The 71,589-nt window shown below is 45.6% G+C and overlaps 2 protein-coding genes and 1 long non-coding RNA gene across 7 annotated transcripts in view; 2 read left to right on the forward strand and 1 right to left on the reverse strand.

Moving 5' to 3' along the window:
- Nucleotides 1-4,230: 4,230 nt before the first annotated feature.
- LOC128402014 (tropomodulin-3) lies at nucleotides 4,231-48,372 on the reverse strand. 4 transcript variants are annotated; one of them, XM_053365747.1, is made up of 11 exons: nucleotides 48,273-48,372; nucleotides 31,715-31,920; nucleotides 29,638-29,794; nucleotides 18,772-18,894; nucleotides 18,271-18,360; nucleotides 15,242-15,372; nucleotides 14,244-14,351; nucleotides 12,864-13,007; nucleotides 11,125-11,269; nucleotides 8,697-8,766; nucleotides 4,265-4,309 (listed from the first exon to the last, which is right to left on the reverse strand). In XM_053365747.1, exons 2-10 carry the CDS (start codon nucleotides 31,838-31,840, stop codon nucleotides 8,711-8,713), a joined length of 1,080 nt encoding a protein of 359 aa, XP_053221722.1. In that variant the 5' UTR covers nucleotides 31,841-31,920; nucleotides 48,273-48,372; the 3' UTR covers nucleotides 4,265-4,309; nucleotides 8,697-8,710. The 4 variants fall into 4 exon arrangements, with proteins under 4 accessions (XP_053221723.1, XP_053221725.1, XP_053221724.1 ...); XM_053365748.1 differs by lacking the exon at nucleotides 8,697-8,766 and having other exon boundaries at nucleotides 4,231-4,309; XM_053365749.1 differs by lacking the exon at nucleotides 14,244-14,351 and having other exon boundaries at nucleotides 4,258-4,309.
- LOC128402020 (uncharacterized) lies at nucleotides 32,701-33,444 on the forward strand. Its single transcript, XR_008327583.1, has 2 exons — nucleotides 32,701-33,112; nucleotides 33,321-33,444. It is a non-coding gene; the product is annotated as an uncharacterized LOC128402020 (long non-coding RNA).
- Nucleotides 48,373-59,171: 10,799 nt separating the features above from the next.
- Nucleotides 59,172-71,589, forward strand: part of LOC128402016 (tropomodulin-2) — a 50,491-nt gene continuing 38,073 nt past the window's right edge. The window contains exon 1 of one of the 2 annotated variants that reach the window (XM_053365752.1): nucleotides 59,172-59,355. The gene's annotated coding sequence lies outside the window, so the exon portion shown is untranslated. The remainder of the gene's footprint in view (nucleotides 59,356-71,589) is intronic. The other variant, XM_053365751.1, reaches the window with a different exon arrangement.

Consider the following 71,589-nt stretch of genomic DNA (forward strand, 5'->3'; position numbering starts at 1 on the left):
TATAGCTTACAAACAGTATTATCTGTATCAAAAATAGTAAGAGAAGATAACATTTGTAAACAGTATTAAGTGGAAACACAGTATTTTGTCATATAGTATTCTGTTCAAGATCTTGAAAGTGGAGCCTAAAGCCAAGGGTTGTTTGTTGTTGTTTTAAAAAAAGGGTAAGTGCATATATTTTAAAACATAAAGCAGTCTCTCACCTCAGCAAGAACCATTAGACTAAAAATGCACAACACCTTTTTGGGAAATGGCCCAGTTCTACAGTTATTTCTGAACCATCATTGTATGTAGACTTTCATGATATGTGCCCTTAACAGTAAGCTTAGTGAACCGGAATGAAGTATGAAAAGTCAGACAATTGCACTGCATTATAGTGTGCAACTCAGAAAGCTTTACGTTCCAAGGAGTAGAAACAGGAATGCATACAGAACTAGAAAGAGTTAAAGTATCCTCAGAAGTCCTATCTCAAAAGGACAATTTGATGGCTTAGAGCAGGTTCCCAGCCTCTTTTCTCTACTCCTAGAGAAGGTTGCTTGACATTAAAAGGATGCCTGCTTCTGCTCCAATAGGACAATGATCACTGGACTCTCTCAGGCTAGCTACCAGCTCACACAGACCTCTAAATTTAGGTGCTGCTAAATGCTTATATCACCATAATACTGATGGTTCATCTGGGCCAAGGGGAGCCAACGTGATTCTCTCCGGGTGCTTCTTAACTCCTGCGACCTCCAGCCAGGGTGGTCAATGGTCATCTTGGATGGTCAACGGCCATCAATGGGAGGTGCTGCCCAAAGCATCTACAGGGCACCCCACTGACCGCTCCTGGTCCGAAGCACAAGAGAGCTTCACACTTTACTGCCTTCCTTCATCTTTAATTGAACATTTTCTGACGGTCATCGAGGCACCAATGAACTCTGCACCTGATCTGACAAACCAGCTCAGTTAGTAATACAGAACCCTCCCTGTAACAGAAAAACAGAGAAACATTTACTCTGTGTGTGTGTATGTGTGTTTTGACAACTTTTATATTGTATTAGGCACTACAGAAATTGAAAACCATCCACGCCACAACACCTCTGGATCCTAATGTGATGTAGGCAAACTCCCATGCAAGCCCTATTGCATTGAATGGAGGTCATGCAGTAGCAGTGCTTTCTGCACCCCATCCCTCGAGTTTCAGACAGTGCAATACTGTACAAGTATTTATTATGTTTTGGTCAACTTAGTATAGCACCACTTGTTGAAAAACACCCGTGGACCATTCCTGCCCATGCAATGTGGCTTGTGTGAGCCAAGTACCCAAGTAAGTACAGGGCTGCAGTCTCAATAGATAGATTTTTTTTTAATGCATGCAGATGATTTGAGTTCATTCTTTAAGGGGGAAAAACACCTCTAAAAAAAGCCTGCCAGTTTGCAGTCTCAGCTCTCTTATAAAAAGCCATTCTTGTTTTGTGGCTCTCCATATGTCTGAAGCAGGCTGTTTCGGAAGCCCCCCCCCCAAAACTAAACTGGGTGTATCAGCCGCCTGGCAGTCTGTAAACCTGACAGGCATTTTGTCAAGACAAAAAAAATAAGGGGGAGATAAAGCTACTTAATCTTTGATTTTTCACAACAAATCTACACTATCTTCTTAATAGGTGCATTGTATTTACACACTGAAACTTTAAAAATGCATATTTTTATACGGAGGCAACTACCTTCTCTCTTCCCCCCCTCCATTTTTTTCTTGTTGTTGGGACTGTTTTAAAGCTTTGCAAGTGAGAAAAGAGATTTGGATTTGTTTCCCAAAATTGTTTTTAAAAATGCACGTTTCTGTTTTACACACCTAAGTGCCAACAGAAACAAACATATTAATATGGTTTCTTTAACGCAGTCTTTTCATACAATGCAAAAATGAACAAAAAAACCCACCTCTGCCCTATAGCACCCTCCAGGTAGCATGTACTACAACTCCCATCAGCCCTTCAGTATTGTGGATGATGGGAGTTTTAGTCCTAACATCTGGAAGACACCTGTTTTAGGATGACTGCCCTACAGAAACACACTTTGGTATTCTCAGTGCACTGACTCGGAAAAACATATCACTGATTTCAACACATCTTCCTTTAAGGTAAAATGTTTGCAGTTATGGTCCATATTCAAAGAGACAATGATGTGAAAAACAGCACATCAGAGTTGGGCAACTTTAATCAAAATGCGTTTGTCCTGGCCTGATGCTCTGCTCTGTGCCATTTAGTTTTGCACTCAACAAATCCAAGAGCCAAAATGAAGGAAAAACAAGAGCGAACCTGACCAGAGTTGTTTCCTAGTTTTTCTGAAGATAGAACCCTGAACTAAAAAATGAACCTGGCGTATACTCTGTGAATCCTATTCCATATACTACTACTGCTTGAGCTCCATTGACTTTTATCATGGTTTGCATAGGAGAAGCCTGACGGATTTTGTCCAATATGCATGATTATTCCCCGTACCACATGAAACTGGAGATGTAAGTCAGCAGCAGGCATTAACACAGTGGCATTAAAACGGTCCTTATTTCACAGTGGGAACCAAGCTCAGGTCACAAAACCATCCTGTTAGTTGTAGCTGTTGTAAGGTTGTATGTGCTGTTGTATGTGCTGTTATTAACAGATGTTTGAAAACTGGATTTTCCTTGCCAGCTGCACCAGAACTGTGAAAGAATACAAAATTTCCTATGCATATGATGGATGTAGCAGAGTAAGGGCTGGAGCCGGGGGGGGGGAGGCTTAGTAAAATACCACTTGGTATTTTAAGTCAGCGAACCCCTAGTGGCAAGGTTGGACAACTGAGAAGCAGCTATTAAAAAATCCCCACAGCATCTCAGAGCAGTCAATGTATTGCCCCACAGCACTGTGGGAAACTAAAAGTGGTGGCGCCCAACTGGAAGCCATTTTAATTCCTCACGATGCCCAAATGATGCTCCGTTGGCTGCCCTAGGGCATTGTGGGTAATTTAAAATGGTGGCCCATGGGAGGCACTGGTGAAAGTGGGGCCTGTTGAGGTGCTCAGAGGCAGCAAGGCCGCAGCAGCTGTCTGTGGGTGCTGGTAAGTACAGGAAGCCTGAAGTTTCTAAAAACGTGCCATGTCACACTGGTCAGAACTCACAGCCAAAGAGCATAAAACCTGGTTGCCATGTGTTTTGGCCTATACAAAACAGCATACCAGTGGACTGCTACTTGATGCTGTGCTATGACTCAGAAGCAGTTTGTGTAGGTTTGGCATGCTGCCACTGAAGTGTGTGTGTGTGTGTGTGTGTGTGTGTGTACATGCACACGCGCACACACACACACACACACGCGCACACACACACACACACACACACACATATATATATATATATATATATACTCACACACAGAGAGATTCCAAGGAATATAACTCAAGACGACGTGGATGAAACAAACACCAAAAGGTCTATAAATACATCCAGTTCAGCCATAACAGAACAAAGGTGCCGAAACGTCATGTTCTGTAAGTTGACAGAAAAGGAAGCCAAACGAACACCAGATATTGCAAAGGCCGTGGGCTTAAAATTTCAATCTCCATTTCTGCCGGCTTCACTTACCTCCAATGAGGTAAGAGAGTAGAAGCAGCCCTTAAAAGTGGGATAATAATCTCTTATAAAAAGAAGTTTCAAGCTTAAATATCCATATCAAGAAAGCATTCTACATGGTCAAAGCACATTAAGAACCAGAGGAGTAACTGCGGCAGCAGTGATTTATCTGCATCACATACAAAGTTGAAGTAAGTGGTCAAAGCCCTTTGTTTTTTCTTGGAAGGGTCTCTTTCTCTCCCCCACCCCCACCCGAAACATTTGTTTTCTAAAAATATGGAGTCTGTATTTTAAATAAGGACTCTGGGTTTCCTGTCTGAAAACTTGCTCCCTGCGGGTTTAAAACTGTCTGCCGATCCTTGACTGCATGCCATGAAGATACTCCGCAGATGCTAGAATTGGTACTTATCTTTGTGGAAGACACACACCCAAGTTCTGAAATGAAAGGCTGTTCAAGAACTGATCTTGGGCAGATGTAGTTACAAGGCTTTGAACATACATGTGTTGGATATCACGCATACAAATATACATTTACAACACAGACACACAAAAACAGAACACCCGACAACAGGAGGAATGGCGATTCCAGTCTTTTCCCTTCTACCCAGGTAAGAAGTAATCTTGAGGTTGCCGAAGAAACCATCTAAGCAGATGCTCCAAATTCTCCATGCCACACACATCTGGCAGTCGCGAAGGTTTATTGATGGTCTCCTTCCACTCTTCTTTTGCGAACTGTGCCCACAGAGGTGGGGGAAGAGAAACAAGACATGAGACAACGCTGGTGTAAGGCTATCATGTTTCAGTTACTGGAATGACGTCTATTAACAGCCAAGAACTAGGAGGACTAATTGCAGCATCTGTCACGCACATTAAAAATGGTGGCCATGACCGAATTCTCCTACCCTTCAGCGATTTTTTAAAATTTTCTTTGTTTATTATGGGTTGGATCCAAAGTTCCCTTGAGTGAGCACAAAGGCACTTCTGCTTACACAACTAGTCGCCATCCCCAATATGCTGATGACACTCAGCTCTATCTGCTGATGGATGGCCACACCGACTCAGCCCCAGCCACACTGACCAGATGTTTGGAAGCTGTGGCTGGATGGTTTCGTGGGAGCCGATTGAAACTAAATCCTTCAAAGACAGAGGTCCTCTGGCTGGGTCAGGATGGTTGGGGATGAGGGACCAACTCCCTTCCCTTATGGGGGCCCAATTAGTGCCATTGCCTTCCATTAAGAGTTTGGGTGTAATCCTTGAGGCCTCCCTTTCCATGGAGGCGCAGGTTACAACAATAGCCAAGGTGACATTTTTCCACCTTCGCCGCATCAAGCAGTTGGTCCCTTACCTTTCCCGCCCCAACCTGGCCACAGTGATCCATGCGATGGTCACCTCCAGGCTTGACTACTGTAATTCACTCTACGTGGGGCTGCCCTTGAAGCTGTCCCAGAAACTTCAGCGGGTGAAGAATGCTGCAGCGAGGCTCCTCACAGGGTCTCTGCCATGGGAGCATATTTACCCAGTGCTTTTCCAGCTGCATTGGCTCCGGGTGGAGTACAGGGTCAGATTTAAGGTGCTGGTTTTGACCTTTAAAGCCCTTCACGGCCTAGGACCCTTGTACCTACAGGACTGCCTCTCCTGGTATGCCCTGCTGAGGATCTTAAGGTCCATATATAGCAACACCCTAGAGGTCCCGGGCCCTAAGGAAGTAAGATTAGCCTCGGCCAGGGCCTTTTCAGCGCTGGCTCTGGCCTGGTGGAACGCTCTGTCTCATGAGACCAGGGTCCTGTGGGATCTCAACTCTTTCTGCAGGGCCTGTAAGACAGAGTTGTTCCACCTGGCCTTTGGCTTAGAATCAGTTTGATTCCCTCCCCCTTTCTTTTTCCTTTCTCCTCCTATGAAGAGACTGTATCCTAATGTTTTAATATTGTACCTTAATCTTTAAAATTGTATTTTAATCAACTTGTTTTTATTATTGGTTGTTAGCCGCCCTGAGCCCAGTCTTGGCTGGGGAGGGCAGGGTATAAATTATTATTATTATTATTATTATTATTATTATTATTATTATTATTATCATCATCATCATCATCATCATCATCATCTCGCATTCCACCCATCCCTCTCTTTCCCACTGCGCTGCTCCAAGCCACATCCTATGTCATTCCAAAGCATCCATGACTGATGGATGGTCCATTCTCAACATCCAGCAAGGCAAATTTTAAAAGCCCCAGCGAACCTGAAGAACAGCTTGTAATGTGGCAGTGGGTATGCGATGTGGTTAACAAAACAAAACCACATCCCTGCTGCAGTGCATTGGGACTGCGGAGCTGTCGCTGCAATTACTCTTCCTGTGCCTTTTGCCTGCATAGCAAAGATACTTGATGTTATTCAGCACTTTTTAAAACGGGTCTGGAGTCTTTGCTGTACCGGCACAACTACAGAAGCACAGCACAAAAACACAATTCTTAGCAAGCAGGTAATGTTGACCTGAAGCGGTAAGATATTAAAAACACAGCATATTATTGAACAGTTCAAGGAGGTCTCCTACTGCAAACCTTGTTTTGGTTTTTTTCAAACCAGGCAGGGAAATATTCATTCCAAAACAGTTAATTTGATAAGCCAAAGATTTAACTGGTCAATTCTGCACACACAATTCTCTGGACTTTTTGTTAGGTTAAGAAAACACGTTAGTCCATCAAGTCAACAGTGGAGAGAGTCCAAACAGTCTTGTAAATATTTTCAGAAGGTTACTGAACATGTATATTAAGCAAGGAGGAAAAAAAATGAATCAGCCCTATATTTTGAAAGGAAACAGTTCTTCAAAACTTCTAAGTTTAAATGTATTGAAAACTCATTTTTTGTAAGAATTGGTAACTAAGAAGCTCACTCCATTGGTGCAGGCAGACCTAGGCTTTGAAGAATCCAATTTGCTTTTTCTAGAACCAGCTGGAGTGCAAAACAGCAGCTTTGAGGCACAGATGCACTTATTAATTTAATGAAATTTATATACCACATAAGACATTAACTACATATCTGTGCCTTTTAACTGCAGCTGCTGGTTTGATTCCACAACTTGCAGGCCTAGGGAAAGCAGAAGAAGGTAGAGCCCACTTATACTAGGATCCTCCTTTGGACATCCTGCACAGGCAATTCATGTTTTTAAAAAGCCCTTCACTTTAACCAATGCAGAACTCAATGGCGCAGTTGATCCCAGTTGGTTTGCTTAGCTGATTGGTGGAGGCAGCAAGCCTCCCTTAGCAATGCACAATTGCAAGTGATGTCATGGGACATCAGGAGAGAGCATTTGTGGGAAACAGCCTCACAGGCCAAAGTGGGACCTGTGCTGGGTCCAGTTAGGTTTGTGGAACAAATGTGCCCCCGCCCCCGACTTAAAGGCAATGATAAGCCATTATCATTGTGTAGCTGGGCCCAAAGAATTAAGGAACAAGGAGCCTCTGTGCACGTGGACCAGTACGCTCTTTAATTCGGTACTGGAAATGAGCTCACAGTCCTTTCACCTCAACATCTGATGCCCCTCTCCACCTTTCTTCATTGCAGCGTCCGAACTGGGAAAGAATAAAATGCCAAAAAGACTGGATTATTAGAACACGTTCCACTTCAGAGACGACTTGGAAACCTCCACTGGTCCAGAATGCAGTGGCCAGATAGATTACTGCCAGTGGTTCTGTTTAGATCTTACCTAATGTGTTTTAATACAAGTGCACTGGTTGCCGAGTTTATTTCCAGGCCCAATGCAAGGTGCCCATGTTAGTGTTTAAAGCCCTAAATGCCTCAGGCCTCCAAATACTGTATTTTTCGCCCTATAGGGCGCACCGGCCCTTAGGGCGCACCTAGGTTTTTTTGGGGGGGGGGAATAAAGGGGAAAAAATTATTTCCCCCCCAGGTGTGGGGCTGGGGAAGCCCGAGCTTCCCCCGACCCCAGCCCCCAGAACAGGCTGCTATCTGCAAGCCTTGGGAGAGCTTCCCGAAGCCTGGGGTGCGCTCCACTGCGCTCCCCGGGTTTCAGGCTGCAGGCTGCTGTCCGCAAGCCTTGGTAGCCCAGTGGGAACTCCCGCGGGCTCCCAAGGCTTGCGGATAGCTTCCTGAAGCACCGACCCCTCTCGCTCTCCAGGCTTCAGCGAAAGCCTGCATTCGCCCCATAGGACGCACACACATTTCCCCTTCATTTTTGGAGGGGGAAAAGTGTGTCCTATACGGCGAAAAATACGGTACCTGAAAGACTGCCTCATCCCCTACAGACTGCTTTGGGTGTTAAGATTGACAGAGGAGACCCTATTGTTTGTTTTCCCATCCTCAGAAGCTTGGGGCGGAGGCGGCTCGGAAGACGGCCTTCTCTGTGGCAGCCCCAAAGTTGTGAAATTATCTCCCAAAAGAGGTGCCTCAGGCTTCTCCATTGTACAGCTTTCAGTAAATACCAAACACGCATCTTCACCCTGGCTTTTGACATATATTTAGGACCCACCTCATTCTGTGTTTGCAAGACGGTTTTAACTGTTTTTAACAGTGTTTTAATTGCTGTAACCTGCCCTAAGACCTTAGGGTGAAGGGTGGGTAATAAATACATAATCACAACGTATTTTGGGTGGTGAAGATAACATGAATTATGGGAATTACACTAGAACTTAGTCCAATGTTGATTTTATTTAACTGGATCAAGGAGGGTATCCCAAAGGAAGCAAAATCTTTTAACAACCACCTTGTTAACAGCAGCACCCAAACGTGTTGACATGCAAGTGGAAAAGTCCACTTGTTACATTTATTTTGTATTTTTCTTTATTCCGCACCCTATGCTTTTGAGCCCAACCAGCTCTGAGCCTGTTCTTTAAAAAAAGTGACCCATTATGACACGATATACTGTAACCCATTGCTGCATGAAACTGCCTCAAGAACAGAATTGTACAGGATTTCATTTATGCCTCCCTAATTAATCATGCTATTAGAGAGGAATTCCAGAGCCTCCACGAAATGAAAAAAAGCATGCAGAAGAGTGTGATGGAAACATGGAGCAACAGTGTGCACACGAAGAGCTGTTAGGAGACACATACAGAGACAAGGAGAGGTTTTAAGAGAGTTTCTCTTAAAATTGGGCGTTTGCAATAACCTGTCTCAGAAGCTTCAGGGCTGAAGAGATGAAAGGGTATTTGATGACATTTTTACTCCTATACGCCAGACTAGGAAAGCAAAATAAAAAAGCAAGATATAAATAGATGAGAAAAGATAAGACCATCCAGCAATGACATATCACAGCTGGAATTTGGGGCAGTGGTGGAAAACAGGAAAGTTTACAATGTGCTGAGCGGCTTTTTGAAAATGAAAGTAAGAAGAGGCCAAGTTATATTTCCTTAGAAGCCTAGATTCTTTTCCTGCAGTGTTGAGGACACCTTTTGCCCTCCACCCCACAGGTGCTTTGCATGTACAGTGGTACCTCTGGTTACATACGCTTCAGGTTACATACGCTTCAGGTTACAGACTCCGCTAACCCAGAAATAGTCCCTTGGGTGAAGAACTTTGCTTCAGGATGAGAACAGAAATCGTGCTCCGGCAGCACAGTGGCAGCAGGAGGCCCCACAAGCTAAAGTGGTGCTTCAGGTTAAGAACAGATTCAGGTTAAGAACGGACCTCCGGAACGAATTAAGTACTTAACCCGAGATACCACTGTACTCTTTGTTAGTAGCTGTTCAAGCAACTCTTAAGCTCAGTCAGTAGAGCTTGAGTCACTTCATCTCAGTACAGGGTCATGGCTTTGAGTCCCACATTGGGCAAAGAGATTCTCGCATTGCAAAATGCCCTCAGCCAGCTCTCTACCCAACCACCTTCCTATTTACAAACAGCTGGTCAGCTCTGCCTTAGCCTCAGTGCTGCCCTTTGTAGAACTCAGCGGGGAAGAGGACGGGGCCAAAACTAGAATGGGGTTGGCTCTCCCTGTCAGTGGCTCAGGCACAACAGACTGTTTGGCCTTTGGCCCTGCTACACCCAAGGGGCAACATCTACTACCAAGGACACTTGTGATTAAACCTGCTTGCTTTCCTCCCCATTCCCTCCAATTCCTCTTTCCTTGGGTTTGTTATAAGTCTCAGGGGAGCCACTCTGGAAAACTTTACAGTTAAATAGCAGGATTTTGTGGGAGGGGGCATTACTTGTTTACTTCTGTTTTCTTACATACAGTGGTAACTCAGTTCTCGAACGTAATCCGTTCCGGAAAACCGTTTGACTTCCGTAACGTTCAAAAATCAAGGTGCAAAGGGCAGTCTGCAAATTGCATTGAGAAAACTGAAAACAACCAACCCTGGAAGTCAAATACAACAATAATATTTCGTTCGTACAGTAACAAACAGCATTTAAGGCTACATGCAGTTAATTCTTACTACATGATTGAATTTATTTTTTGTATTATTTTATGCTCTTCCTGTGCTCGTTGTACAAGTAGCAAGAACTGTACTATTGTTTGCTAACTGTATTTCTTTTGTTAACTAATAAAGCATTATTTTTTTAAAAAGAGAGAAAATCGAAAATCACGCAGTGGAAGCCGTTTGACTTCTGAGGTGCGTTCGAAAACGGAAGCATTTACTTCTGGGTTTTCGGTGTTCAGGTTCCGAAACGTTCGTCAATGCAGACGTTTGAGAACCGAGGTACCACTGTATTTTGTGTTCTCATTTTGTATTTTTCTGTTGTGAACTGCCTTGGGATCTTTGGATGAAGGGCAGAATATATTATTATTATTATTATTATTATCCTTTAACTAAGTAAATCAATCTGGCTGGCCATGATGAGGAGCTAGATGCGGGATTAAATAGGCCAGAGGTGGGGAACATTTTGCAGGCAGAAGGCCACATTCCTCAGCAGGCAACCTTCTGAGGACTACACACGAGTAGTATGTGGGGTCCTGAGGCAACTGAAGGATGGAGCAATGCACGTGACTCTTAACCTTTGTTCGGCAGGTTATATTCCAATTACAGTGGTACCTCGGGTTAAGTACTTAATTCGTCCGGAGGTCTGTTCTTAACCTGTAACTGTTCTTAACCTGAAGCACCACTTTACTAATGGGGCCTCCTGCTGCTGCTGCTGCGCCACCAGACCATGATTTCTGTTCTCATCCTGAAGCAAAGTTCTTAATCTGAAGCACTATTTCTGATTTAGCGGAGTCTGTAACCTGAAGCGTATGTAACCCGAGGTACCACTGTATACAAATCCAGCAGTTTCACACCCACCTTCATCCAGGAATGTAAGAGGCATGATCAGAGTTGAAGGACACTTTCCAGTCAGGCAAAAGCACAAGGAGGCAAGATAAGAGCAACCTAGAGGGCCGCATTTAGTTTGAGGTTCCCCACTCCTGAAACAGGCCTTAGGCCTGATCCAACGAGGCTCTTGAAGAGGAATCAGTGTGTAGAGGGAGGATACCAGCTGGAGGGGCTGAACTTTTGGTGTCAGTTTTCCTTACAGGCATATTCTTACACAAATTATGCCAAGTAGCTGCCACCACGCACAGTTGTGACAGAGGCCTGCTCATTCTGCGGCAGAAAACGCCTTACCCAAATCGTTGTTTTTCGTAATTGCATCCGCTGCTCTGGCTCGCGGTCCCTGCTGAGTGAAGTGATATCCGAACTTGAGAATCTTTGTGTTCTCCTCAAGCATCTTCACAATCTCCGTTTCTACAGGGGTCCCCAACTGCTGCCTCTGGTGGAATCAACAAAGCGTTAGAAATTCAGCAAACGTCGGTCCAGGGTTGTCCAAAATAAAGTCTCCTAAGCACCTTGGGATTTTTAGATCAGTAGTGGGAACACTGAGATGGGTGATTTGACCCTAAAAGGGTCAGTTAAGAGGAGTTATGTTTCGAATTCAGAAACTATTAAACTTTCAGGCACCAAATTAAACCTTGAGGCAAATCGTCTCCTGCTTTCAATAAGAGTCAGATAGGGTAAAAATAAAATTATTATTATCATTATGAATGCTTTGATACTGCCCTGGCAGCCTCACAACTCACAGTAAGAGCTGTTTGGCAGTCAGACTCCCACAAGAGGTGGTGGACTCTCCTTCCTAGGAGGTTTTTAAGCAGAGGTTGGCTGGCCATCTGTCATGGATGCATTAGCTGAGATTCCTGCATTGCAGGGGGTTGGACTAGATGACCCTTGGGTCCCTTCCAATTCTATGATTCTCTGAACTGACACTGCTTGGGAATTTTAAGAAACTAATAAAAACTCCAGCAATTTTAAGAAGTCAGTGCCATTTTGAAAGGATCGGTCTGTCATCTTGATTCAGAATGGTGCTCAGTTTTATCCAAACATAGATGAAAACCAGCTTTCAGAAACCATCATGGTTACGGTATCTTAAGAGGTGTCCATATGCACAGAGAGAAGAAGTGACAAACCATTTTGTAAAATATAAGATATCAGAGCATGTCTAATTATTTTTTTAAAATGTAAGCACAGGACAGATATGGACTATGTGTGTGCAGAGATTGCAAACCACATGTTAAAAACAATAACCACAACATCCCTATCTCAACTGTCAAAACTAATTTGTTTAATAACTAGTATGTAAGTAGTAGCTAATGTTTTGGGTTTTTTTTAACAGCTATTTTTAGTCTCAGCAATTAAAGTTACAGGGCAATTACTGTCATTGGAAGGTGGCTGTTCAAGACCAACACAGAACTAAGCGAGGGAGAGTTAAATTCATGCTGTAGATTAAAAAAATGTTACAGGTAGGTAGCCGTGTTGGTCTGCTGTAATCGAAACAAAATAAAAAAAATTCCTTCCAGTAGCACCTTAGAGACCAACTAAGTTTGATCTTGGTATGAGCTTTCGTGTGCATGCACAAAGAATCTGAATAAGTGTGTATGCACATGAAAGCTCATACCAATAACAAACTTAGTTGGTCTCTAAGGTGCTACTGGAAGGAATTTTTTAATTTAAAAAATGCTTCAGGAAAGGATTGATTACTCCAAAGGCATCACTCCTCTGAAGAATAAATTTGCCTAATTTGTCCCACTACAACATTCAGGCTGAAAGGAGACATTTAAAATGTGTAATGCAGCCAACAGGCCCTCACTTTCAATCTCTCAGCCCTCTGAGTGTTCGGCAGAAGGCCTGAATGCAGAATCTATGCAGTTACTGCTTCCACCAAACAGTGTCATTTGAGAGGTGGACCAATAGCTCAACCTTCAGCCTCACCCCCACCAAACTAGATTTATTCATTTTTCACAACAAAGCTTTGGATCCTGGCTAGCCTGCACTTTGACAGTTAACTTTGCATAAGAAGCAGCTGAAGTTACCTGGTTATCGATCTTTATTTCAGTCAGGGTTTCGTTCTCCTTGAGTGCTTCGACCAATGCCAATATGCCCACACCGGTGATGAAGTTGGATTCAATGTTTAGACTCTTCAGTGTTTTGTTCACCCTCAACATGTCGGCAAAAGCCTTGAAATACAAGAGGGGTCAATGAAAGAAGCCCATATGGAAAACCAAGGCAGAGTGCGACCATATCAGGCATGAATGAAAGCCTACACCATAACGGTCAATACTCAAAAGGTGATGAGAGTGACAGTGTCCTGGTTCAAGACTTCCCTCCCACCAACATCTTACAATGCTTTCAGTCTTGCCTCATCCTGCAAACCTGGCTAAATTCTACTTCACGACAGTATATCTAGGCTTCAGAAACTACTGGAACACTATCAGCTGCCCAACCCCTGGCCAATCAGGCCCTATGAAAACCCAAATATCCAAATCAATTTCTCAGTTTGAACAACTCATTATTGTGAAAAGCTGCTGAAGAGACTAGTCTTGCCTCATCTGCCCCTCATTATCATTTTATCATTTTTAATTTGTATACCGCCTTTCTAACAATACTCAAGGCGGTTTACAAGCTGAAGAAACAAAAAATGTACATCTTATAACAATCTAATGCAATACAAAAATGTGATAATAAAACATAACTTTAAAATAGGCAACCTCCATAAAAAAGTAACATTCAACAATCATTAAAGGTAAAGGTAAAGGTACCCCTGCCCGTACGGGCCAGTCTTGCCAGACTCTAGGGTTGTGCGCTCATCTCACTCTAGAGGCCGGGAGCCAGCGCTGTCCGCAGACACTTCCGGGTCACGTGGCCAGCGTGACAAGCTGCATCTGGCGAGCCAGCGCAGCACACGGAATGCCGTTTACCTTCCCGCTAGTAAGCGGTCCCTATTTATCTACTTGCACCCGGGGGTGCTTTCGAACTGCTAGGTTGGCAGGCGCTGGGACCGAGCAACGGGAGCGCACCCCGCCGCGGGGATTCGAACCGCCGACCATGCGATCGGCAAGTCCTAGGCGCTGAGGTTTTACCCACAGCACCACCCGCGTCAACAATCATTGGAATAGTATAAAATAATAATATCAACATATAAAAGTTAAACAGAAATCCACTCAACAGTTGCAATAATATCTAAACTATAATCAATAAAACAACCCTTTCGTGCCCCTGACCCTTCTGACTATGTCCTCTGGCTCTTGCACCAGAACGAGACCCCTAGTGTCAGCCTTAGTCTGAGCTTATCCAAGGCACGACAGGTTTTGAAAGCACCTCTCCCTCATGCACCTTTTACCTCAACTCAGTTGTTCTGAGTACCTCGTGTCAAGACAACACCCTAGATTAGCGAACCCTGGAATCTCACTTACAACAGCAACAGGGTCATTGCTCCGAGTAGCCGCAAGGCTGAAGCTCTTCACGTAAGTATTTCTTTCCAATGCCTTGGCAAATTCTTTCAGTGTTGGAATGGGGATGTTCTTCAATCAAAATTAAAAGAGAATAAGACACAATTAATATTATGACGGCAGTTCCCTCCTTCCTTCAACTTGGGAGAAGTGGGGCCCTCGGTCTATTTTCACGGGGGAGGAAAACGAGGGGAGAGGGTGGCAGAAAGAGAGATGCCCCATCTGCACTAAACATTTAAAGCAGTATCATACCACTTTAAACAGTCATGGCCTCCAGCAAGTAATCTTGGGAGCTGTAGTTTTGTTAAGGGTGCCAAGAGTTGTTAGGGGGTTCCTTTTCCCTTTCAGAGAGCTAAAATTCCCAGCGTGGTTCACAGTGAATCCAGGGAACTCTGAGAACAGGGATTTCCTAAAAACTCTCAGCAAGGACAGCATGTGCCACTGTAAATATCCACAGATCAAAAAACCAAAATAAAAACAATACAGTTGTACCTCAGATCCCGAATGCCCTGGAACTCGTAGGCTTTGGCTCCCAAATGCCACAAACCTGGAAGTGATTGTTCTGGTTTGTGAATGTTCTTTTGGAACCCAAACGTCCAACAGGGCTTCCGCAGCTTCTGATTGGTTGCAGGAGCTTCCTGCAGCCAATCAGAAGCTGCAATTTGGTTTTGGAAGTCGAACGGAATCCAAGGTAACAATTTGCATTGTAGTAAGTTAAGCACACTATTTGCCATCATAAAACACTGGAGCCACATTGCCATGGACACAGAAATTCCAGTCATTTTGAAAGCTACATTTCTGGACTCCAGGAACAGGCACCTGTACCCCACCGGATGCTGTTTGGACTCCCATCAGCCTTGGCCAACGTGTTTGAGTCAGGGATCATGGGAGCTGTAGTCCAGCAACATCTGGAGGGCCACTGGTTTTCCATCCCTGCTGTTCTCTGTATGCTTCACAGTTACCTTTATGTTGTTCAAGTTGACTTCAACAAGGCGCGAATCATTGTCTTTAATCCTTTGCAAACTCTCCTCTACGTTTGTGGGGTTTGGTGGCTCATTGAAGATGGGCATGATCTTTTCACCTTTGACCACATCTGAATCGGGAGACAGGGAATGTGAGAAACACGAACATTGACTTTTTCAATCACACACCCCAAACGGCACTGGTACTAGTTTTAAAATGCAGGTTCAGGTGTTGCAACATTTTTCTGTCACGGCAAAATGTCAACTACCATCAACAAAATTCCACAGGGAGAATTCTGTAATATGGAAACACAGGGATAAACCAAAGTACACAGCACAACCTCCCATATCTTGAGTTCTTTAAAAAATATATTGCCAGAGCCCATGCCAATGCAATGCAGAAGGAAACTCAATTCTATTCCAATTTAATTGTAAAAAACTAATGTTTAAAATGTTTTAATTTGAAAGACAGTTACATTGATCTTTTAATTTACTCCATGATGGTATCTGATGGTTGCTTATTTTTATATGTTTTATTACAAATACTGTGTGTGTTTTAAATTTTCCTTCTCTGACTATTTGTGGAAGGTTATTGAGTCGTTCTTGTTTTTATTTTGATTATGTATTCTGTGTTTTAATATTGTGATTTTATCTTGTGAACCGCCCTGAGACCTGTGGATATAGGACGGTATATAAATTTTAATAATAATAGTAATGGAAACCCTTCACTGGAAAACAAAATTCTTTACAATGCCCCACCGCTTCCTCAAGATGTCATGTGTTACTGATATTGGGAGAACTTTAAATGAAAAATCTGGAATGGTAAAAAGATAAATTACAGGTTGTATCCCACTAAATTGTACTCGTAGTAGACCAGCTGAAATTAGGGGGTCTGGTCTGAATGAGTCTGATACAACCATACAAACAAATCATTACATCCCTTTATAAGTATTTTGTTGGACCGCCAATGGGTTGGCGCTCCCAAAAAATCTTTCCTCCAACAGAAAGGATCTTGAGGAGAGTTCCCTGGAAAGAAGGACTGACTGTTAAATCATGATGAGCTCTGTTGCACTGCTTTGAATGTATAGTGTTTGTGGGAGGGAGGGGTGATTGGAAAAAACCCAGTGTCGGTGCTGACCTTTAAAGCCCTAAATGGTCTCAGCCCAATATCCCTGAAGGAGCATCTCCACCCCCATTGTTCAGCCCGGACACTGAGATCTAGCATGCAGGGCCTTCTGGTGGTTCCCTCACTGCGAGAGGTGAGGTTGCAGGGAACCAGGCAGAGGGCCTTCTCGGTAGTGGCGCCTGCCCTGTGGAACGCCCTCCCATCCGATGTCAAAGAAATAAAACAACTATCTAACTTTTAGAAGACATCTGAAGGCTGCCTTGTTTAGGAAAGTTTTTAGTGTTTGATGTTTTATTCCAGGCTTCCTCAACCTCGGCCCTTCAGATGTTTTGAGACTACAATTCCCATCATCCCTGACCACTGGTCCTGCTAGCTAGGGATCATGGGAGTTGTAAGCCAACAACATCTGGAGGGCCGAGGTTGAGGAAGCCTGTTTTATTGTGTTTTAATATTCTGTTGGGAGCTGCCCAGAGGGGCTGGAGAAACTCAGCCCGATGGGCGGGGTATAAGTAAACTATTCTTATTCTTATTCTTGTTCAGTTGCTGGAAATTGTAACTCTGTGAGAGGTAAACTTCAGTGCCCAGAATTCTCTGAGGGAAAGAAGGTGGGTCAGACGCTTGGCGGCTACCTGAAGTTGCCCAGGTGCCATGGGCCTGGCAGAGAGACGTTCCTGGAGCCCAGAGCCCATTGGCTCCCGTCCTTGGCCAGGCTCTGACCTCACAACCAGCTGTGGAATCCTGGGGAATGTTTTGTTTCCTAGGAGGCCAGGTGAGTTGTTTAAAAGGATCCCTGGGTCAGTTGAAAGCCAGTTGGATCAGTTAACAGCCCATAAAGCAGCGATCCTTCTTTTGTGGTCTTGAAAGCTGTTTGACTGACTTTCTGGACCTTTTTGGTTCTGAAGATCTTTGTGCCACTGGTGGCGTAGAAGGTAAAAGTCTTGGGGGGGGGGCAAAGTGGCAGAGGAAGGGGGGTGCGGCCCACCCCAGGTGTCATCACTGGGGGGGGGGGGGCGGGACAAAATGATGTTTTTTTAAAGGGCTCACTTTTTAGGAGTGATGTGGTAGCTCAGGTGCCTGCAGGTTCCGTCTGCCTGAAACGGCAGCGTGGGACTTGCGTTTGCCTACTGCCTCTCCCTCAGCTGCCCTACAGCTATGGAATCCTGGGGAATGTTTTGTTTCCTAGGAGGCCAGGTGAGTTGCTTGAAAGGATCCCTGGCTAAGCTGAAAGCCCAGTCAGTTGGTTCAGTTAGCAGCCATTCAGGTCACTTCTTCTGTTCTTGTCTTGTCTTGAAAGCTGTTCAGATGGATTGACTTGACTTTCTGGACCTTTTCGGTTTTGTACCCCCATGGCACAATGTGCCGCTAGTTGTGAAGAAGGTAAAGTCATGGGCAAGGGGGGAGACATCCTGAAGATTTGTGCCCCCACCACATGCCCAGTTTTTAAAGATGCTCCTTGGACCAATGTTGATGTTTTATCACTATTATTATTATTATTAAAATTCTGTTGGGAGCCGCCCAGAGTGGCTGGGGAAACCCAGCCAGATGGGCGGGATATAAATAATAAACTGTTGTTGTTGTGCAGACGGGCCATAAAACTGTGCAATTAAGCATCACAGGAATATTATGACGAGAAGAGTCTCTTGGACCTCCTTAACAAAGGCATAAGAGACCCACCAAGCCACCTCTCACAACTGAGTAGCCTTGGGACGCCGAAGAAATCCTATTAAGCTGCTGCCTTGTCCAGGACAATAGCTTAGGACACTTAAAAAAAAAAAAGGCAAACATAGATAATCTACTGTGTGTCTGCAAGTGCTCAATTGCATTGGGAAACCCATCTCAGCGAGGCTCACTTTCAGTCAAACCCACAATGTTGCATTTCCAGACTTTCAGCATGAAAACTCACTTGAGAAACTTTCATTGGCGACACCGTTGCTACTTCCCACAATATCACAAAACTGAGAGTTACTTATCAAGTTGTGCATTCCCAGGATAGCTGTTCAGGAGAAAGGAGAAAGAAACAGCGGTTAGGTTTTGCAGCTGGGCCCTTAAGGCGACGGAAACATGAATCTGCAGCAGAATTTCCCAAAGACCAAAGTCATTCTTACGACTCCTTGTACAGCGCCACTAACGTCCATGGACTGCTTCTGAGATATGCCTCATACCATCATCATCTATGCCAGAGACCGGAACCTGTAGCTCTCCTGATATTGTTGGGACTCTCCACTCCCATCAGCCCCAGCCAACATGGCAAATGGTTAGGGATGATGGGAGTTGTAGTCCAACCATTTGTGGCTTCCCATCCCAGGGAAGAAGCCTTAAGAATACTTGTATGCAGGATCATGCTTTTAGAAAAGCTAAATCAAACTCAACACACACATACACATACACATACACACTAACCAACCTGCAATGTCACATAGTTCAGTGTCTGTAGCACTTGTCAATGCTTCCTCCAGCTCAGGATCAAGACTCACTTTTTCTTCCGTGTAAGACTGTACTGGCTTTGGCTTTGGAATAAATACTTTCCCTGTTCAAAAGAGGAAGACAGTTGTTTTAGGATATTATCGGTGCTCAGCTTTCGACAACCTCGCAGGATCTTGAGATCACATTGCATGATGATCAGTAGCTTACAAAGTCAATACAGTGGTACCTCGGGTTACATACGCTTCAGGTTACAGACTCCGCTAACCCAGAAATAGTACCTCGGGTTAAGAACTTTGCTTCAGAATGAGAACAGAAACTGTGCAGCAGCGGCGCAGCAGCAGCAGGAGGCCCCATTAGCTAAAGTGGTGCTTCAGGTTAAGAACAGTTTCAGGTTAAGAAGAGACCTCCAGAACAAATTAAGTTCTTAACCCAAGGTACCACTGTACTCACCAAACCAAACCACATCGCTAAAGGGGTAATGCCTCAGGCCTGTATACCTGAAGAAGTGTCTCCACCCCCATCGCTCAGCCCAGAAACAGAGATCTAGCATGCAGGGCCTTCTGGTGGTTCCCTAACTGAGAGAAGCAAGGTTATAGGGAACCAGGCAGAGGGCCTTCTTGGTAGTGGCACCCACCCTGTGGAGCGCCCTCCCATCAGATGTCAAGGAAATAAACAACTATTTGGCTTTTAGAAGACATCTGAAGGCAGCCCTGTATAGGGAAGTTTTTAATGTTTGATATTTTGTTATGTTTTATATGTGCTCGAAGGCACCCAGAGTGGCTGCGGCGACCCAGTCTGATGGGCAGGATACAAATAACAAAATTATTCTAATGCTTATTATTGAATAAGGTAAAGATAAAGGGACCCCTGACCATTAGGTCCAGTCGTGGCCGACTCTGGGGTTGCGGCGCTCATCTCGCTTTACTTGCCGAGGGAGCCGGCATAACAGCTTCCGGGTCATGTGGCCAGCATGACTAAGCCGCTTCTGGCGAACTAGAGCAGCGCACGGAAATGCCATTTACCTTCCCGCTGGAATTGTACCTATTTATCTACTTGCACTTCGTGCTTTCGAACTGCTAGGTTGGCAGGAGCAGGGACTGAGCAACGGGAGCTCACCCTGTTGCGGGGATTTGAACCACCAACCTTCTGATCAGCAAGTCCTAGGCTCTGTGGTTTAATCCACAGCGCCACCTGCATCCCTTGGACAAAAGATCCCTGCATTGCAAGGGGTTGGACTAGATGACCCTCATGGTCCCTTGCAACTCTACAATTCTCTGATTCTAATCACAGCACCTAAGGAGCATATCCAAGCCCTCAGGAACTACCCCAAAGGTACTTCCTTGGATCCTGGCCTAGATCATTATCACCATTACCGTGCATCATAAAGGCTGCATTCCGCAACCAACGTGTCAGCCTGTCTGCCAGTTCGATATAGACTGCATTTGCCAAATTGAACATGAAAATTCAGCTATTGCATTTAGACACGAGATCAGTGAGTAGCTCAGTAATCCGACAACATAATTGGCTTCAGTCTTTTGATTGCAATGCATCTGAGCAATTTAAATTGCAGGCAAAAGCTTAAATCAGCATTTGCCAGATGTTCTGTATGGATGCCTGATGGCACCAGGCTGGCACAGCCAGGCTTGATGGGGGCTGATGGGCTGTCAAATTCCAGGACATCAGATTGGGAAAAGCTGCTGGAAATGGTGCTTCAGACATCTCTCTGATGGATGCCCGACAGCAGCACTTGAATTATTTCTCTGCTAAGGCATTCTGAGTAATTCAGTAGATGGCACTCCAATCCCAATTTGCTGCTTCCTATGAGAGCAAACACTGGAGCTGAATATATGTGTTCAGTATGAGAAAGTTGTGAATCCACATAAATGCAACCAACCTGTGCAACAGGAAAACCCAGAGGAGGGGTGGGTAACCTTTGGCTCGCCAAACGTTGCTGAACTACAACTCCCATCATCCCCAGCAAGCATGGTCAATGGCGATGGGAGTTGTAGTTCAGCAACATCTGGAGGGCCGAAGTTTCCCTACCCTTGAGCCAGAGGATTGAGAGATGTGCAAGAACCTAAGAAGAAGCCGTAAGCCAGCTCAGACTAATGTCCACCTAGCCCAATATCGCAGACTCTGACTGGCAACAGCTCTTCTGGCAGAAAGGGTCTTCTTTCTCTTCGCTACCTGATCCCCATTACTGTCGAATGAAGCCTTGAACCGTCTGCATGCAAAGCACATATTCTACCAATTAGCTATCAAAACAGAAGTGAGGAGCCTGTAACTTCAATTCCCATCAGCCCCAGTTGCCATGACCAATAGTCAGGGATGATAGGAGTTGTAGGGCACTTCACTAGAGCAGACTGGACCATACCTCCAGACCATAGTCAAGGCCCCTGCTCTGTGTTTGCCCACCATACAGAGAGCGGCAACCCAGGCACTGAGATTATGGGACTCCCTTTCTCTGGGACCAAGACTCTGCTCCATCCCTTCTTGGCTTTCAGATCCCAGAAAAAGCTGTGATTCTGCGGGCTTCTGCAGACCCTGAAGGAGACTCCAGAAGGTTCTGAAAGCCTGTCTCCATCCCTAGAGACCCTCTTAGGCGTCAAGGTCATCGGAGGGGGCTCTGCCAGTAGTTCCACCACTCCCATAAGTGTGGGGAATGGCGGTATGGGAAAGGGTTTTCTCTGCAGCAGCCCCTAACTTGTAGAAATCCCTCTTCACAGAAGCATCTTCACTGCATATTCCCCTATACGCTGAAGACACACTTATTTATTTACTTGAGAGTTAAGGTATTTTGTTTTGTGGGACCAATCCTTTTTGATGAATCTATACTTATTATGTTTGATACTTATTCATGTTTTTAATTTGTAGGAAGCCACCCAGAGTGGCTGGGGCAACTCAGTCAGATGGGTGACATATAATTATCATCATCAACAACAACTTGGTTGGAACAATTTGACTTTTTAAAATGAATCTAATCTTTTAAAATTACTGTATGGTTACCGTGTTGCAATCCGTCCTGACACCATATGGAGGGCAGGCCAGGAATCAAGTAAATATAGATAATTCCTGCTTCTCCTAGACATTTTGCTTAGACCAAGCACTTTTATTTTACATTGTGGATTCTGTATATTAAAAGAAAACAACAAGACAGAGAACAAGATACAGCAGCCTTCCTCAATCTTGGGTCTGTAGATGTTGTTGGACTACAACTCCCATCATCCCTAGCATGCAGGACGAGTGGTCAGGAATGATGGGAGTTGTTGTCCAACAACATCTGTGGACCCAAGGCTGAGAAAGCCTGGGATACAGGCATAATAATGAAGCAAGAAAGGGGAGCATCTTTTGCTGAAAAGTGAATCTCGCCAAACAGTATCTAGCCTCCCTTTCCAGCTCATCACCATCTGGTTCTGTTTTCCTTGAATTCACTTTCACGTTGTCACAAGTCTTGGCAAGAGCCAACTCTGATCTTCAAGATAAAAGGAAATGAAACTGGGTGGGGGGAATCAAATATGTCTGGAATCCATCTTAGCAATATTACAAGCAATGGAAGAGTAAAGGGTCGGAGTTTTTATGGCACAGAAAACTTGGACGTAGATCTGATGGGATGACTCAAGACCCACTTTTGCCCTGGACTCGTTTTATAGTCTTTAGAGGTCCATGTCAAAAAAAATACGACTGATATTGAACTTGATTCTGCAAGGCCTCCAAGACACCATGTACAATAGGGCCTGTGGGTTGCAGCCTATTAAATCCTACTTAAGAGTAAGCACATTGAAATCAACGGACAATAGCCAGTGGTGCCCATTAATTGCAATGGGTGTGCTCTGAATAGGCCTGAGAATGGGTTCGATCCTATGAACCAAAAGTTTTCGGAACCAAAATGGGAGACAGAAGATTTATCACAACTAATTGAGAGCTGCTTTCTTCATATACAGTGGTACCTCGGTTTAAGAACTTAATTCGTTCTGGAGGTCTGTTCTTAACCTGAAACTGTTCTTAACCTGAGGTACCACTTTAGCTAATGGGGCTTCCCGCCGCCACCGCACGATTTCTGTTCTCATCCTGAAGTAAATTTCTTAACCTGAGGTACTATTTCTGGGTTAGCGGAGTCTGTAACCTGAAGCGTCTGTAACCTGAGGTACCACTGTACAGGGATGATCTCATCAACAATGGAGTATATCATCATCTCCAACTGGTAGACTGGAACACATAACTGGGCCACTACGCAGCCTATAGTGGTTTGCACCAATGGCAACATCACTATTTAGTGGTGCGTTGTTGTTTTTAATGGGTTGCTGCCTTCTTTTTTAAAAAAAGATGATAGGAAAACAAGTGCTGAAAAGTAAACACGTACATTTAAAAGCAGACCTCATGCTGCTGCTTGGATATGATAGCGCATGGGAACATGTGAAGTTGTCTCCTGCCACAGATCTATCCACCTGATGCCCTCCAGATAACAACATAGGATGAGGCTGCTAGATCAGGCCATTGGTCCACCTAGTTCAGCATCCTGTCCTCACCGCGGCCAGCAAGATGCCTTGGGGGCAGCCTGCAAGCTGGGCATGAATACAACCGCCCTCTGCTTGCCTGCGATTCCCAGCAATTGGCCATGAAAGACATTTGACAATGGAGGAGGTAGAACAGAGGTAGGCAAATTAAGCCCCAGGGGCCGGACGCGGCCCAATCGCCTTCTCAATCCGGCCCACGGACGGTCCGGGAATCAGTGTGTTTTTACATGAGTAGAATGTGTCCTTTTATTTAAAATGCACCTCTGGGTTATTTGTGGGGCCTGCGTGGTGTTTTTACATGAGTAGAATGTGTGCTTTTATTTAAAATGCATCTCTGGGTTATTTGTGGGGCATAGGAATTCGTTCATTTCCCCCAAAAAAATATACAGTGGTACCTCGGGTTAAGAACTTAATTCATTCTGGAGGTCCGTTCTTAACCTGAAACTGTTCTTAACCTGAGGTGCCACTTTAGCTAATGGGGCCTCCCACTGCTGCTGTGCCGCCAGAGCATGATTTCTGTTCTCATCCTGAAGCAAAGTTCTTAACCTGAGGTACTATTTCTGGGTTAACGGAGTCTGTAACCTGAAGCGTCTGTAACCTGAAGCGTCTATAACCCAAGGTACCACTGTAGTTCAGCCCACCACATGGTCTGAGGGACAGTAGACCGGCCCACAGCTGAAAAAGTTTGCTGACCCCTGCAGTAGAACATCATAGCTAGCAGCCGTTGACAGCCTTCCCCTCTAAGAAATTCTCTCACCCTCTTTTGAAACCTTCCAAGTTGGTGGCCATCAAAGCCTCCCATGCTGAGGACTGAATTTGGGACTTTCTGCACACAAGGACAGTGCTCTACCATAGAGTTTTGAATGCTCCCCAATTATATAGCAAGTCTGAAAAATCTGAAAGCAATGGATATATATTACATGCTCCCTTTTCTCTTTTACTTTTCTCTGCCTGCTATAGCCTTCACAATTGCATTTCTGTTCCTTCTGATTAGCATTATTCTTCATGGTATGCAACAGGAAAAGAACCCAGTTATTAAAAACAGAATTGGCTCCACAAAAGAGGGCTCTGAGGCAATCTGCCCAAAACGCACAAGCTGCCACCCCCCTTGGCAACACGGCAAGCGCGCAACTGGGGAAAAGCACCTCCCTTCTGGTTTGTTTCCAGGGGAAAAGCTGCCAGTTCCCATTCTTGTGCCTTTCCTGTCCATTTGTTTCCATTATTAAACCTAGCACTGCAGAGCTGCACGTTAAGAACTGAGACAGGTCAGCCTTCTCCCACAGCTGCAAAGCATTCTGGGTTCTGCAAAGGCCGCAACACTACACAGGCGATGAAATCTCCATGAAAAGCACAAAATGGGTACTTGTCCAAAATTCACTATGATTCACCTGGATTCCCTTGGCAAACTCCGCAGAACAGCCATAAACGTACTCCTTTGAGAACGTAAAGGAAAGCCCTGCTAGTCCAGGCCTACAACTCATCTACCTGTAGTTCAACACCGCCTCTGAGAGTGGAGGTAGACTATGAATAATAGCACACTTGTGACAGAGGAAGCCTGGACGGCCAGGCAATGGCCTTCTTTTTATTTATTGAGTTTATATACCTCTGTATAAGGGGCGCGGGTGGCGCTGTGGGTTAAACCACAGAGTCTAGGACTTGCCGATCAGAAGGTCGGCGGTTTGAATCCCCGCGACGGGGTGAGCTCCCGTTGTTCAGTCCCAGCTCCTGCCAACCTAGCAGTTCAAAAGCATGTCAAAGTGCAAGTAGATAAATAGGTACCGCTCCGGCAGGAAGGTAAACGGCGTTTCTGTGCGCTGCTCTGGTTCACCAGAAGCAGCTTAGTCATGCTGGCCACATGACCCAGAAGCTGTACGCTGGCTCCCTCGGCCAATAAAGTGAGATGAGTGCCACAACCCCAGAGTCGGTCACGATTGGCCTTAATGGTCAGGGGTCCCTTTACCTTTTACCTTAATACCACCCTATACCTGGAGGTCTCGGGGCGGTTCACAGAAAAGATCACAACATCTATAATAGGAATAAAAACAACAACCCAATAACACCCCCCAAAGAAAAGAGTCACATTTTAAAAGGGTATAGGATGTCAAACAGATCAACCAAAGGCCTGGTTAAAAAGGAACGTTTTTGCCTGGGGCCTAAAGGTGTGTAATGAAGGCGCCAGGCGAACTTCTCCGGGGAGAGCATTCCACAGACGGGGAGCCACCGCAGAGAAGGCCCCGTTCTCGTGTTGCCACCCTCTGGGCCTCTCAAGGAGGCAGCACACGAAGAAGGGCCTCAGAAGGTGATCTCAGGGTCCAGGTAGGTTCATATGGAAAGAGGCGGTCCTTGAGGTATGGCGGTCCTGAGCCACTGGAGCACTATTTCCCTTCCATTGCAGCTCCAGGGGTGCACTTTGGCCAAAGCACATACACAGAAACTTTCTCACACAGCTCTGCAGAACTTTTGAAGTACTCAAAGATAAGGAGTGTGAGAGTCACCGGTGACGGCAACTCCCCACAGACCATTGGCTGTGTCGGCTGAGGCTGAGGGAGTCCCCATAACCGACCCAAATTTAAACACTGCTGTGTTCTTCCCTTTTAAACACTGTGATCAATGCCATAGTTTAGCTGCTCCCTCGTGCAATCAACGACAACAAAAAAGACCCTCACACAAATGCAAACTTGGTCTCACTGGAGCTCCCAGCGAGTCTCGTCTTGCTCAGACCCACCCTTATTTCTGTTCTGAGAAAACTTCCGAGATTCCTTTCCAGGTAATGAGCAAATGCGCTCAAAACTCAAGCTCATTGTTCAGTCACTGTGAGGGCAAAACTCTGCACAGCCTTTGGAAACAATGACATAACTATACAGGCAAAGAGCCAAGTGAGAGCTTTTCGAGATTCCTCTCGCTCGACACGCACCAACACAAACGTTTCGAAAGGACACATCTGCACTTGAGCTTGCAAGGGCCACAGGAGTGTTTCTGCTGATAATTTGGGAACATTCCATTTATTTAAGGAGGAGATCACATGGTGGATTGATTTTTTTTGGGGGGGGGGAGAATGCACAAATCAAAACACTCAACTAGCTTGGCATAAGAATTCAGAACGGTTATGTGTGCTGAGTATCACTGAAGTGTGTACAAATCAGGGTGGGAAAAATATGGTTTTCCAGGCACTGGTAGACTCCAGCTCTAATACAAAAAACTGAATGAAATCAAGGCTAAGATGAACATGATGCATTTATGTATCAGAAAACAAAGAGAGCTGTTATGGTGCAGTGGTTAGAATGTTGGGCTAGGACCTGGGAGACCAGGATTCAAATTCCCATGCAGCCATGACACTCATTGGGTGACACTGGGCCAGTCACGTCCTCTCAGTCTAATCTACCTCACAGGGTTGCTGTGGGGATTAACTGAGGAGAGGGAGAACCACCTTGAGCTCCTTGGAGAAAAGGCAGGATATAAACGCAATCAGCTCAATCAATTTATTTCACATACTTGTGCAAGGAAAAAAAACCTGTGCCAAAAACCAAACACAACATCTGGTAGCTAATTGAATTACATGGAATTGTAATGCAATAAAATACAACAGATCCAAAATAACAGAGGCAAGAGAGAATCATATAGCATCTAGCACAGTGCATTATGTTTGCTACAACAGGCAGAAGAATCGTTAAGTGGTTTTTCATGACCCTCAGCAGTTTTCAGCTGGGCTGTGCAAGGGAAAAGTCTAGGAACCCACTGCCTGGATGTTGGGTTACAATGGACTGGCTTTTGGCTGAGCAATCCTGGGTTGCAAAACAAGGTAATCAGTGCAAAATGCACTTCATCGCCTTGTGGATGTCCATAGGTGATTTCCATTCTAAAGGTAAAGGTACCCCTGACCATTAGGTCCAGTTGCGGACAACTCTGGGGTTGCGGCGCTCATCTCGCTCTATAGGCCGAGGGAGCCAGAGTTTGTCCGCAGACAGCCTCCGGGTCATGTGGCCAGCATGACTAATCTGCTTCTGGCAAACCAGAGCAGTGCACGGAAATGCCGTTTACCTTCCCGCTGGAGCGGTACCTATTTATCTACTTGCACTTTGACGTGCTTTCGAACTGCTAGGTGGGCAGGAGCTGCGACCGAGCAATGGGAGCTCACCCCGTTGCGGGGATTCGAACCGCCAACCTTCTGATCAGCAAGCCCTAGGTTCTGTGGTTTAGACCACAGCGCCACCAGCGTCCCCTGATTTCCATTCTAGTTGAGTCTAAATACACCCTCAGTGATTTGACCAAGGTAGCATAGGAAGCCAAAACTGGCCAAGTAGACTTCAAGCCAAAAAGGCTTGGGGTTCTCAGGCAGGTGAAATCAGATGAATCAAATCATATGGGCAAACGAAGAACGGTTTGCAAGCGCTGACGGTCAGCTGCAAAACCACACTTCCTTTACCAGTGCCTGCAAAGCCTGCTTCTGGCGAGGAGTCACATCTTTCTTTATCTGTCTTACACCCAGGGACGGATTTAGGTTTGATGAGGCCCTGAGCTACTGAAGGTAATGGGGCCCTTTATATGTCCAGCTGTCGTTTATCAACAACAAATTGTCACTGTTTTTTGTGTTGAATATATGCTATATGGTACATTATGGACCTAATAGGTATCTAAAGCCATTTGCACATAACAAAATGTATTTGTCTTACACCCAGGGACGGATTTAGGTTTGATGAGGCCCTGAGCTACTGAAGGTAATGGGGCCCTTTATATGTCCAGCTGTCGTTTATCAACAACAAATTGTCACTGTTTTTTATGTTGAATATATGCTATATGGTACATTATGGACCTAATAGGTATCTAAAGCCATTTGCACATAACAAAATGTATTTTATCAAAGTGATTGTTGAACTTATCTTATATTTTGGAAATGTATATCCAGGTTTTTCCTCCTTTATTTTTTTTTGCCCTCCCCCCAAGAGAATGGGGCCATACGCTATAGCTTGTTTACCTTATACCTACATCTGGCACTGCTTACACCTGACAGCATATATATATATATATATATATATATATATATATATATATATGGCAGATGGGTGTGGCTTCAGGAAAACAGGCTTGCGGGTCAGTTTAGGACTCCTGCTTGGCCCAAGCTCACCACCTCTGAAGTAGGGAATCAATTCCCCAACCCTTCTGGGTCCTCGAGCTGTACGCTTGCAGCAGACAACGATTGTTTGCATGCCTTCTTGATAGTCACAATGCTTTTTGCCACAAAGCTCCCATTGTTACGTGGATGAAATCTCTCTTTTCTTTCCAAATGTCATTCCGCGAAAGAAAGTTTTCTTGCATCAGCCCTCTCCACCAGCAACAGTGGCTCATTGTATGTTCGCCAACAGCTGGGACAGGGTGAGACTTTCAAGTTTTAGCAACCGCTTACGACAGGGGAGTGCTCTATTCATTTCGGAGAAGCAGCCCTCTCCGCTTCAATACTGAAAAGCAGAATTTTCCGAGGACCTCAAATTCATGCAGGCAAGTGCACATCTGAGGCCCAGTTCATACATGTGAAGGAGTCAACACACACACACTACTTCCTCTCTGTTACATAGTAGGTCCTTCGTCTCACTCCTCGGAAGACAGACGGGGCTATAAGATTTAAATTGGATCTTTACAAATGTTTAAAATAACTTTTTCTAAAAACAAAACAAAACCCAGAAGCCTTTCTTTTAGGACTTCTGGGTGCCGAAATCCCAAGGGAGCAGAAAATACTATTTACGTACGTGAGTACGGCTGCGCGGATGCTACTAGCCCAGAGATGGAAAGAAGATAAAGTCCCTGTCAGAGAAGAATGGCAGATCAAGTTGATGGACTATGCCGAAATGGCAAAAATGACCGGAAGAATCAGAAATCAAGAAGACCAAAACTTTAATAAGGGGAGGGGAGATTTATAATCTATCTTAGAAACCATTGTAAACAGCTAAAATTAGTGGGGTAAATTTAGTGGGATTGGCATAACGCTTGTAGTTTAATGGTGAATTTGGGATATAATGGAGATGCGAAAGTTTTGGATTATTATAAAAGATGCAGGGGGAAGTCCAGGAGATTCTGAGGATTCTTGTTTTTATATTGTATGTTGATACGTGATTGTAAAATTTTAATTTGAAAAACCTAATAAATAAATTTATTTTAAATAAATAAATAAACAAACAAACTGGATCTTTACGTACAACTGGCAAGCCAAGCATTACCAGTTATAGCAGAAGCAAGAAAGAAAGGTGAAGAAGCAAACTCACACCAGTTAGCTCTCAGGGCGAGTTTGCGCAAACCATTGTGCCTGGTGGGGCGGTGGGGCTGGGGAGAGGCGCCCTTACCTTTCTTTTCTCCCGTGAACGGGACAAAATCTTCAACGTCTTTATGCTCCAGCGCTTGCTTCTCCAGATACGAAAGGAGTTTCTCCCTGTCGAAAGCACCGGAGGGCTTTTTGGAAGTCTGGTCCTTTTGCCGGAACCCTGCGGGCAACAGTGCATTCTGCAAAACGAAAACGACAAGGCTTCTACCACTCTTATTCGTCAAAAAACAACAAACCGCAGAAGCGGTCCATTAAAATACATGCAGGTATGTAGGAAGGGGTCGAAAAGGCCAAATCCTCCTGGGTCCTGTCTCGGGAGCAGAGCCATCACCACTATCATGTTTCCTTCCATCAGTCCTATCTCCTGGGTCAGGATGCGACTTGCAAATTTGAGTACAGTTTTAACACAATGATAATATCTGTATTTATTCATCACATCCTACTTCTGGCGCACGTACTTTGAGACCCCTCCCTGTGCACAAACACATAAGACTCTCTTCCACTTGGCAGGAACTGGGATACATCCCGATGCTGATATTTATTTATTAAATTTTATTTATACCCCGCCCTCCCCGGCCAAGACAGGACTCAGGGAAGCTAACATCACGTGTAAAAACAATTGATTAAAATACAACTTAAAAACAGGATTAAAGTACAACTTAAAATGCAGCCTCATTTCAGTGGAAGCCCAGATCAAAAACTGTTTGGGGGGAGAAAATGTCAAATCTTCACCAAGGTCAACTATCCAGACTAGTCCTACATGGGCCAGAAAAGCCAGGGAAGTCCCTAAATAGGGGTTCCATCACAGAAGGAAAAGGAAAGAAGGGATCAGGCTGATTCCAAGTCAAAGGCCAGGTGGAACAACTCTGTCTTACAGGCCCTGCGGAAAGAAATCAGATCCTGCAGGGCCCTGGTCTCATGAGTCAGAGCGTTCCACCAGGCCGGATCCAGTGCTGAAAAGGCCCTGGCCTTGGTTGAGGCTAATCTGACTTCCTTAGGGCCCAGGACCTCTAGAGTATTGCTATTTATGGACCTTAAGGTCCTCTGCGGGGCATACCAGGAGAGGCGGTCCCGTAGGTACGAGTGTCCTAGACCGCAATGTGCATACATGTTTAATATTTTGTGCTGGATTTATTCTGAAACAAAATTGTTTTTATTTTGGCATATTTCTACTGAACCAGATCCATTCTGCGAGCACCCTATTTCTTGCTCACGGATAGGCCATTACTGGGTGTGAAACGAGTGCTACGTGTGGAAAGTGAACCAGAGACGTTGTTGCAGCACACAATCTGCTGACTTTTTCCTCTGGAATCCACATCCGTTAACGCTTATAGCTTAAAATCCATTGCGCCTGCATATCCAAGGCACATGCCATTCCAGATGTGGCCATCCAGATGTCGCTGAACTACAACTCTCACCATGCTGTACTTCCGTTTCTCCCAAATTTGTATCTCCAAGCTGTTGTTGGACCACAACTCCCATCATCCCTAGCTAGCAGGACCAGTGGTCGGGGATGATGGGAACTGTAGTACAAAAAATAGCTGGATACCCAAATTTAGGAAACCCTGCTCTACCTCCATTTCTGTATACAGGTTGCTGGGAATCACGAAGTGGGGAGAGCACAGTTCCCTCGCTGCGAGAAACCAAGTTACAGGGAACCAGGCAGAGGGCCTTCTCGGTAATGGCACCCATCCTGTGGAACGCCCTCCCACCAGATGTCAAAGAGAAAAATAACTACCAAACTTTTAGAAGACATCTAAAGGCAGCCCTGTTTAGGGAAGCTTTTAATGTTTAATAGGTTATTGTATTTTAGTGTTTTGCTGGAAGCCTTCCAGAGTGCCTGGGGAAACCTAGCCAGATGGGCGGGGTATAAATAATAAATTATTATTATTATTATTATTATTATTATTATTATTAGGACTTGCAGTTCGTGCAACAGCACTAACACATGGACTCATTCCATTCATGCTTCTTGTGGTGTCAAGCCACTGTTTTTTGCACTCTCTTGCAGCATTAGCTACCCTGCATGTTTGTACAAGAGAAGGAAGGATAAGCACTTTTTTAAACAGAGGGAATTGTCCCGCTGACCCAAAACACACCTCTGGATCGAGATCATCCAGGACGGTTTCCAGTTGTTTCAACTCTTCTTCCGATAACTTGCCCAGGATTTCATCCTCATCGAGGTCCTTGTATTTGTCCAAGTCTTTTCGGAAGGGGAGAGCCATCACTTCAGCTTGCGAGGGGACAAGCAGCTTTGTCAAGTGTACGGCAAGGCCGGCAACCTGGGTTTTATTTTTAACTGAAACTGTGGAAAGAGGGACAAAGAACTCATCAACAAGGGCATTTTGCTCTGTAGTGGTGTGTGCAAACAGAGGCCATTCAAGAGAGCTAGGATGGTGCAGAGCAGCTGTTCCAACTGCAATGGCAGAATATAAACTACAGGCAACGAGCGATTTAGGCACGTCCGAATGGCGCACATGAGCTTAACCCAGAAGTAGCCCCCAAACGCCATAAATACATTAGGAAAAAGGGCGGAATAGGGCAGAACAGGGGTGTGGCAGGCACAGAACGGGGCAGGCTTATGCGCACTCTTATGCCAATGAGTGAGGGAGTCCGGAACATAACCCCTGTGCAAAAAGAGCATTGCCTGTATTGCTGTTAGGTAAAGATAAAGGTAAAGGTAAAGGGACCCCTGACCATTAGGTCCAGTCGTGACCGACTCTGGGGTTGCAGCGCTCATCTCGCTTTATTGGCCAAGGAAGCCGGCGTACAGCTTCTAGGTCATGTGGCCAGCATGACTAAGCCGCTTCTGGAGAACTAGAGCAGCGCATGGAAATGCTGTTTACCTTCCCGCCGGAGCGGTACCTATTTATCTACTTGCACTTTGACGTGCTTTCAAACTGCTAGGTGGGCAGGAACAGGGGCAGGACAACGGGAGCTCACCCTGTCGCGGGGATTCGAACCACCGACCTTCTGATCGGCAAGTCCTAGGCTCAGTGGTTTAACCCACAGCGCCAACCACGTCCCTCACCCACCCGCGTCCTTCACATATTGCTGTTACTAATACCTATTATTATTATTATTATTGCTGCTGCTGCTGCTGCACTGGCTGCCAGTGAGATACAGGGGCAAATTCAAGGTGTTAGCGCTAGCATGAAAAGTCCTAAATGGCTTGAGACCCAAGCACCGAAAAGTGTGCCGCCCCACCACCCAAATACCATCTCAGGTCCTACATTTGGCTGGGGAGGACATCCTGAACAAGGAAATTCATAGTCAATCAAGGACTTTACAGGAGGTGATGCTGAAGACCCGTTTAGACCTCTGCATCATCATCATCATCATCATCATTATTTAAAAAGATTAATTACCGCCATGTACCCTCCTCCCAAGTTAGATCTGGACTGCAGCACTAAGAGAGGCAATTAGACCTTTATTTGTACACCACTGTCCTAGCTGAAACCTCTACATCCCCCAAGCTGTGAACCTGAAAGATGCTGGTTCAGGCTTGATATCTGCACTTTCTGCTTCGTGGTGCAAACAGAAGCTTGAGAGGGGCAACTTCAAGCAGCAAAACAAGGCCCAGGGCAGGGGGAGAATCAGGACCCCCATAGTCTGCTGTGCATGCGCGTCCCCCACCGCCTTCTGCCCATCAACGCACCTGCTATTAATGCTCCTTGAAAGAGCCAGGGGAGACCCCAAACACAGCTCTCTTACAGCCTATTACATTTTATTTTAAATCTACACCTCTGCCTCCTCTCCCGCCTCCTGCCTTTTGCCCTTTAATTTCAAATCAGAACTGGGGGAAAATAAAGAGAAATAGTTTTCATCAGCAACGTTATTGTTATGGTTATTATTCTTATTCTATTGACACTTGTCCCAAGAATTAAGAAGGTGGGGGTGTCCAATCCCTGCCCAACTACGATGTCGTAATATTTTAAATCCACACACTTTAAAGACATGTATTTAAATGTGCCCATTTGTAAGTATTTTCATATGCTGTTTAGGATCTGTTTGCATTACTGATTGTTCTTTGCCATCCAATGATCCTTTGGGAGGAAGAGCAAGTTATCTTAAAAAAATCTAATAAACACAAAACTCAACAAACTGATGTTACGTTCATCCTGCTTTGCAGTAAATTTCTTTGAACAGGATGATATACAAGGAAAAGCAGTATATGTATATTGATAAAACGCCAGCAAGAAGTGCACATTTCGCTTGAGAGGCTCATGCATTTTGTATTCAGACATCCATACTCTTGAGTGCAGAAGGTCAAGTGAGAAATGACCCTAAGGAAGCTTAAGGGTTAAGTTTGAGATCTGCTGTCCGAGTTTAACTCAGGTCGCATCTCAGATTTCTGTTTAAAATCTAGTGCCTATCTGCATTGCTGGGCATGCATTGCCCAGAAAATGCACAAACCCCTTTCCCCTACAATATCATACTGCTGCATTTAAGAAGAAGAAGAAGAAAACCTTTGGCTTAACTGAATACACAACTTTCATTGTTAAAACAACAATGGAAACTCCAGAGACATTATACTAGGCAAAAACAGAGAGGAGATAATTTATCTACTCTTCAAACACTAGTTACAAATCCCAGGACCTTGGAGTCAGCTGCGCATACAGAAACTTTGTGAAACCATTTATTAATTTTGTTCACGCTCAAGGTCACCTTCACAGTCTGAATCTGGAACGCGCACAAAGGAAACCTTGGCTGCATTCAAAGCGGATCACACACAAGCACAGGTGCACGAGTCAGCAAAAATGGCAAAACATTTCCCCCGCTGAGTCGCTTGCATCCCAGTGCTAGCTACTGGTTCTATCAGCCTCTCCTGTATGTTTTGGACTTCAACTGCCATCAGCTGCAGCCAGCATGGCCAATGCCCAGGGATGATGGGGGTTGTAGCCCAACATTTGGAGGGTGGCAGGTTGGCTGTAAGATGGCAGGCAGGTGGCAGCTGGCTGGGGGCAAAAGGAGGTTGGTGGGGCAGTGCCCCCCTTTGTCCGAATGGACCAGTCTCTACTGCTAACCAAGGGAGGGAAGAGATGAACTACTCCCCAGAGATAGCTCAGTCACTAGAGCATCTTAGAATCATAGAATCATAGAATCATAGAGTTGGAAGAGACCACAAGGGCCATCGAGTCCAACCCCCTGCCAAGCAGGAAACACCATCAGAGCACTCCTGACATATAGTTGTCAAGCCTCTGCTTAAAGACCTCCAAAGAAGGAGACTCCACCACACTCCTTGGCAGCAAATTCCACTGTCGAACAGCTCTTACTGTCAGGAAGTTCTTCCTAATGTTTAGGTGGAATCTTCTTTCTTGTAGTTTGGATCCATTGCTCCGTGTCCGCTTCTCTGGAGCAGCAGAAAACAACCTTTCTCCCTCCTCTATGTGACATCCTTTTATATATTTGAACATGGCTATCATATCACCCCTTAACCTCCTCTTCTCCAGGCTAAACATGCCCAGCTCCCTTAGCCGTTCCTCATAAGGCATCGTTTCCAGGCCTTTGACCATTTTGGTTGCCCTCCTCTGGACACGTTCCAGTTTGTCAGTGTCCTTCTTGAACTGTGGCGCCCTTAATCTCAGGATCATGGGTCCAAGTCCCACATTGGGCAAACGTTTCCTGCATGGCAGGAGGTTGGACTAGATGACTCTGGAGGCCCCTTCCCATTCTATACTTCTATGATCCTAGAAACCTTTATAGGGAGAGGTGGAGAGATCTATGGCCCTCCCAATGCTGCCGGTCTACTTCTCCCACCATGGGCCTTGCTGGCTGCGGCTGATGGGAGTCAGAGTTCCAACAGCACTCACAGGATAACTGGTTCTCCATGTCTACCTTATGACAAGGATGGCCAGCTGAGAACTTGGGGTTAGATGTGGCCTCCAAAACACATCTGGGGGATGCTCAGGTTACATACGTTTCAGGTTACAGACTTCGCTAACCCAGAAATAGTACCTTGGGTTAAGAACTTTGCTTCAGGATGAGAACAGAAATCGTGCTCCGGTGGCATGGCAGCAGTGGGAGGCCCCATTAGCTAAAGTGGTGCTTCAGGTTAAGAACAGTTTCAGGTTAAGAACGGACCTCCAGAATGAATTAAGTACTTAACCCGAGGTACCACTGTAGTAGACAATACAGCCATGTTCTTATATAGCCCTCAAGAACTTTTTCATAAAATGTGTTGCCTATTTGAAATAAGAAGAAGAAGAAGAAGAGTTTGGATTTGATATCCCGCCTTTCACTCCCTTTAAGGAGTCTCAAAGCGGCTAACATTCTCCTTTCCCTTCCTCCCCCACAACAAACACTCTGTGAGGTGAGTGGGGCTGAGAGACTTCAAAGAAGTGTGACTGGCCCAAAGTCACCCAGCAGCTGCATGTGGAGGAGCGGAGACGCAAACCCTGTTCCCCAGATTACGAGACTACCGCTCTTAACCACTACACCACACTAGCTCTCGAAATAAACAAACCAGCTTGTTCTTTTCTGCACCAGGTTCCACATCTTTTTCTACTACAGCCCTTTTCTCGCTGCAGCTGAAACAAGGAGTGGTTTCTTGCATGCCACAGAGTAGGAGTAGCCACTTGTCTTTCCCTTCCACTGTTTTCCTTTGCAACCCAAAGAGTCAATTCAGCTATCAAGAGCATACACACTTTATTTATCATAGTTTCCCTTATGTGCCAAGATGGATCCCTTTGTTTTTGGGTGTTTCTGTAGTTTCCCTTATGTGCCAAGATGGATCCCTTTGTTTTTGGGTGACTTTGGGAGAATGCAGAATTCAAGCCATTCGGAAACAGGATCCTAAACTAAAGGAAGGGGATCTTAAGCCACCAGACAAGGAGACTTCATTTGGAAAGCATATTCCTTCCATCTATTACAGGATGTGGGGAATCTCTGGCCTGCCAGGCGCTGCTGAACTACAACTGCCATCCTCCCTGGCCATTGGTCATGCTTGATGGTGCTGTTGCAACATCTGGTAGGCCAAAAGCTTGCCACCACCATAGATAAGTTACCCAATTTGACTTCACTTGACTTTTTTTAAAAAACAACAACACAACACACCTGCTGTAAATAACCTCCAGCTTCATTAAAAGCTGCCTATCTTCTTTTTATTCCTGTTTTTCACCTACAAAAGAACCTGTGCATTTAGCCTAAGGATGGAGATGGATCTGGGCAACAGCTAGCAGTGCTTGTCCCTAATGCTGGTCCTGCTCAGAACAGACCCATTGAAATGAGTGGACACAACTAACTAAGACCCATTCATTTCAGTGGGTCTGCTCCAAGTAGGACTTAGTTTGGGTACAACACCTATATGTTCAAAGATGGTGGATCAAGCACTGCGTGTTTCTCCTCCCCTGACATCCCAGGTACAACCTGAAACTTGCATAGCACTTAATAATGCTGTGGGCAAGACTCCATTGCTCTAACCCCACCCATTTTAATTACTCTTGATTAAGAGTCCTGGAGAACTCAAAAGCTTGCAAATCATTCTGTGGCATTTTGATTGGCCAAATGAAGGCATTGCCCTAATGTGAATCTGGAAGCATTTCATCATTTTATCACTTCGCTCTTATTTGATTACACAGTTTCCCTTACATCCTGCTCACTCAAGTCCAAAGCTGCTTTCTTACTCGATTCCATTAGAGCTCAGCTTACAGATTTCTTTGAACGTCATTGTTTACTTTAAAGGAAGTGCCTAACTATTTGATCTTGGCAATATGTCACCCACTGGGCCATGTTCTCTTTGACTCCAGGGATCAAATGTCGGAGCTTTCATTCGCTTGCTCCAAAAACATAAGATTTCATATCAACGTATCATACATAAAGTAAATATCAAAAACTGCGTCGGTTGCCGGTAAATTCCTTGTATTTTGAGAAGGGGGCAGGAAATATCAAGATTGTGACATCTGCTTGCAAGTCAAAGACCAGTTAAGAACGTAAGCCAATGATCAGCATTAACCTAACATCTATGTTACAGACATGTGCTTACTCACATCCTGCTATTTTTCCATTAGCAGCAAAAATAAATCACTGCTGCGTCCAACTTCTATACAAAGTGAAAGTCGGCAGCTCTCTAAATAAGGTGTCAGGTATACAAACAAGAATTTGAGTGCCGCTGGCATACAAACAGGTCTGAAACCAGAGACAGCTGTTGAGTGGGAAGCAGAGGTCTAGGCAGGGAGAAAGAGCTGTGAACATGGCCAGTCAAAGCAAAGTGATAATTGCTCAGGCAACACCCTAGCCTGAACAGGAAGCTGTTACAGCATTTCCTGTTAGGGAGAACCAATGGCCAGTGTGGTTGGGCAGAGTCACTCCAGCAGCTGATTAATAATAATAATAATAATAATAATAATAATAATAATAATAATAATTTATTTATACCCTGCCCATCTGGCTGGGTTACCCCAGCCACTCTGGGTGGCTTCCAACCAAACATTAAAACAATACAGCATCAGACATTAAAAACTTCCCTAAACAGGGCCGCCTTCAGTTGTCTTTCTAAAGTAAAATAGTTGCTTATTTTTGCCTTGACATCTGCTGGGAGGGAGTTCCACAAGGGCAGGCGCCACTACCGAGAAGGCCCTCTGCAACCTCACTTCTTGCAGGGAGGGAACTACCAGAAGGCCCTAGGTGCTGGACCTCAGTGTCTGGGTAGAACGATGGAGGTGGAGGCGCTCCTTCAGGTATACAGGACCGAGGCCATTAGGGCTTTAAAGGTCAGCACCTACACTTTGAATTGTGCTCGGAAACATACTGGGAGCCAATAAAGATCTTTCAGGACCAGTGTTATATGGTCTCGGTGGCCGCTCCCAGTCACCAGTCTGGCTGCCGCACTCTGGATTAATTGCAGTTTCTGAGTCACCTTCAAAGGTAGCCCCACGTAGAGCGCACTGCAGTAGTCCAAGCGGGAGATAACTAGAGCATGCACCACTCTGGCAAGACAGTCCGCGGGCAGGTAGGGTCTCAGCCTGCGTACCAAATGGAGCTGATAAACAGCTGCCCTGGACACAGAATTGACCTGTGCCTCCATGGACAGCTGTGAGTCCAAAATGACTCCCAGGCTGCGCACCTGGTCCTTCAGGGGCACAGTTACCCCATTCAGGACCAGGGAGTCCTCCACACCCGCCCGCCTCCTGTCCCCCCAAAACAGTACTTCTGTCTTGTCAGGATTTAACCTCAATCCTTTACTGCCTTTGGAGATGCCTCAACCCAGGGGTAGCCAACAAGGCACCCTGCAGATACTGTTGGGGCTACGACTCCCATCATCCTTTACCACTGGCCATGATGCCCGGGGCTAAAGGGAACTGTAGACAAACATTATCTACAGGGCCACAGGTCCCCCATCCCTGCTTTGCAGTTCCATCACCTTCCATGTTCGCTAGGTATCGCCTCTTTCCACCCAGTGGAGATTCTGAGATGAACGACAGGTCTAAAGTCAAGGCATCCACGTGATTCCTCTCTTAGGAACATGCGGTATCTTCTTCAGATCAGTGAGACTCGGAATTATTTCTTTTGATCTCCCTGTATTCCTTCCCATCATCTTCTTAAAACTTTGTGGCTGTGGAGACTGGGTTATACACTTAAACATCGCCACTGGGTCCCACGCCACCTTACTTTCTCTCCCTCTCCAGGATGCTGCACTGCAAGGCACCCGTTTGCATGGTGAGTTTTACCCAGCCTAACCGACCTACCTCACAGGATTGTTGCAAGGGTAACAGTGGGAGCGGGGGAAATCCCCCAAACCACCCAGAGCCCCCTGGATGAAAAGGATAGAAATATAATAAGACCTGAAGGAAAATGTGATGAAAATGTTTTACAGATGGCACATTACACCGGTAAAACTGGCTAAAATGTATAAAATAGACAATAAGTGTTGGAAATGTAAAGAAAAGGAGGGAACATTTTATCATATGTGGTGGGAATGTAAGAAAGTTAAGAACTTCTGGGAAGGGATATATAATGAATTTTTTAAAAAATGTTAAAATATACTTTTGCTAAGAAACCAGAAGTTTTTCTTTTAGGAATCACAGGGAAAGAAATAAGAAGAAAAGACTGTAAGTTATTCCAGTATGCAGTTGCGGCAGCAAGAATTTTACTAGCCCAGAAGTGGAAACAGGAAGAAACACCGACAATCCAAGATTGGAGAATGAAATTAACAGACTATGCGGAACTGGATAAATTGACTGGGAAAATAAGATATACCAAAAACCAAAAGTTCATCGAAAATTGGGGAAAGTTTGTAGATTATCTGAAAAATGTATGTGATTTACAAACAACGCTAGTGGGGTTTCAAGAAGCACTGTGAAAGGTTAAGATGTATTGTTTGGGAAAATATATATTGAAAAGGGAGAAAGTCAAAAGGCAATGCAACAAAGGAAATGTGTTTTCTTTAGGGGTAAATATGGATGATTACCAAAAAAATCGAAGGAAGTCTCAAAAGTATAATTTGTTAAAATTTTGTTAAAAATGTACAATTTTGGTTGAAAATTAATAAAAAGTATATACCAAAAAAAAGAAAGAAATATAATAAGATATTGTGGGAGGAATGGAAATTTTATTCTGTATTGGAAATGGGCTTGAATTGGGCCAGGTTAGTCTGGAATGGTGCGCCTCGTGAAGGATGGAGAGTGCATTAATAATAATAATAATAATAATAATAATAATAATAATAATAATCCGCCTTTCACCATAAGGTCTGAGCATGTTTTTACATGAGTAGAATGTGCCCTTTTATTTAAAATGCATCTCTGGGTTATTTGTGGGTCATAGGAATTTGTTCATTCCCCCCCCAAGGTCTGAGGGACAGTGGACCAGCCCCCTGCTGAAAAAGTTTGCTGGCCCCTGGTCTACATTGACAGGCAGCAGTTGCCTCCAGATTTCTGGGACTTTCTGCATGCAAAGTAGATGCACTAACCACTGGGCCACAGTTGTTCTCCATGAGCCTGCAACACTGTGGTACTGCTGCCCTTGCAACATCCCTGTCGGATTTTGGGGGGGGGGGGGGAGAGAAAAGCTTAGAAAGCAAACAAAAGTTCCTGCTCCCATCAGAGGAAGGGCCTATCCCCACCTCCCAAACCCCCATTCCAATGTGAGCCAGCATCTTAAAAGGGAAATGGCTTCCTGCAGCTAATGACCACAGCACTGCTGGCTGCCAAGTCAACACTAGGCTCTGTTTTTGTTCCTTCTCCCAGCGTAGTGCAAATCTGTTTATAATCAGACCAGACCACAATACTCTGGGAGGAGAAGGGAACCTTTTCCAATACGAGTGCTGGGGACTAGAGACAAACAGCCAACATTTTATTTTTAAAGGAAGGCTGGCACAATGGCCTCCTTATTCTCTCTTATCAAGCATTGGTACAGCTGGCCAAACTGTCACAGGAGGACCTAGTTTGTTTCTGAGCTCCATCACAATCTTACACCTGCACCATTCTATTCCAAAGAATCACTAAACGTCCCAAAGTGAGTAATGGTCCCCATTTTTTATATATATCTGGAAACAGATGGAATAACAGCATCTCTTGCGCTACAATGTGATCTGGTTATCAGTGCTGCCATCATTTTTGCTCCTCGTCTGTCAGCATCCCCTATCCTATGAGATGCCCATTTTGAGCAGTTTGAACACATTGCAAACACTAGACTGGTTCAGGATGCATGTCACACTGAGATACAGCCAACAGCAACCCAACCCCCCAAAGAAAACCCTGATCAGGTGATGCTTTGCTTACAATGTTCTCTTGCAGGAACTTAGGGCTCCTCTGCACTATAAGCAGTACAGTGGTACCTCAGGTTAAGAACTTAATTCGTTCCTGAGGTCCGTTCTTAACCTGAAACTGTTCTTAACCTGAAGCACCACTTTAGCTAATGTGGCCTCCCGCTGCCGCTGCACGATTTCTGTTCTCATCCTGAAGAAAAGTTCTTAACCTGAGGTACTATTTCTGGGTTAGCGGAATCTGTAACCTGAAGCATATGTAACCCGAGGTACCACTGTATTAGTCGTGGCTTTTCCACCCCCAAGAATCCATGGACCTACATTTAGCAGGAAAGGGACTGACTGTTAAACCACTCTAGGAATTGTACCTCTGTGCAACTACACTTTCCCAGGAAGCGGCTCTGTGATCTTTCCAAATCCTACAGTACTGTCTGTACCAGACTTGATTTTTTTTTAAATGTGCTTTTAGCATCAGTGACTTCATTGTTAAAACACTATGGTAAGCAATTCATCAATGAAAATGCTAATAATAATGACCAAGTATGCCAGGATTCGAACCTAGGACCCTGGCGTGAAAAGCATGTGATCCGCCTGCGGCCTTTCATCCAAAAGCTGAAGATACTAGGGATTCAAACGACGGCCTGCATGCATAGCACATTCAAGTTTTTCCTCTGCAGCGATGAGGGATAGAAACTTGCTTTCGTTTAGTTAAACATATTTGTCTTATACCAGGCCAGAGTCATTAGTCCATCTAACTCATGTGCTGCAAATGCTCCAGAATTTCTCGGTCCCCTGCCTGAAAACTTGAGAGCTATCTACCTGCAGCAACGGAAATGCTATTTGTCCTGAATTAAGACCTAAATAAATGTTTTAGCAGAGGCATGCAAAATACATGCACTCAGGACCCCTTGACCTCAGGCACTAACAAGGCTACAAAGAGGTTACTGGAGACGAGTGACCTGCAAAGTTACAGAGTCCTAATTGTTTTCTCTTTTGAAGGCGGGCAGGGCTTCCAAATTTACCGAGGATCTTTGCAAAACAAAGCCCCATTGCTGAAGTTTTAAAATAGAAAATGACATCAGAGGCAAATAAACAAGAGCTGGTTTGGAACTAAGAAGCCTTAAAACATGGTCCTTATTTTTGGTCCGCCTCTTATTCCAAGCAGCCTCTGGATGAACCTCAACAGGAGAAGGGAGGGTCTTTTGTAGGCAAAGTTTATCAGTTTTCTACCATCAATCACAGGCTTGAAAATGTTCCAGCTGCTTAAGGGAGACCAATTCCAACCTTCTCACCAGAGAACCCTCACATTGGCAGCAACGTTGACTCTTCACCAGCCGGGAAACCAGTTCGGACATCCCTGCTCCAGTTGTGCCATAAAAATCTGCCTTATGGATTCAGCAAAAACGTTCTCCTGTTCAGTCTTCCAGCCAGCCAGCAATCCCCTTCCCAGGACACTCCATTGCATCTTCCCACCCACCCACAGTGGTTTTCCATTTCCTCTCTCTAACCACAGTCTGCCAGCATTCTTTCGCGACTCTCTATTCCAGACACGGACACATTTTGTACCCTCCCCTGCCCCTCCCCAGGTCCAAGAAGCTGGTCTACGCTGGCTGGGGCCATCAAAAGTTGTAGTCCGGCAACACTGGAAGGCCCGGAGATGGCCTAATCCTGTTGTGGTGCAATTGTTCTCTGCTCAGTTTTGGTTTGTGCAAGCTACGAATGGGGAACGCTTTTCAACCTGGGGGCCATGTTCTCTTCTGGGGGACGCCTGCCAGTGGTGGTTGGGGGCTCAGGAAAAAGTGGGTGGAAGAAATTTTATCTGGCTGGTTTCTATGCACAGCCACCCATCAGAAGCCATTATCAGGTACAGAACTGATATTCGGATGGAAATGACACAGGAAATGGACTGGGACGCAAACGAAGCTCATAAAGCGACTGAACTACTATGTGTTAATATACCAACACAGATTTTAAAAACCCCAGCTTTTCTTTTGGAGAAGGAGATAAAAGAATAAAGAGGGAATGTTTTATAATGGTGAAGACAGTAACTGGAGAATCTTCTTTACACTTTCGTAAACGAACTGGACAGTACAGTGGTACCTCAGGTTAAGTACTTAATTCGTTCCGGAGGTCCGTTCTTAACCTGAAACTATTCTTAACCTGAAGCACCACTTTAGCTAATGGTGCCTCCTGCTGCTGCTGGAGCCCGATTTCTGTTTTTATCCTCAAGCAAAGTTCTTAACCTGAAGCGCTATTTCTGGCTTAAAGGAGTCTGTAACTTGAAGCGTCTGTAACCTGAAGCGTATGTAACCCGAGGTACCACTGTACCGGGTAGGCTGAAAAAACAACTTCCAGCAAAGGAAGGAACAATCAAATAACCTAGATTGAGCATTTGACGATTTGGAAGAAATATTGCATACACAACTGACAGATGGCTCTAGCTGGACGTCCTACCTTTTCCCCTCTATTTTCCTTTCCCTCGGTAGTTGTTTGTTTGTTGCTGTTGTTGTTGTTGTCTCTCTCGTATTTTGGTAAAAACTGTATACAGATGAAGGAGGAGGAGTTTGAGGACCCCGTGTGAGAGGCGGGTAAGGGAAGATCTCAAAGGGTGGGAGGCTGTGACAAGAGAGGGACGAGCTCAGGGGAGAGCACACCTTCCTCTGTAGGGGGTGAAAGTTAAGATATAGGGGTGGAAGAGGATTTTGTAGTTTCTTTTTCCATTTCTTCTTTCCATGGTTTATTTTCTTTAATTTTTTGTAGATTGGTTTGTTCTTTCTAATTGTACTGTGGAAACTTCAATAATAAAATAAAGCGAAGTATTATCAGGGTTCAGAGATGCATTCCGGCTAGAGGGAAAACATTTGCTGAGTGTGCAAACAGGTGTGTGACAGGTCCATGGAAAGTCACAAGCAGGGATTGGAAAAGTTTTTGTGGCTTGGGCCGGTTCACAGTCCTGCAGACGCCGCGGTGGGCCGGAGTGCGCGCGCACGCATGCCCAAACGCTATTTCCTGCGCTCCTTCCGGCGTGGAGGAGTCATGTGCAGCTTCCCATTAGCTGCAGTAGCTTCATGGAAGGCGGTCCCCACTTTGCTCTGCACCGGTTTAGTCCGGCACACAGGAGCCGACAGAGCGGGCGGTGGAGGTCCATGGGCCGGTTAAACGACCCCTGTGGGCCGCTTGTGGCCCACGGGCCTTAGGTTGCCAACCCCTGGTCATGAGGGCCAGGCTGAAAGGGCTCGAGGGCCACATTTGGTCCCTGAACTTGAGGTGCCACATCTGTGGTGTGGGCTGAGCTATCGGTAGATTGGGGAGAGTGTAAGCCTAATTGATATTTTGGTTGATCATGGTTGCCTCTCAACTCAGTGATTCTAGGTATCCCAAGCCAGATTTATTTATTTTTTAATTTGTATTTTGGCCTGAACCGATTTTTCCCTCTTCCCTTTCCTCCAGCAGCGACAACTTGTCCCCTTTGGGAATCAGCTCGCAACTCCTCACATCTGCTTTTGCTATAAGATTTCCCAAGAACGCACCACTCAAAAAAAGTCTCGTGAGGGACACATCCAGCATCACGAGGACTAAGGTTGGGGTGCTTTGCCTGCCACCCCATTCTCTTCACACTGTTTGTTTACCTTTAAAAGAAGAAAGACAATTGCTCTGGTTGTTTCCACAACCGTCCCTCTGCTGAACTTTATATCCCGGAGGCCAAAGCAAACAAACTGGTCTAGGAGATGCCCCAAGCATTATGGAAACATTTCGAGTATGTACACATTTACATAGCAAACAGAACCTAGAGACAGGAGGGAGCCCTGCCATTCAAAGTACCATTTCTAGAAGCCAAACATACCTTTCAAATGCTCTTATTTCCTGTTTCTACTCAGCTACGCCACTCAGCACCGGAACTGCTTTGCATTAATAAGAGTGACGGCGCACACCTAACATTTTATTAGGCACACCACATCAGGTGAGCATTCCTGAGTCAAGATACCTTGGGGGGGACAGACACATACCTGTGCAGCTTTTTAAAAAGTCCCATGGAAGGTAAAACGGCTCATTTGAAACTGTAGCACAATAATACAAGCAGAAGAAAAGGATAAGTAGGAGATCTCGAGGTTGTATTGAACCAAGTTCTGCTCATAGTACACCCAGTGAAATTCCTGGACGTAAGTTAGTCATCTGCTTAAACAGAAGTTAGTCATGTTCATCAACTTTGGTCCCATCTGTACAATACACTTGAAGCAGTGTCACAGCGCTTCAAATTTAGTTTGTCAAAGGTGCTGAGAATTAGGAGACTCCTTTTCCCCTCAAGGAGCTACAATCCCCAGAGTTCCCTGGGAAGAGGGACAGACTGTTCAACCCCTCAGAGTTACAGCTCTGTGAGGAGAATCGGGGTCTCCTAGCCGCCCTCATCACCCATAACAAACTACAGTTCCCAAGACTGAAGGAAGCCATGACTGTTTCAAGTAGCATGATACTGCTTTAAATGTTTAGTGCGGATGGGGTCTGGACTAGCACTGGATATAACCCCAACTTCTGAAAGCAACACCTTACAAATATGGGAATACTTCAATAGACACTGTTGACATTCTTTGAACTCTTCTAGTCCGCTAAACAGATGCCAATGACAACTCCATTAGCAGAGCGTGAGACTCTTAATCTCAGGGTTGCGAGTTTGAGGCACGGCTTGGGCAAAAGGAGCAGGGGGTTGGACTAGATGACCCGCAAGGTCCCTTCCAACTCCAGAATTTTGTGATTCTATGATTCTAGGACGTTGGTTTGTTTGTTTGTTTGTTTAACTGCCACCGTGATAGACCAGTCTTTTATTTAAGCACAGGCCTGATAGCCATGGGCTTGGATTGTTTATTTGCTGTATTTTTCAGTCGCCTCATGCAATGAGCCTTTAGCCTGGTGACCTGCTTCAGAAAGGTCTGGTGCCAACGAGGCATACATGATGGGTTTCCACGGCACATTTCCCTTTAAGACCACCTGACCATATTTCGAAGAGACATTCTTTACGCAGATTATCATGGAACATCGGTACTATTTTCATTTCTAGCCAATCAGAAGGTCGGCAGTTCGAATCCCTGCGACGGGGTGAGCTCCCGTTGCTCGGTCCCTGCTCCTGCCAACCTAGCAGTTCGAAAGCACGTCAAAGTGCAAGTAGATAAATAGGTACCGCTCCAGCGGGAAGGTAAACAGCATTTCCGTGTGCTGCTCTGGTTCACCAGAAGCGGCTTAGTCATGCTGGCCACATGACCCAGAAGCTGTCTGCGGACAAACGCCAGCTCCCTTGGCCAGTAAAGCGAGATGAGCACGCAACCCCAGAGTCGGTCACGACTGGACCTAATGGTCAGGGGTCCCTTTACCTTTTTTACTCTCCCGAAAGCATTTTCAACGGCATGCCAGCACAAGGCCAATCCAAACATTCAGACCGGCATGTAGGACAGCCCTCCTTCACCCAATGGGAAATGAAATAAAAATAAAAATAATGTTCTTCTCTGAGAGGGGCAGGGGCAGCTCCTAGTCTTTAACCTCACACCCCCAGATGGGCATGTCAATCCACACCTACAGATGTGCCCAGAAAATTTTGTGGGATCTGAATGACCATTATGGGGTGGAGATATAGGAGCATCAGTTGCACAAGGTGTTCCAAAACAAGGCTATGAAGACACCGTACCTTTAAAGCACAATCGGAGCACACGCTTTCCTTAAAGGATTCTGGGCCCTGTAGTTTACCCCTCGCAGAGTTGCAGTTCCCAGCAGCCCTTTGCGAACTACAGTGCCCAGAATTCTTCGAGGGAAAGAATGTGTTTCAAAGATACAGTGTGAGTCACTTCCTAGTTCCTACATTACCACCTCAGCCGGCACTGGGGAAACAGGAAGGGCATTAAGGTGAGTAAGTCCAGAGTCTAAATTAAAAGTTGCTCACTCTGGACCTCAGTGAGAAAGGATTCCCTTTCCACGCACCCTGCACACCTAGAACAGATGTAAAGCAAAGAGCGATCTTTTGTTGCATGCAACAGGAATGGAAACACCTAAAAGCAAAAGAGGACACGCTTGTACCAAGATGTTGGGCGTAGTACAAAATGTTCCACAGCCAAGGGGAGGCAGGCACCATGGCAAAACAAGGCTCACTCTCACCTGCCATTAAACTCTTGGCCATTTTTTAATCAGCTGCGGAACAAAAGTGACACATCTGCCCTCTTTATGGGCAAATCATATTGGTGACAAAACCAACCACCCCCCTAAGCTCTGCACGCTGCAGCCCTTACCTGAGCAGAAAAGCCCAAGGTGGGGTGGGGAGACAAAAGCATCAAACAGAACACCAAACCCCACTTGCAAAACATTTTCCCCCCTTTCTCCCCCTCAGAGAGAGAGAGAGGAAGGAAGTTTCCCTGAGTTGGGGAGCCGGCATGCAGTCAGACAGGGAGGAAATCCTTGCAGAGCAGACGGAGAGGGGGGGTGGATAAGATTCACGATGCGACAAGAGGTGGAGTTGAGCTTCCTGGGTGTGAGTTTGTCAAGTTTGCAGAGGAAAAGAGCTGTGGGGAAGGGAGGCACGGGGGAAGAACTGAAGCGGGTGTGGAAGTGGAGCGACTCCGGATCCTACTCCGCGTTGCTGGATCTGCACAGCAACTGCTCGCCCAAAGGAAAGCTTCAACTGACTCTTTGTCCTTGTGCATACCACCCTTTTAAATAATCAATAATAATAATAATAAGCTACGCCTGCTTTCCCACAACGGCAGCTAGCTCCCTCCTCTTTCCGCCTCTCCTGTGCTGTTGGAAGGGGTTCCCCGCGGTCATCTAGTCCAACCCCGGCAAGGCAGGAATCTTTCCTCCCAACTTTTCCCAAAGTGACAGAAGTCCCCTCCAGATGCAAGAGCCTCACCCGGGCCCGGCTAATTCCACCCCGCCCTTCCCGCCCCGACCACCCTCGTCGCCCCCGGAGGACTCACCCAGCCAGGCGGCGAACTTCTCCCAACCTTTTCGAAGAAGGAGAGGAAACGTACAAGGCTGCGGCTGCCGAGTCTCCGCCCGGCCACTGCGCCTGCGCGCCCCTCCCAGGACGGGCTGCGAGGAGGCGCTCGCGTGGGATCATGGGAAGCGTAGTCCGCCATTGATTGGGGCTGTAGTCCGGAAGCCTCTCGCTCGAGGGATGGAGCGGGAGGGGAGAATCCCGGGTGTGACGCCGCCGCCCATCTTCCATTGCACACACAGACCTGGGATTCCCCCAAAGAAGGAATCATAGAATTGTAGAGTTGGAAGGGACCACAGGGGTCATCTAGTCCAACCCCCTGCGATGCAGGAATCTTTTGCCCAACGTGGGGCTCGAACCCCCGACCCGGACATTAAGGGTCTCGCGCTCCACCGAATGAACTACCCTCAGCATTCCACTTCTGCGAGCCATTAATATATAATATAATATAATATAATATAATATAATATAATAAATATAATATAATATAATATAATATAATATAATATAATATTTCTTTGCTTGCTCCATTAAAAATAAACCACTAAAGCAGATTCATAAAGCAATTTATATACTTAATGATAATAATACTGACATTTTGTCTGCAAATTTTGAGTGCCTGTGTTTATTGTTATTTTTAAAATAAATTGTTTCTTGAAATTGATGAGGGAGGGGGGGTATTCTTCCTGGCTGGGAAGGTGTTGGTGTAAGCAGGTCAATTCAAAATAAATAGCAGCAGCAGCAGCAACATCGTCAACCAATATATGTAAAAAACACACAATACGTCTGTATAAAACATTACAAATAAAACAATTTAACAGCTTAAAACTAGGTGGGAGAGAAAATACTGCCTAATGCAGAAATTTAAAAGTAGTATGCAAAATATCAACATGCTCCACATGATGTACTATATCTTATTTCCAGTAATTTGGATCCAAGACTCAACCTTCAAGCACCCATGTCTCACCTAGGGTACTGCAGACACTCGCATTCCAGTTCTTACCCAGAGTGGCCTTATGGACACTCTTATCATGGGCACACACTCCACCCAGAGGCCAGTAATTTCTTTCCCACATTCTCCCACCAATTCATCCAGGGTTGGGGTGGGGGTGTAAACAAAGGTTTTTTGAGTGGCAAGGATGGGGGGGTAGGACCCTTGCCCTTGTAACCTACAAAGCAATGACTTTTCTTTTTTAACTTTTATTTTGCTTTAAACAGGTACATTTAAATATAGGGTGACTTTTACAGCCCTTTCTCCGAATTAAAGTTCATAGAATCAGAATTGTAGAGTTGGAAGGGAGACCGTGCAAGTCATCTAGTCCCAGCTCCTGCAGTGCAGGAAACTTACCTAACCTAGAGCTCAAACTCATGAGCCTGAGATTAAGTGTCTAATGCTCTACTGACTATCTGAGCTGACATAAGGGGAACGGGAGAAACATACATTTCAAAGTGCATGTTTCTTAAAGAAAGAAAAAACAGTTTCTAATGATCAAGTGAGCTTTAGATATTGGGAAAACCATTAACTTAACAGCATGGGAAGAAGAACTATGGAGAAAGAACTGGAAATTTACAGCCTGTGAAGTATTGAGGGAAAACCTAATCAAGATGTTTTATAGATGGTACTTAACACCTACCAAAATAGCTAAAATGTAGAAGAGAAAAACAAATCTGTGCAGAAGGTGTGGTAAAACAGAGGGGACACTTATACATGTTTGGTGGACCTGTGAAAAAATCAAAAGCTTCTGGAACACAGTGTATTTTTAAAAATGTTTAAGTATAACTTTATGAAAAATACAGAAGCTTTTTTTACTAGGGATAACGGACACAGGCATAGCAAGTGAAGATCAGAAAATATTCCTCTATGCCACAGGAGCGGCAAGGATCCTAACTGCTAAAAACTGGAAAAAAGAAACTGTGCCAACAAAAAAGGAATGGCAAGATAAACTGTTAGAGTATATAGAACTGGCTAGATTAAGAGAGGCAATTAGAGATCACACTAGACAAGAGTTTCAAAAAGCATGGGGAAAATGCAGAGAATACTTCACAAAACAGTGCCCTAAAATATATACCTGGACTTGTTTCGATTAATGTCTGCAGGAGACTTTGTGAATATTTAAATTATAATTAGAAAAATCTTAATAATTATTCATAAAGGACACAGTTTATAAGAAGTAAATACAGTAAGGAGGCCAGATACAGGATGAAGGAAGTCTTCTATTTGGTTGGTTGTATTGTTGTATGTTATGTTCACTGTATGTTATGTTCATGTTTAATGTGTATTGGGGGGTGGGGGTTGTGTTCTGTTGTAAATAAAATTCCAATAAAAATTTAAAAGAAAAAAAAGAAAAGAAAAAAAATAGTTTCAGCTTAGTTCTCATAAGGTAAAGGGTAAAGGGACCCCTGACCATTAGGTCCAGTTGTGGCTGACTCTGGGGTTGCGGCGCTCATCTCGCTTTATTGCCCAAGGGAGCCAGCGTACAACTTCCGGGTCATGTGGCCAGCATGACTAAGCCGGTTCTGGCGAACCAGAGCAGCACACAGAAACACCGTTTACCTTCCCGCCGGAGTGGTACCTATTTATCTACTTGCACTTTGATGTGCTTTCGAACTGCTAGATTGGCAGGAGCAGGGATCGAGCAACGGGAGCTCACTCCGTCGCAGGGATTCGAACCGCCGACCTTCTGATCGGCAAGCCCTAGGCTCTGTGGTTTAACCCACAGCGCCACCCGCGTCCCTTAGTACTCATACTATGCTCTAAAAAGAAGCAAGCCGTCATCCCCCACCCCTTTTGCTTAGCCTTGCAAGTTAGAAACAGAAATTTTGGAACTCGTGTAGCAAAGCAATAAAGCAGCATCTTCGACTTAACAGTCAGAAATGCCTCTGCCACTGAATGTCACTGAAATGCCAGGTCTTCTGTATTCATCCAGAGCACTGCCAACTTCAGTTCACACCACCACCATCCACGATAGTGGACAAAAACAGGATCATCATTTTTACTACCTCTCTCAAACCAGGTTCAGTTTTGATCAACCACTCACCTTAGCACATGAATCAATCTGTTTATAGTGTTGGCAGGAGAAGAGAGAGTTTGCCCAGAGATGGATGGCCTTTGATATCATTTGCCATCAAAGCACAGGATGATCAGGAAGGCACACTTGAAAGACTTGTTCAAGGATGCATAAAGGAAAGGATTTGGTCCCGAACTGATGTACTACTAAGAACTGCATAATGCAGGGGAGAGTCTATTACATTTTTGATAGAGAATGGTGCCCAGAATAAGCAGAAGCACTACATGGGAAACAGAGTTCTGCATACCTAAGTGGTCCATTGCCAAGACAGCAGGGCACAACCTATTTTGCCATAGGTATAAACATGGGGTAGAAAAACCTTAATAACTTTCAAACTGCTAATCAGAACTTCATCAGGCCAATGAAAAGGTCATGTCGACTACAAGCCTGAATAAAATGCATCAGTGGTTTCCCCCCCAAATTAGAAATAAATAAATGATAAAGGTAAAAAAGGTAAAGGGCCCCTGACAGTTAAATCCAGTCGCAGACGACTCTGGGGTTGCAGCGCTCATCTCGCTTTACAGGCCGAGAGAGCCGGCGTTTGTCTGCAGACAGTTTTTCCAGGTTATGTGGCCAGCATGACTGAGCCGCTTCTGGCGCAACAGAACACCAAAACCAGAGCAGCGCACGGAAACATCGTTTACCTTCCCACCAGAGCAGTACCTATTTATCTACTTGCACTTTTTTGGGGCATGCTTTCGAAATGCTAGGTTGGCAGGAGCTGGGACAGAGCAATGGGAGCTCACCCCATTGCAGGGATTTGAACTGCCGACCTTCAGATCGGCATGCCCAAGAGACTCTGTGGTTTAGACCACAGTGCCACACACATCCCCTAAATAAATTATATGCTTTCTTAATAGGGAAAACAAGGCCAAAGTGTCACTTGTCGCTTCGGTGGCAATTATTATCAAATCAGTTTGGAATCTGGCACTTTCTCAGACCTCATGTGAACATTGGGTAGTTCACATACGCCGCATTTCGTGTCATTAGCCCAACTAATGTTGTTTTTGTAAGCTGCAGAATTTTACAAGGCTTTTCCATGACGTTGCCTTGCTTTTACCGCTTGCCTTAACTATACTTGTGGTCCATTGTCATTTCCCCACTTCTTCGGGGGCTCGGGATGGGAGAGTCCCACATGAAAGACAATGCTATCTTAGAGCTCTTTGTTCCATCCCATGAAAAGCACCCTCTATGCTAAACCGGGAGTTTTCTGCTACTGATCTGCTTTAGTTGTATAATGGCTGTGACAGTTTCCTCTGAGTGTGATAGGCGGGAAGGGGGGGTGGCGCTGAGAGATGCCACCAAGCCAAGTTGAGTACTTCTGGCACCCTGCCCATAGTTTGGATGAAGAGAGGCTTTTGTATGCTCAAGAGTATGCCTGCCATTGAGCAGAGGTCTATTATAATTCTGCAGTGCTCCTTAGAAGGCGAGTCTTTTCCCAAACTTGCAACTACATGCTTGATCAGGGGAGATTTTTAAAAAAATATATAGTAATAGTAAAACTTCCTTTTCAGAGGAGTAGCCTAACTTCTGACATCTACCATGAAATAGAAATTTTAATTGTACCAGCTCTCGGGGAAACGCAAAATGTTTAAAACACACACAGAAGAGATGAGCAGTTGGCGGTGCTTATGTCTTTAAGAAATATAAAGAGAGAAAGAAAGATGAACAAAGACAGAAAGAAGCTCTTTTTGCAGAAACTCAAGTAAAGAGCCCAATGAAACATTGCAAGAGGGAATCTGTGATTTGTTAATTAGAACAAGCGGGACCTGCTGCAACAAAACACAGCAGTGCACAGTGTTCCTGTTCACATTCCAGCCAGCAAGTCACACCCCTTTCCAGAATACTCCATTCCACCATTTAGTTATTTACTAGATTTATAGCCCACCATTCCTCCATAGAGCTCAAGGTGGAGTACATGTTTCCGCCTCTCATTTTTCCCAATACTTTTAATTATCAACTCATATTTGTGCAGGTTTAACGGATGAATAAAGTAGCATACGATTAATTGACTAAGATTTCTGTAAATGGGGAGGAGTCCACATTGACCCAATAAATTGTTTGATTGACACAAGAAGTGTGTGTACAGCAGCAGTCCTATCCCATCCTTGCCATTGCTTCCAATATCTCTGGGCCATTTTCCTTTTTAGGAGGACAGAAGTGTTTGCTCCACAGAGCTGTGACAGCATCCCCTTACCTGGGCTACTGCACTTAGGTGTAGTGGAGGCTGCAATTCTATCGCAAAGTTGAAGAGTCAGCTGTCTATCCAGTAGGCTTCTATTTATGGCAGTTGGTGGGGAGGAACGACCTCATCCTTGGCCTCCACATGTCTTGAACTAGCCCTGTTTGTCTAACCTGGAGTTACCGTCATAGAATGGCTTGAGCTTGGGAGAGGAAAAGAGAAAAAAATAATATGCCTTGGCAGATATAGGTCTACAGCTTCCTCATATGTCATTGAGCATTCATCCTGATTTGCTTGCACAAAGCTTATGCAGGGGTTAGACTACGCCTGGTCTTTGCTGAGCATTCATCCCAATTTATTTGTGGGAACTTATACAACAAAGAACATTCATCCCGATTTGCCTGTGTGGTGTTTAGATGTCTTCCTGTTAATCATTAGCTCATCCTTCATGTTTGAATTCATTTCCCCAGTGTGGTGTAGTGGTTAAGAGCAGTAGACTTGTAATCTGGTGAACTGGGTTCGCATCTCCACTCCTCCACATGCAGCTGCTGGGTGACCTTGGGCTAGTCACACTTCTCTGAAGTCTCTCAGCCCCACTCACCTCACAGAGTGTTTGTTGTGGGGGAGGAAGGGAAAGGAGAATGTTAGCCGTTTTGAGACTCCTTCGGGTAGTGATAAAGCGGGATATCAAATCCAAACTCCTCCTCCTCCTCTTCTTCTTCTTCTTCTTCTTCTTCCCCATCTTTTTCCTAACTGCAAAAAGTCTGTTTCTTTTTAAAGATGGACTTGTTAAACTAGGGCAAACAACAGAGTGTTTTAATCCACTAATTGTGCAAACCTACATTTGTTGGAGTACACTTGCACCCTTCCTGTAAATTATTATTATTATTATTATTATTAATCACAGGGTATTTTACAATATACAAGTACAGAAAATACATACCATAGTAACAAAAAAACCCAAAACCACAATACCCCCACCTCCAGTTTAAAAGGCCATTGATTGTTTAATTAGCCGAAGGCCTGGGAGAAATAAAATATCAACCAAACAATAAGAAAAAGCACTTCAATGGCTTTTGCTAGGCGAACAGATGTACAACCATGATCTGAATCTTGGTGCCATTTCAATAGCAGGAATAAGGTGCACTGAAAGAGTGCATTTTTTAGTGGGGAGCCAGCCCCATACTTGCAAGCCCTTTGATGAGTGCATATCTTCACTGGTGGTGACAGAAATGAGCTAAGCATCTTGGGATGACATGTTCCAATACCTTCCTCATAATTAAGTCATCTATAATGTGTCACTGCAGAGGCACACTGTTTAATTAAATGAGCGCATGGTTCATTATACATCAATGATAGGGGAAGATTTCTTTGATGCTTACCGGACTGGCTTTTCTGGTGGTTCCAGCTTAGGAATCAAGATTGCTGCTTATGGTTACGTTCCTCTTTAACAAGTGCTTCCACATGAACCTTGAAGGACTGTGCTCTGCTATAATTAGAACTTGTGATCAAGATAATTTCTAAGATTGCCCCCAAGGAAAGGCTGGGACAGACAGGTGTGTCGTTCAGGGAGGAAGAGAGGCAGTCCCCACCCTTCAGTCTCAGTGAGTTAGGACATTACTGTGGGTTAAACCACAGAGCCTAGGACTTGCCGATCAGAAGGTCGGTGGTTCGAATCCCCGCGACGGGGTGAGCTCCCGTTGCTCGGTCCCTGCTCCTGCCAACCTAGCAGTTCGAAAGCACATCAAAGTGCAAGTAGATAAATAGGTACCACTCTGGCGGGAAGGTAAACGGCGTTTCCGTGTGCTGTTCTTGTTTGCCAGAAGTGGCTTAGTCATGCTGGCCACATGACCCGGAAGCTGTACGCCGGGTCCCTCGGCCAATGAAGCGAGATGAGTGCCACAACCCCAGAGTCTGCCACGACTGGACCTAATGGTCAGGGATCCCTTTACCTTTACCTTTATTCCTCCAGAAGGACCCAGTTCTCTGGTTATGATGAGATAATAACAAGTTAACAATCAAAAATTCTCTGAGGCATGGGAAATCTACAGTGCTTTATGGGAATTTAACCTTGAATGCATGCAAGAGTGTGTTATAACCTTACTTGTAAGTAATCTGCCCCACTCCAACTCGAGATCACTCTTCTGGGAGATAGGAGGACTGAGATCTACCTACATGATCCAAGCTTAGGGTTCCTTCTGCCCAGTGGGGCAATGGGGATCTGCTAAACATTCTGTTTTAAAACTCAAAGATAGGAACCATTAGGAACCACCGTCCCCCTGCAAAACCCACAGTCGGGCAATACTTTGATGTTAGGGCTAACCAGAATGTCACAAAAGAGTGAGCAAGCTTTCTGAGTTTTCCGTAACTCTTGCCAGGCAACAAACCAAGGGATTGAGCGGAAGGGAACAGCAACAAAAATTAGGCTGGATGTTGTAGGCATGAGGTCTGGATTTTGACTTACTGTAAGGGAAGAGCCATAGCTTAGCGGTCGAGCATCTGCTCTGCACACAGAAGGCGCCAGGTTCAATCCCTAGAATTGGGACCCAAAGGGTCATCTAGTCCAACCCCCTACCGTGCAGGAATGCCCTGGCAGCTCCAAGTAGGGCTGGCAATTTCCCAATGTGACCTTCAGCCCGAATCATGATGGACTGAATGAGAGCCATGCCTCGTCCTCCTGAACACCAGATTCAACCGAGGAACTTGTGTGCCAGAATTCAGGTTGGGCACATGCCTCTGAGCATATGCAGAATGTCGTTCCGCTAACCACCGAAAAATAATCCCCAGTTGCAAGGCTACAAATAGGTGTAGAGGAAAAGAACGGTGGAAACGGAGGCATCCTGACCTGTTAACACAAATTGAAATAACGTGAGGAAATCAGATTCTGTTACGCGTTGCAGTAAATCTATATTTTATTATTTTGAAAGTTTATGTTGTAGTTTATAGCATTATTTTGATTTTGAATTACATATTGGGTTGGGGGGAGGTACCATTCAGAGCTTGGAGCCTCTAGAGGCCTTAATCTGGCCCTGGACCAATGGTCAGGGGTGATGGGAGTTGTTGACCAACAACATGCAGAGTTCACAAAGTTGGCTGCCCCTGAGCTAGATTGTCAAGATTAGGAGCTGGGAGGCAAGGGTTCAAATCCCTTCTCAGCCAGGGAAGGCCACCAGGTGACCGTGGGCCACTGACCTTAACCTACCTCACAAGGTGTTTTTATATTGTTATAAGGATGAAACAGGGATGCGGGTGGCGCTGTGGGTTAAACCACAGAGCCTAGGACTTGCCAATCAGAAGGTCGGCAGTTCAAATCCCTGCGATGGGGTGAGCTCCCGTTGCTCGGTCCCTGCTCCTGCCAACCTAGCAGTTTGAAAGCATGTCAAAGTGCAAGTAGATAAATAGGTACCGCTCCGGCAGGAAAGTAAAGGGCGTTTCCGTGCACTGCTCTGGTTTGCCAGAAGCAGCTTAGTCATGCTGGCCGCATGACCCGGAAGCTGTATGCCGGCTCCCTCGGCCAAAAAAGCGAGATGAGCGCCGCAACCCCAGAGTCGGTCACGACTGGACCTAATGGTCAGGGGTCCCTTTACCTTTACCTAAGGATGAAACGGAGAGGTGGGAGGAAGCCTGTACACTCCTTGGAGCAAAAGGTGTCATGCAAATGAAGTAATAATAATAATAATAATTTATTATTTATACCCCGCCCATCTGGCTGGGCCTCCCCAGCAACTCTGGGCGGCTTCCATAAAAACCAAAAATACAGTAAAATATCACACGTTAAAAACTTCCCTGAACAGATGCCTTAAGATGTCTTCTGAATGTCAGGTAGTTGTTTATCGCTTTGACATCTGCTCGAAGGGCGTTCCACAGGGCGGGCGCCACTACCGAGAAGGCCCTCTGCCTGGTTCCCTGCAGCTTTGCGTCTCGCAATGAGGGAACTGCCAGAAGGCCCTCGGCGCTGGACCTCAGCGTCCGGGCAGAATGATGGGGGTGGAGACGCTCCTTCAGGTATACTGGACCGAGGCCGTTTAGGGCTTTAAAGGTCAGCACCAACACTTTGAATTGTGCTCGGAAATGTACTGGGAGCCAGTGTAGGGCTTTCAAGTAAATAAATATACTGCTGCATTGCAGGGTGTTGGACTAGATAACTCTTTGGGTCCCTTCCAATCTTTCTATACAACTAAAACAAGCATTTAAAAACCCATTAGGTGCGCTTCCCCAGCCCATCAGGCATATAGAGGTAGCAATGTGGACACCCACACCCGCCCTGCCTCTGATTCAGCTGCCAAAGGCACAGGAGAGGGAGCCGGACAAAGTTGGCCACCCCAACCTACCTCACAGAGTGAAGTAGACAAGCAAACTAATGCCAGTGTACTGGAAGAAGCAAAGATCACCAGTGTCAAAGCGATGATTCTTCAACATCAACTTCATTGGACTGGTCATGTTGTGCGGATGCCTGATTACCGTCTTCCAAAGCAACTACAGTGGTACCTCAGGTTAAGAACTTAATTCGTTCTGGAGGTCCATTCTTAACCTGAAACTGTTCTTAACATGAGGTACCACTTTAGCTAATGGGGCCTCCCGCCGCCGCCATGCCACAGCCACACAATTTCTGTTCTCATCCTGAAGCAAAGTTCTTAACCTGAGGTACTATTTCTGGGTTAGCGGAGTCTGTAACCTGAAGCATCTATAACCCAAGGTACACTGTACTCTATTCCAAATTTAAAAATGGAAAGTGTAATGTTGGTGGTCAACAAAAGAGGTTCAAAGGCTCTCTCCAGGCAAATCTAAAAAAAAGTAGTATAAACACCGACAACTGGGAAACAGTGGCCTGCGAGTGCTCCAATTGGAGAACAGTTTTTACCAAAGGTGTCGTGGGCTTTGAAGACACTCGAACTCAGGACGAAAGGGAGAAACATGCTAAGAGGAAGGCATATTTGGCAAACTCTCACTATGATCAACTCCCGCCCAGAAAGTTATGTCCCCACTGTGGAAGGATGTGTGAATTCAGAATTGGCCTCCACAGTCACTTACGGACTCATTGTTAAAACCGTGTTTATGGAAGACAATCTTACTCGGCTACGATTGATCGCCAAAGAAGCTGTGAGGATGAAATGGAGAAGGGGAAGGAAGCCTGTGTTGTGCACATAGCTGTCAACTTTTCCCTTTTCTTGCGAGGAATCCTATTCGGAATAAGGGAATTTCCCTTTAAAAAAGGGGAAAGTTTTTGATTGGTCAGAACCTATTTGAATAAGTGGAGCTGAGAGGCATCCTTTGAAGATATTTCTTTTTGCGTTACTGTAGCATAGTACAAGGAAATGGGGGCGAGGGGAAGAAAAGAAATGGACTTTCTGTCCAACAATGTCTAGCGGTTTATGTTAACTTTCTCACACATTTAGTATTTAGGGATAGGCTGTGCGACCCCCCTTCAGCTCCTTAGAGGAAAAGATGGGGTGCAAATGCAATAGGTTAATATACTCCTGCATTGCAATTTTTCCCCAAAAAATGCATTAGGTGCGGTTCTGGACCCGGCAGACCCCGGCCAGGCAAGGGATGCGTCGGAGTCCCAGAACTACGAGTCCCAGAGTGCTCAGCAGCGGCGCTGAGGCTGCGCAACCGCCTTGCCTGGCTTGGCTGCAGAGAAGGAGGGAGCGCCTTGCCTGTTGACAGCCCTCTGGGGTGGGCTTTTCTCTTTTTTGGGGGTGGGTGGGAGCGCGCAGGCGAGAGAGGAGCGCACCATGCAGAGAAAGGCCGGCAGGCGGACGGGATAAATCGTGCGTCCGCCCAAGGAGCAGCGGGCAACGGTGCAGCAGCTGGTAAGCCTGCGGTCGTCATCCCCCCCCCCCCCGCATCCCGACCCCCGGATCTCTCCCATCTCGGGATGCGTGCATGCATGCACGCGCGCTCGCTGCCACCCCACCCGCCCTGCCCTGAAAGGATGGAGCCGAGCATCCTTCACCAGCCAAACTCCCTTTTGCAGGCTGAGCCCGGAGATGATGGCATGGGGTGCAGAGCAGCCAATTCCTGGGAGCCGAGGTCCCTTGGCCCCCCTCTTCCCAATAAAATATTTGAGGGGGCCCGGGATCTCCAAAGTTGATGGGCATTGCCATCCAAATGGCATCTTGTGATCGATTATTCGGGGCGGGGCTTCCTTCCCCCCACCAATATTTTATTCAGGTTGGCACCCCTAATGGGGTGCAATGGTGCATTCTCACCCCACTTTTCCTGGATCTGCCTGGGGGTGAAGCCACTCCTATATTTCAGCCGCGGAGGGGGCAGAATGGTCCCCGCGTTGCCCGCTGCTTGCATTACATCTCCTAAAGATGTATGCAATGATGCTCCATTGAGGCGCAGCTGCCTCTGTTGCCAGGCTGTGCGGGCCGTGTGTGTGGGTTGGGGGGGGGGACGGCGCTATGGGGAGGGGCGATGTATTGGATGTGGGGCCTTCCCAGGTCTTTTCCCATGGGGAACTCGCCCGGGAAGCAGAGGTGGGGCACGGAGGAGCGGTTTCCAATAATACAGCAGATCTTTGCCAAAGGGAGCCACTCGCCTGGGAAATGGGTAAAGGGGCAGAGGCGAGCGGGTTCAAGACGAGCAGGACCAGGGATGCCAATCTGAATACAATATAATGGGGGGGGGGAGTCCCCCAGGTAAGCCTCGCCCCTGCATAAATGATCACAAGATGCAGCGTGCACACACCATTTGTTAGCAATGCCCATCAGTTTGGGGGGAGGCAGGCACCCTCAATTATTTTATGGGGGGGCCAAGGCCCCTATGAGCAGGGATCCGAATTAGAGCTTTGCCAAAGGGGACTCAGTCAGAAAAGTGCAGAGGGAATGGGTAAACATACAAATAATAGTATTTTTTAAAAAATAATAATAAATTATTATTAATACAGTGGTACCTCAGGTTAAGTATTTAATTCGTTCCGGAGGTCTGTTCTTAACCTGAAACTGTTCTTAACCTGAAGCACCACTCTAGCTAATGTGGCCTCCTGCTGCTGCCGTGCCACGGGAGCACGATTTCTGTTCTAATCCTGAAGCAAAGTTCTTAACCTGAGGTACTATTTCTGGGTTAGTGGAGTCTGTCACCTGAAGCGTATGTAACCCGAGGTACCACTGTAGTAATAATTCTCCTCATCCCAAAGAGGTTTCACTTTGATCTTGCAGCACTGGGTTCCTTGGTGTCCGTGTGTGTTTTAGGATAATAATGGATTAGTGTTGCTATCTCGTGTGTGTGTTTTAAAATGCTTCTGTCATGAGAAGTGGGTGTCGTCAGGTGGTCCGTGGGAGAGCAAGGGGCTGCTCGAACTCTGAACTTCCTGCCCTAACCAAGATGGGGCTGGACTAGATGACACCTGGAGAGCCCTCTCTCTGACTCTTACGATTCTGTGGCATGTTGTGGTTCTTTAATAGGGGTGTGTGCATTTAAGATATTTACTAAGCCCTTTGCTAGTGGTCCTCAATAAACGGCTCACATAGAAATGCTAAAACAGTAGGCACCTGTTTAAAAATAGTATAAAAACAGCAAACACAAGCTACAAAGGACAGGGTGGGGGCTTAAAAAAATCTCTCTTAGCTCAGGGCAAGATGGTTCTTGAGTAGGCTCTCTGGTGGCGTGGGAGAGGCAGAACTAGATGATGGAAAGAGGCTGTTCTGCCTCTTCTTTCCCCTCCCCCTTTAAGCATTTTAAGGTGCCCTAGGGATGCGGGTGGCACTGTGGGTTAAACCACAGAGCCTAGGACTTGCTGATCAGAAGGCCGGCGGTTCGAATCCCCACGACGGGGTGAGCTCCCATTGCTCAGTCCCTGCTCCTGCCAACCTAGCAGTTTGAAGGCACGTCAAAGTGCAAGTAGATAAATAGGTACCACTCCAGCAGGAAGGTGAACGGTGTTTCCGTGCGCTGCTCTGGTTCGCCAGAAGCGGCTTAGTCATGCTGGCCACATGACCCGGAAGCAGTACGCCGGCTCCCTTGGCCAATAAAGCGAGATGAGCGCCGCAACCCCAGAGTCAACCATGACTGGACCTAATGGTCAGGGGTCCCTTTACCTTTACCTAGGATTCTTTAGGTGGGTTTCTAGAAAGCTGCCTTATACTGAGTCAGACCACTAGTCCATCTAGTTCAGTATTGTCTTCACTGACTGGCAGCTGCTCTCCAGGGTTTCAGGCTGTGAAAAATTCCCAGCCTTTATTTGGAGAGGATGGAACCTGGGACCTCATTCTTGCAAAGCAAACTAGATGAATTGATGACCCTTGGGGTCCCTTCTGATTCTACAATTCTGTGATTCAAACTGAGCTGCCGCCCCCTCCCCAGCTGCTGCAAGAGATGAACAGCACAACCCCGTGTGTGTTTCCTCAGAAGTAAAGTCCCATTGTGCTGAATGGCGCTTACACACCCTAGTCAGTGTGTTTGGAATTTCAACCTAGCATAGTTAACCTTTCGGAATTGCCTTTATTCTCCCCAGCGCCGCAGATGTAATAGATAAGAAGAAAGGGAGGTGGTTGTGCTATTTAGTTCTGAATGGGTGGGGCATTAAAAAGAAGAGCAATTTAAAATATTACTTTTAGTGTCCTGTATTTTTTTTTAATAGATTTGACAGGGATTTTTTCAACAAGATAAATGCATAACAAAAAAGAGTACCAGGAGACAGGATGGTGCATTAAGTAAAAAATATGAACGAATAAATAAAATAGGTTCTTGTATGCTAGCAGATAAAATGCACAGATTCCTTCCGCGAATATTTCACAGTACTCCTCACACTGTGGGTGGATTTGCATTTTCTTGCGCCAACACGTGATAGAAAGACCCAATTTTCCAACAAAAATGACTGCAGGGTTGCTGACACTCTTTCTTCCCTTAATATGCATTTTTAAATAAAACAACAACAGCAACCAGATAACATCCTTAAGATAGTTCATTTAAAAAAAAGAGATTAAAAGGGACCCAGTTGCCCGAGTCAAACAGCTTTTCTCCGCATTATCTTTGAGCATCCCCTGTAGAGGACCTCCCTATAATCCAGCTGTGGTTGTGTAATCAGCAGAGGCTAAGAACAAGGAAAGTCCATCTTGCCAAATGCTCATGCCAAAAGAAGCACAATAAGGAGAAAAAAATGACAACAAACCATTTCACATCTTTGCTTCAGGACAAAGCAAGAAGCTTTGAGGATCGTCAGCCACTGTACCCAAGAGCTAAATCTCTTTTCTCTCTCTTTCCCCACAAACCCAAAACATGGCAATCAGCTGGATCCTGAGAATGCAACTGTCAAGCAGGGGTGGTGAGCCTCAGAGCTGGGGGGTCGTGGCCCCCCAGGCATCTCTGCCTGGCCCTCGGGACTCTGCTGACACCATGCTGCCCCTCCCTCCCAGGGCACACCCAGCACGGATCCTGCTCCCCGCCTTCCTCTAGTGATTTTTACTTGGCTGAAATGTGTCCTTGAACTGTGACAATTCCTCTCGTTTGCCTGGGCATAGGATGGAAAGTGGTTGTGTGTTTGCCAACCCCAGCCTTTGCCGCACTTGCCACTGGCTTGCGGCCCCCCAGATAGGGGCTTCCCCACCCCTGCTGCTGAGCCTTACCTAACAAAACCCCCTTTTTCTTGAGAAGTGGTGTGCAGATGAGATGATCTGAGGGCTAAGTAGTGCTGAATTATCTTTGTTCTACATGCTTTGAAGCTGTAGTCCAGGGGTCAGCAAACTTACCGCGCCTCGGGCCGGTGTCTCCAGCACCGATTGCGCGGCGGGCCAGAGGGTGGGGAGGGAGTGCCCATATGCGTGCGCACACGCTATTTCTGACGCTCTTCCAGGTCAGAGGAGCACCGGAAATAGCTTGTGCGCATGTGCACGGGCCTCCTCCGACCCTGATGTGCATCGGAAATTATGCTTGCGCATGCGCAAATAACACTTACACATGCGCAAATAACGCTTGCACATGAGCACAAGCTATTACCGGTGCTCCTCCAGTAAGAGTGGGCGGCAGGAGTCTCTGCGGGCCGGATAAACGAGTCCCTCGGGCCTTATCCGGCCCGCGGACCCTAGTTTGGGGACCCCTGCTGTAGTCACATTTCAGATCCCAGCTAGCAGAGACTGGGAAATCAGCCCTGTGGGAGTAAGATGGGATAGCTCAATCCACAGAGCATGAGGCTCTTAATCTCAGGGTTGTGGGTTCAAGCCCCGTGTTGGGCAAAAGATTCCTGCATTGCAGGGGGTTGGAATAGATAATTCTTGCGGTCTCTTCCAACTCTATGATTCTACAAGAAGCTCTGAAGAGATGCTGCCCTTCAGAATGTACATGACTTTTTAGCAATGAGGAACTTGACTCAATATGTGGGCTCCTCCAGATAATCCCATTTACTGAGTGTTCACCCTGATTTTCTGGCCCAAAGCTTACAGAATCATAGAATTGCAGAGTTGGAAGGGACCGGCCTAGGACCCACGTACCTACGGGACTGCCTCTCCTGGTATGCCCCGTGGAGGACCTTAAGGTCCACAAATGACAGCACCTTGGAGGTCCCAGGTCGCAAGGTGGTTAGATTGGTCGCAACTAGGGCCAGGGCCTTTTCAGTACTGGCCCCGACTTGGTGGAACACTCTGTCACAAGAGACTAGAGCCCTGCGGGACTTGACATCTTTCCACAGGACCTGCAAGAAAGAGCTGCTCCGCCTGGCCTTTGGTTTGGACTCAGTCTGACCATTATGTTTACCCCCCCTTATGGTTTTTATTATGGGCTATTTTTAAAATGAGGCTGCATTTTAAATTGCATTTTAACCTGTATTTTAAATTGGTTTTTCCCCCTATTATGTTTTTACTGTAATGTTATTGGTGTTAGCCACCCTGAGCCTGGCTCTGGCTGGGGAGGGCGGGGTAAAAATAAAATTTATTATTATTATTATCATCATCATCATCTAGTCCACTCTCCCACAATGCAGGAATATGCAGCTGTCCCATACGGGGATTGAACCTGCAACCTTGGCGTTATGAGCACCACGCCCCAACCAACTGACCTATCCGCCCCCTCTGTGGAGCTTAGACTATGTCTGGTCTTTGTTGAGCATTTGTTCTGATTTGCTGGTGGGGAGGTTATACAATAATGAGCACTCAAACAGACTTGCCTCTGGGGTGTTTATGTGCCTTGCTGTTCATCATGTGTTCGTCCTAAGCTCTCCACTGTATTTTCCTAAGAGCGAAAACACTGGGTGTGTTGCAACACAGCACTTTCATCTACTTCAGTTGCGCAAACCTAAATTTCCGGTATGCGCTTGGATCTCTCTCATGAAATGCTGTCGGGCTGGAGGTGACCTAAGTTAGTTCCACATGTTGCCAGGTGATGTTCGGAGAGCTTTTTAGCACCGCTTTTGGCACAGAGCAGAACATCATGTGCCAGACTTTTCATTATGTATTAAGATCTGGAACTGGCTGGACGGCAGATTTATATTTCCAGCTCATGAGTGATGTGTCTTTGAGAGCACCTTTAATACATGACCTCTTTTGGATGTGCATCATCCATTATCCAACCTGCTTCTTTCTTCTTTTTCTTCTTTGGCGATCACTCATAGCCGAGTAAGATTGTCTTCCATAAATACGGTTTTAACAGTCAGTCCGTAAGTGACTGTGGAGGTCAATTCTGGATCCATACGTCCTTCCACAGTGGGGACATAAGTTTCTGGGCGGGAGTTGATCATAGTGAGAGTTTGCCAAACATGCCTTCTTCTTAGCACATTTCTCCCTTTCGTCCTGAGTTCAAGCATCTTCAAAGCCCATGACACCTTTGGTAAAGGCTGTTCTCCAATTGGAGAACTCGCAGGCCAGTGTTTCCCAGTTGTCGGTGTTTATACTACATTTTTTTAGATTTGCCTTGAGAGAGTCTTTGAACCTCTTTTGTTGACCACCAGCATTATGCTTTCCATTTTTAAGTTCAGAATAGAGTACAGTGGTACCTCGGGTTACAGATGCTTCAGGTTACAGATGCTTCAGGTTGCAGACTCCGCTAGCCCAGAAATAGTACTTTAAGTACTTTGGTTAAGAACTTTGCTTCAGGATGAGAACAGAAATCGTGGAGCAGCGGCGCAGCGGCAGCAGGAGGCCCCATTAGCTAAAGTGATGCTTCAGGTTAAGAACAGTTTCAGGTTAAGAACGGACCTCCAGGATGAATTAAGTTCTTAACCAGAGGTACCACTGTAGTTGCTTTGGTAGACGATAATCAGGCATCCGCACATGACCAGTCCAAATTTTTTTTAAAAAAATTCTTCCTTTCAGTAGCACCTTATAGACCAACTAAGTTTGTTATTGGTATGAGCTTTCATACCAATAGCAAACTTAGTTGGTCTCTAAGGTGCTACAGAAAGGAGTTTTAAAATTTTGTTTCGACTACTGCAGACCAACACGGCTACCTACCTGTAACCAGTCTAGCGAAATTAATGTTGAAGAATTATCGCTTCAACACTGGTGATCTTTGCTTCTTCCAGTACACCGGCATTAGTTCGCCTGTCTTCCCGAGTGATGTGTAAATTTTTTCAGAGACACTGTTGACAGATCTTTTGAGGAGTTGGAGATGGTGTTTTTTAAGTGGTCCACATTTCACAACCAGCTTTCTCCGGATTGAAGCGCAAAGTGTTTAAGGACCGGGACATTTGCAGGGGAACCAAAATGCTTGTTTACAAACCATTACTGTATCCCACATGCTATCCTTAGAGTGTACAGGCAATGGCCGATTAATACGCACCTGAAAGATACAAGATCATGCACTCGCACACAGATCCGAACCTGAAAGGGACGGAAAATGTGACAAAAAATAACTTTAAAAAGTGCAGAACTGGGATGGGGCTGTGTGGAATGGGGTGGGTCATGCTTTTATGCGCTCCACTGATGTGGGGGGGCCAGAAATGGAACCCCAGCACAAAATTGTAATCGACTGTATTTGTGCATAAGTAGCCATGAAGGGATGCGGGTGGCGCTGCGGGTTAAACCACAGAGCATAGAACTTGCCGATCAGAAGGTTGCCGGTTCGAATCCCCGGGACGGGGTGAGCTCCCGTTGCTCGGTCCCTGCTCCTGCCAACCTAGCAGTTCGAAAGCACGTCAAAGTGCAAGTAGATAAATAGGTAACACTCCGGCGGGAAGGTAAACTGTGTTTCCGTGCACTGCTCTGGTTCACCAGAAGCGGCTTAGTCATGCTGGCCACAAGCTGTACGCCGGCTCCCTCGGCCAATAAAGCGAGTTGAGCGCCGCAACCCCAGAGTCTGCCACGACTGGACCTAATGGTCAGGGGTCCCTTTAACTTTACCTTTACCCATGATGGATGCAGGTGGGCATGGTGAATCATTTAAGCCTGACTGCCTGATCCGGAGCCATATGGTGTAGTGGTTAGCATGTCAGACTTGTACAGTGGTACCTCGGGATGTGAACGGGATCTGTTCTGGAGCCCTGTTCGCATCTGAATAGAACATAAGATGCGACTGCACGTCTGCGCGTGCGTGGGTTGTGTTTCGCCGCTTCCAAGCATGTGCGTGCCATCATTTTGACCTTCTGTGCATGCGCATGCGGGAGCGGCGAAACCCGGAAGTAATGCGCTCTGTTACTTCCGGGTCGCCGTGGAGCGCAACCTGAAAATACTTATCCTGAAGCATATTTATTCCGAGGTATGACTGTACCTGGGAGACCAGGGTTCAAATCCCCACTTGACCATGAAACTCACTGGGTGACCTTGGGCCAGTCACTGACTCTCAGCCCTACCTACCTCACAAGGTTGTTGTGGGGGTTAAACGAGGAAGGGGAGAACCAGGTATGTCCCCTTGAGCTCCTTGGAGAAAAAGCTGGGATATAAATGGAATAAAGGAATAAATAAAATACAGCGTTGCCTGATCCCTGAGATTATGGGGGAAATATCTGTTGGCAGTCCCCCGAGGCTCAGAGTAGCTATTAGGTAAGCCGTGCATTCAGTGTTGTGGCCCAAGAGTGGATTTACACACAGGAGTGGGGGGATCGTTATAAATAAGTCAGAAATTAAATCCTTATACCAAAAGGGGAAAAAACCGCTATGTAAAAATCGCATAGAAATTTCTTTTGCTCTCCGGCGCCATCTGGTGTTACATGTTTATAACACATTCAAGGCATTGTGTTGTTGTTTTTACTAATGTAGCTGAGTCCCTAGTCTGTGGAAATCCCTCCCAATTGAGATCTGACAGGCATCCTCTTGCTAAACTTCTGGTGCATGACAAAGACTTTCTTATTCCAGCAGGCACTTCCGTGTAGTGTTGGATCTGATGATGTCTTATTGGTTCATTCTCTGCATTTTTATGTACAGTGCTTAGAAATGCTAATAATTGAAAGGTTTATAAATACCTTAAATCAATAAATGAAATAAAAATGAGTGCTGTGATAAAGTATTCATTGTGGGACAGGATACCTGCCAGTCTTGGCAGCACCATGAAGCATTATTGAATAACTAATAAAGTGGTTTTTCTGCTTTTATGAAAACATCCATCACTGGATTTTCTAGATGTCGTTCAGAGGATAAAAGCTATTTTTAGGCATTTTAATCCTTAAGTTGCAGTCGATCAGCAAGTGTTTGGGGCTTCCAGTTCTTTAGCCACAGCGCTAAGAAAAAGCACACACCCCCTCTTCTAAATCAGGCTGCTGAAATGTCCACACAGCATACATGTAAGGTACATGCCTTCCCCCAGAGAATTTTGGGGATTGTAGTTTGTTAAGGGTGCTGGGAGTTGTAGTTTTGTGGAGGGTAGACTACTGTTTCCAGAAATCTAAATTGGAGCAAACTTGGAAGGCTCGATTGATGTTTGCTCTGATTCAGCGGTAGAGATCAGGTTTTCCCTGTGGAAAAGCAGCTGGACAAAGGAAGTCTGGCTGAGTTCAGAGAGAACTGGGTGTGGAGGTGAAGGAGGAGGAAAAGAGAGAAAGAGAGAGGGGGAAGGAAGGAAGGAAGGAAGGAAGGAAGGAAGGAAGGAAGGAGGGAGGGAAAGAAGGTGTGGCTGTACATTTAAAGCACATGCTGCAATTCTCAAAGAATCATGCAAACTTCCAAAGAATTTTGGGAACTGTAGTTTGTTAAGGGTGCTCAGAGTTGTTAGGAGATTCCTACCAGAGGATCTCATGGAAATGGCGGAAATGACTGGCAGAATCCGGGACCAGGGAGAAGAGTCGGTGGAAGAAGATTGGAAGAAATTTAAAGCTTATCTACAGAAACATAGCAAAATTGAGGAAGTTTAGAAGGAGGCTGGAATGAAGTTATGTGACTTTTGCATAAATATCATAAAGGACTTAAGTCAAATAGATTGTTGAAGGAAATGAGGAAAGGTAAAATTATATTATTTTAAGATAAATCAATGGATAAAAATTGGGGAAAGATGGAAAAGATTTGCTGAAATAGCTAATTGAAGCAGAATACAAAAAAGGGAGGTGTGAGGAGGTCAAGGAAACAAGCAAATGAAGTTAAGCTATGGAAGGCTTGCTGTATTTTTGTGTATCTTCTTTTTTGTTGTTGTCTGATCGTTTTTATTTTTCTTGATGTTTTGCTTGTTTTTTATTTCTTCTGTTGTATTATTAAAACTTCAATAAATATTATTTTTTTAAAAAAAATAAAATAGGAGATTCCTACCAGAGCTACAATTCCCAGAGTGTTTAGCAATCCATCCCTCTTAACCAGGGAACTCCGGAAATTGTAGCTCTGGCAGGGAAATAGGCGTCTCCTTACAAGTCGCAGCACCCTTGACAAGCTAAACTGGAGCAATTCTAACTCTCTCACCCAAGACACAAACATCACAGCTGCATATTTCTGCAAGGCAGAGGGGGTTGGACTAGATGATCCTCAGGGTCCCTGCCAACCCTACAATTCTACGCCTCTATGATCCCTCAGAGTCAAGGGTGTTTGGGTTGCTCTGTAAGTCTGGATCTGATCCTCCACCTCTCATCCATCTGAAATGGAAAAAGACCAAGGAAGAGGCTTGTTCTTAAGTAGTCAGAGCCTACCAGTCTGGAAGAACTGGGCAATTATGTGAAAGATTGCTGCTATTAGCTGTAATTTTTTTCCAAAGGGTTGTGCAGGATGTCTCCCTTTCAACGAGGCTAGTCTGGTGTTCCCACGGAATGCTGTTATCGCCGTTTGCAGGGGGGAAGCGAAAAACCTCAAACAGCAGCCTGGGAAACTTCCTCTGCGGGATACCAAAGCCATGATTGCAAAATTGTGACCTTAGATAACCACAGGGTTTTTTTGTTTTTGTTTTGAAACAAAGATATATATTTTTCCTGAACAGGATAAACTAGGATAAACTAGGGGAGGGCGTCACATCGCTGGAAAATGTATCAGTGTGTCTCCAAGTTCTGATTGTTGCCCTCGTGTGAGGATGCAAAATTCTTTGCAGCAACAGAGCCATAAAGAGCAGGCATAGGCAAACTCAGCCTTCCAGATGTTTTGGGACTACAACTCCCATCATCCCTAGCTAACAGGACCAGTAGTCAGGGATGATGGGAGTTGTAGTCCCAAAACATCTGGAGCATGGGTACGTAAACTAATCCCGGGGTCCGGAAGCGGCCCAATTGCCTTCTAAATCCAGTCCACAGAAAGTGTGTTTTTACATGAGTAGAATGTGTCCTTTTATTTAAAATGTACCTCTGGGTTATTTGTGGGGCCTGCCTGGTGTTTTTACATGAGTAGAATGTGTCCTTTTATTTAAAATGCACCTCTGGGTTATTTGTGGGGCCTGCCTGGTGTTTTTACATGAGTAGAATATGTCCTTTTATTTCAAATGCATCTCTGGGTTATTTGTGAGGCATAGGAATTCGTTCATTTTTTTTTTAAATAGTCTGGCCACCCCACAAGGTCTGAGGAAGAGTGGGCCAGCCCCCTGCTGAAAAGGTTTGCTGACCCCTGAGAGCCAAGTTTGAATTTGCCTGGTGTAGTGTGTCAGACTAGGACCTGGGAGAGCAGGGTTCAAATCTCCACTTGACTATGAAGCTGACTGGGTGACCTTGGGCCAGTCACTCCCACTTAGCCCAACCTACCTGACAAGGTTGTTGTGAGAATAAAATGCAGAGGAGAACTCCTTGGAGGTAAGATGTAGTATAAATGCAATAAACACATGAATAGTACAGTGGTACCTCAGGTTACAGATGCTTCAGGTTGCAGACGCTTCAGGTTACACACTCCGCTAACCCAGAAACAGTGCTTCAGGTTAAGAACTTTGCTTCAGGATGGGAACAGAAATCGTGCTCCGGCGGCGCGGCGGCAGCAGGAGGCCCCATTAGCTAAAGTGGTGCTTCAGGTTAAGAACAGTTTCAGGTTAAGAACGGACCTCCAGAACGAATTAAGTACTTAACCTGAGGTACCACTGTATTTTTTTTTAGAAAAACAAACAAACCGTTTTTAAAGTTTCCCTGCTTTTGCTTCAAGAAGATCAGGATGGCATAGAATCATTTCTCCCTCACGCATGCACGTAAAAAAAAAAAAACCATTACAAACCAGCCCTGCGAGGCGGGTTGGTCTGAAAGTGACTAGCCCAAAGTTGCCCAGCGAGCTTCGTAGCAACACGAAACCGGCCTTCAAAACGCAAAGCAGAAAAACCAGGAGAAATAAGAGAGGGCGTTTTAAGAAGTCTTTTGAGGGGGAACAGAAGAAAGATGGGGGATGGCAAGAGAAAGGGCGTCCCAAGTAGAGAGAAGCGGATGAGGCGACAATTGCAGAGGGAGTGGAGGCTGCTGGTCCCTTAGGGAAAATGAGGCGCTGCCCTAAGCTACCTGCCCGCCTCCTTCTTTGCAACCAGTCCAGGGGGCGACGCTGCCTGAGACAGCTTCGCGTTGTCCTCAGCAGGGAGGAATAGAAGGATGAGGGGGGGAAACTAACATGAGTTGACTCTATCTGTCATTGGCTCCAGATCTACCGACTCTTTGGGCTGTTGCGTTCTGGTCCGATGTCAGATCTGACAGAGAAAAAGGAGCAAAGCAAGGGTATCTAGACCAGGGGTCAGCAAACTTTTTCAGCAGGGGGCCGGTCCACTGTCCCTCAGACCTTGTGGGGGGTTGGACTATATTGGGTGTGTGTGAA

The sequence above is a fragment of the Podarcis raffonei genome, chromosome 14, assembly GCF_027172205.1.
Source record: "Podarcis raffonei isolate rPodRaf1 chromosome 14, rPodRaf1.pri, whole genome shotgun sequence".
Classification (NCBI taxonomy): domain Eukaryota; kingdom Metazoa; phylum Chordata; class Lepidosauria; order Squamata; family Lacertidae; genus Podarcis; species Podarcis raffonei.

Coding starts and splice junctions, on each gene's coding strand:
- LOC128402014 (XM_053365747.1), bottom strand. CDS start 31,840: ATGGCTCTCCCCTTCCGAAAAGACTTGGACAAATACAAGGACCTCGAT. Junction 29,795..31,714: donor TGGATGATCTCGATCCAGAG/GTGTGTTTTGGG, acceptor TTCGTTTTGCAG/AATGCACTGTTGCCCGCAGG. Junction 14,352..15,241: donor TCAACTTGAACAACATAAAG/GTAACTGTGAAG, acceptor TTTTGATTGAAG/AACATCCCCATTCCAACACT.